General features: G+C 44.0%; 4 protein-coding genes, 1 long non-coding RNA gene and 4 other non-coding genes across 21 annotated transcripts in view; 3 read left to right on the plus strand and 6 right to left on the minus strand.

Moving 5' to 3' along the window:
- RCC1 (regulator of chromosome condensation 1) overlaps nucleotides 1-4,744 on the plus strand; it is an 18,022-nt gene extending 13,278 nt beyond the window's left edge. For all 5 annotated transcript variants that reach the window (XM_040229809.1, XM_040229806.1, XM_040229808.1 and 2 more), the window contains 4 exons: nucleotides 939-1,094; nucleotides 1,385-1,504; nucleotides 1,827-1,979; nucleotides 3,170-4,744. In XM_040229809.1, coding sequence (XP_040085743.1) covers nucleotides 939-1,094; nucleotides 1,385-1,504; nucleotides 1,827-1,979; nucleotides 3,170-3,348 — 608 coding nt within the window. In that variant the 3' untranslated portion in view covers nucleotides 3,349-4,744. The remainder of the gene's footprint in view (nucleotides 1-938; nucleotides 1,095-1,384; nucleotides 1,505-1,826; nucleotides 1,980-3,169) is intronic.
- A 4,202-nt stretch (nucleotides 4,745-8,946) lies between these two features.
- LOC120855148 (tRNA selenocysteine 1 associated protein 1) lies at nucleotides 8,947-31,697 on the plus strand. 3 transcript variants are annotated; one of them, XM_040229827.1, is made up of 9 exons: nucleotides 8,947-9,127; nucleotides 9,763-9,860; nucleotides 15,775-15,874; nucleotides 16,486-16,538; nucleotides 18,799-18,930; nucleotides 20,444-20,563; nucleotides 23,445-23,607; nucleotides 23,803-23,836; nucleotides 29,969-31,697. In XM_040229827.1, the coding sequence occupies exons 1-9, from the start codon at nucleotides 9,101-9,103 to the stop codon at nucleotides 30,103-30,105; spliced, it is 864 nt and encodes a 287-aa protein (XP_040085761.1). In that variant the 5' UTR covers nucleotides 8,947-9,100; the 3' UTR covers nucleotides 30,106-31,697. The 3 variants fall into 3 exon arrangements, with proteins under 3 accessions (XP_040085761.1, XP_040085762.1, XP_040085763.1); XM_040229828.1 differs by lacking the exon at nucleotides 20,444-20,563 and having other exon boundaries at nucleotides 8,987-9,127; XM_040229829.1 differs by lacking the exon at nucleotides 18,799-18,930 and having other exon boundaries at nucleotides 8,987-9,127.
- A 2-nt stretch (nucleotides 31,698-31,699) lies between these two features.
- On the minus strand, nucleotides 31,700-34,566 carry LOC120855163. The gene is made up of 6 exons (XR_005719150.1): nucleotides 34,237-34,566; nucleotides 33,746-33,790; nucleotides 33,115-33,190; nucleotides 32,747-32,831; nucleotides 32,369-32,417; nucleotides 31,700-31,810 (listed from the first exon to the last, which is right to left on the minus strand). It is a non-coding gene; the product is annotated as an uncharacterized LOC120855163 (long non-coding RNA).
- LOC120855230 lies at nucleotides 31,882-31,955 on the minus strand. Its single transcript, XR_005719197.1, has one exon. It is a non-coding gene; the product is annotated as a small nucleolar RNA SNORD99 (small nucleolar RNA).
- On the minus strand, nucleotides 32,594-32,719 carry LOC120855220. The gene has a single exon (XR_005719189.1). It is a non-coding gene; the product is annotated as a small nucleolar RNA SNORA61 (small nucleolar RNA).
- Nucleotides 32,937-33,067, minus strand: LOC120855211. Its single transcript, XR_005719180.1, has one exon. It is a non-coding gene; the product is annotated as a small nucleolar RNA SNORA44 (small nucleolar RNA).
- LOC120855206 lies at nucleotides 33,540-33,674 on the minus strand. Its single transcript, XR_005719175.1, has one exon. It is a non-coding gene; the product is annotated as a small nucleolar RNA SNORA16B/SNORA16A family (small nucleolar RNA).
- Nucleotides 34,567-39,906: 5,340 nt separating the features above from the next.
- Nucleotides 39,907-41,718, plus strand: RAB42 (RAB42, member RAS oncogene family). Its single transcript, XM_040229854.1, has 2 exons — nucleotides 39,907-40,149; nucleotides 40,793-41,718. Exons 1-2 carry the CDS (start codon nucleotides 39,911-39,913, stop codon nucleotides 41,214-41,216), a joined length of 663 nt encoding a protein of 220 aa, XP_040085788.1. The 5' UTR covers nucleotides 39,907-39,910; the 3' UTR covers nucleotides 41,217-41,718.
- A 6,071-nt stretch (nucleotides 41,719-47,789) lies between these two features.
- The window catches only part of TAF12 (TATA-box binding protein associated factor 12), a 24,050-nt gene continuing 2,238 nt past the window's right edge, over nucleotides 47,790-69,601 (minus strand). For 2 of the 7 annotated variants that reach the window (XM_040229837.1, XM_040229840.1), the window contains exons 2-6: nucleotides 59,256-59,507; nucleotides 57,513-57,590; nucleotides 53,530-53,644; nucleotides 50,043-50,131; nucleotides 47,790-48,280 (exon numbers count right to left, since the gene is read on the minus strand). In XM_040229837.1, the coding sequence (XP_040085771.1) occupies nucleotides 48,245-48,280; nucleotides 50,043-50,131; nucleotides 53,530-53,644; nucleotides 57,513-57,590; nucleotides 59,256-59,423 (486 nt within the window). In that variant the 5' untranslated portion in view covers nucleotides 59,424-59,507 and the 3' untranslated portion in view covers nucleotides 47,790-48,244. Of the gene's footprint in view, nucleotides 48,281-50,042; nucleotides 50,132-53,529; nucleotides 53,645-57,512; nucleotides 57,591-59,255; nucleotides 59,508-60,195; nucleotides 60,281-67,142; nucleotides 67,289-69,601 lie in introns of all 7 variants that reach the window. The other 5 variants (XM_040229834.1, XM_040229838.1, XM_040229833.1 and 2 more) reach the window with 5 other exon arrangements.

Raw genomic sequence — 69,601 nt, forward strand, 5'->3', positions numbered from 1 at the left:
CCAGGCTCTAGACCACAGGCTCAATAGTTGTGGCTCATGAGCTTACGGCATGTGGGATCTTTTGAATCCAAGCTTCCTGTACTGGCAGGCAGATTCTTTACCACTGAGCCACCAGGGAAGCCCCTTGGTAGGTGTTTTGATGATTTAGTTTCAGCCGAGGTTCAAAGGATTCGTTAACAAAAGAAACCACTCACCACACACAAACAAAATGCTGTTGGTTTCACCTGTTCGTCATAAGATTTTGTCTGACCTCAGGGCGTTGGCCAGACCTCCAGGGGCTTAAGAAATTCCAAGACCCACTCCCTTTCTTAAGTGCCACTTGACTTACTGGTAACAATTGGTGTTCACAAGTAGGCATGTAGTCTAAGCAGGGTCCAGGCAAGGTCAGATGTCGGTCAGAGGCCTGCTCTCCTGCTTCTGAAGCCTGAACAAGACTACCTCCATTTTAATTTCCCTGACAGTAGGTAGCTTAGGTTCCTGTGATGGGACAAGTTGGCAAGCCAACCCCTGCTGAAGGTCAAAGGCAGAAGGGATCCTCTTGTGTTCAGGCTTGCATCGGGTGGACCTGCAGTGATAGTTAAGGAATCCCCAGACTGCCTCAGAGTTGAATCTTGGCTCTACCCCTTCCTGGCCGTGGGCCCCCAGACAGTTTCCTCATCTCTAAACTACCTGCCTCACTGGGTTGTTGTGAAGTGAACCGAGTTCATATAGAAGGCTGTCTGACACACAGCAAGTTCCATATAAATGTTACCTCTGTGGCTTGGGGGTCTGAGTGAGGCACCTGGCCTCTGTTCGCCTCAGTCTCCTCTTCTGTATTCTACGGAGAAGAGTCCCTGCTTGGGCTCCCTGTGCGGGCTTCAGCAGTAAAGGAGACACAGTGGGGCAGAGAGGAGAGGCCATGCGTGTGCCGCTGACCCTGACCTTCTCTCTGCCTGCAGAACGACTCCTGGTCCCCAAGTGTGTGATGCTGAAATCCAGGGGAAGCCGGGGCCATGTCAGATTCCAGGATGCCTTCTGCGGTGCCTACTTCACCTTTGCCATCTCCTCTGAGGGCCACGTGTATGGCTTTGGCCTCTCCAACTACCATCAACTTGGTGAGTCCCAAGCCCATCATCCAGCGTAGCCCAGAGTGACTTGCGTTGCAGTCCTGCCTCCACCACTCATTCATTGTGCCCCCTCCGTGTGGGGCTCGCCTAACCTCTCAGAGCCTCAGTTGTTGTTTTGAGTATTTATTTATTTATTTTTGGTTGTGTCGGGTCTTCATTGCTGCACTGCGGCTCTCTGTAGTTGTGATGAGCAGATGTGATGAGGGAAGGGGTGAAGAAGGCAGTTCCTTGGACGGTGTCACCCCTGACAGCCCCATCCCGACCTTCCCCTGCCCCAGGAACCCAAGGCACAGAATCCTGTTTTATACCTCAGAACCTAACATCCTTCAAGAACTCCACCAAGACCTGGGTGGGCTTCTCCGGGGGCCAGCACCACACAGTCTGCATGGATTCAGAAGGTAGGGGGTCTAGACCTATCTCTGGGGTGGGGGTGGAGTGTTCCCTGGGTACAGGCCTGGCCCCACTCCGTAAACAACAGTGCTTGGAACCTGGGCCTGCTCCATGGATTGGGCTAACTGTGGGTCCATGAGGGTCACCCCACCTGCCAGCACCTGGGAGTCCAGTGGGGGCCTGTGGAGGTTCTTCCAGGCTTCCCTCCACACTGAAAGAGATGCTTCAGATCTCACCACCACCTTGGGATTGGGGGACCCGCTCGCATGGATATCGGTGCTCACCCGACCTACCTGGAGCATGCTGTCTGCTATTCTTCGTCTCCCACAGGAAAAGCATACAGCCTGGGCCGGGCTGAGTATGGGCGGCTGGGCCTTGGGGAAGGTGCTGAGGAGAAGAGCGTACCCACCCTGATCTCCAGGCTGCCCACGGTCTCCTCAGTGGCTTGTGGAGCCTCTGTGGGGTATGCTGTGACCAAGGATGGTGAGTGGGACCGCCCACAGTCGGTCCGGTTGGGATCTGGGGGGTCATGATTCTTACCAGAGTGCCTAGCAGGTTCCGTTGCCCACCACTCTGTGGAACTGAGATGTGGAGAGCAGTATTTGTGATGACGTTATTTTTGTCCTGATTGTTAGAAGTTCTGGCTTCGATGACATAAAGTGGGTAAACACATTATTAAAATTATTTAAATGTGTTTGAGCCAAGGGGATATATTAATTACTGAGGCCCAGATAGGCAAGGCTTCCCGGGGGGCTCAGTGGTAAAGAATCTGCCTGCCAGTGCAGGAGATCCAGGAGTCGTGAGTTCGATCCCTGGGTTGGGAGGATCCCCTGGAGGAGGACATGGCAATGCATTCCAGTATTCTTGCCTGGAAAATCCCATGGACAGAGGAGCCTGGCAGTCACAGTCCATGGGGTCACGAAGAGTCAGATACAACTGAACACACAGGCAAGGACAGGCAGAAGGACTGGAACCCAGGTCTCCAGACTCCTAACACAGGCACGCCTTCTTTACATTTATACCTTGGTGACCCTTTTTTTATACAAACTAGTAACTGCCAGCTTTCCAGGGAGTTGTACTTAAAATATCATTAGGAGAAAGAAAGCTCAGTAGTTGGGGTCCTGGCAAGCACAGCAAAGGAGGGTTTGGACAAGTGGTCGCCAAAGCCTGAGGGAGCAGACTTGGAGGCCTTGAGAAAGCGGGCTGGCAGAGGTGCTTGATCCAGGACTGTCTGGAAAGAGTTCCTGAGGAAGTGGGGCTTACTGCACCTTGAAGGTTTAGTCCTTAATGGTAAGAAAAGGAGAACATCCAGAATAGTCTCAAAGGCAGGTGGTAATAGTCTCAAAGGCAGGTGGTTCAGGGAATGGAGGTGATGTAGGGGTTTAGGGAATGACCAGTCATTGTCAGGCCTTGAAAGCTCTGCCTGGGAGCAGGGAGAAGTCTTTGTCAATGCATAAGGGCTGTGGTTGACAAAGCTCTGGTTGACAAAGCTCTTTTTTGTCCATCATCTCCTTGCCTCCTCCCAGCTTCTCTGAACTCCCCGGAGGCTGGGACATTGCCAGGCTGCCTCAGGCCAACCCCAGAAGGCACCCCCATGCGCCAGGCTTCTCACCCTGCAGAAAGCTGGGGCTGGGAATCCTCGAAACAGCTGCCCTTGTTTCTCTCCCCTGTAGGTCGTGTTTTTGCCTGGGGCATGGGCACCAACTACCAGCTGGGCACAGGACAGGATGAAGATGCCTGGAGCCCTGTGGAGATGACAGGCAAACAGCTGGAGAACCGTGTGGTCTTAACTGTGTCCAGCGGGGGCCAGCACACAGTCTTACTAGTCAAGGACAAGGAACAGAGCTGGTGAAGCCTCTGAGGGCCTGGTTCCTGGCCCCCACAACCTCCCTCTTGGAACAGGGAAGCCGTGACGACTGCGTGTTCCAGCAGGCCTCTCCCAGCCCCGAGTACTCTGTCACCTTCTGCCTTTTCCTCATCAGCAGAACAGAACCCTTCTCCCATTTGTGCCCTCTTCTTTTCTGGAATCATCCTGAGACCTACAAGATGAGGGTGGGATAGATGGAAGAGAGGGGAGGGGTTTTTATCAGAAGGAACATTGCTCACCCCACAGCCATATGGTCAGACCTTCCCCCTCATCCCTACTTCCCATGGTACTGGCTGACCCTGGTTCTGCCTCTCCAAAACCAAAACTTCCTCCCCTGCGTGTTTGGTGCCCATATACGCTGAGAAGTCGGGCTCCATCAAGCCCCGCTCTAGTCCTGTGCCACTCTTCCCGTCCTTCACAACCCACAGGCGGACACATGGTACAGTCATCAAACCCAGCTGTCATGGACTTATGCCTGGGGGAAACTGGAGAAGGGGCAGGGCTACCAGCCCTGAACAGGTGCCCATGGGGCAAAAAGAAAAACAGGGCTCCTCCGCTTGATCAAGAAAAAAGCCAATCCGCCTTTCTCTCAGAAGCACAAAGCTTTCTGTCCTTCAGGCCTTGTCTGCAGTCTCCCCCATCCATCCTGCCTCACCTGCAGCCAAGGGCCTGAAATCTGGAAAGGCAGCTGTGCCTGCAGGGCAGGACTTGCGAGGAGAGGGAAAGGAGGGCTTTATAAACAAACTTACAGCAATATTGAGAGTGAAGGGAGGGAGGGGAAGAGGGTTGGAGGGGTAGAGTCTGGTCCCTAGAAAGGGAAACAGCAGCTTGTACAGTGGCTGAAAAAACAGGAAAGGGTTTTGATTTACTTTTTTTTAAATGTAAAGTATTTTGGAGGGGAGAGTGAAGTCTTTTAACACTTTGAATAAATTTAGAGTTTTATAAAACAGGCCACTTATTTTCTACACACTCCCTGCTTTTTTAAGGGAGCACCTGCTGTGTTGGGAAGGGCAGAATGACCCCATGCCTGTAGACCTGGGGAAGACTAGGACTTCAGTGATGTCAAGAAGTCCTGGTATGTGCCAGCTGTTCATTTTTTGTTATTTGTTGTTTTGTTTTTGTTTTTTGTATGGAACAATGTCTGTTCTAGACAAATCAAAATGAGTCGATTGGTTTTTGTTAGGTATTTATGTTTCAAGAATCACTGGATTTTTACAAAATTATATTGTACAGTACGTGAGACATGGAATGGATCTTTTTAATATCCTAATTTGAAACCAAGATTTTTGAGTACAATACATCTCTAGAAATACTTACACTAAGTTTAATGATGTATCATTTCAAAAGCTAGTATAACTGATTAAACATGATTAATTGCACAATAACAACTTACACATAATGATGTAGATTTTCACAGGCATTTGAGCAACCAAATCACATAGAGCTGACCTGTCCAGTATGGTGGTCAGTAGCTACTTGTGGCTATTTAGATTTAATTTAAATTTGTAAAAGTGTAAAATGAACTTCCTCAATTTTACTAGCCACATTGCAAGTCCTCAGTGGTCAAAAGCAGCTAGTGCCTATGGTTTGGGGGCTATGCAAATACAGAAATTTATAGAACATTTCTATAATTGCAGAAAGTCACAGTGGATAGTGCTAATATAGGAGATCTATATATGTACAGCAGGGAAGTTTTATTAGTATAACAGGAGGATTCTTGATGTCAGCTACTCTTGGAAAAATGAATATGATGTAAAATAACTTAAAATGTTTTCTGTGATTGTTTTTTCCTCGAACTTTTAGTTTCAATGCAGGTCCTATCCTGATTAGAAATTGACTTCTTAGAAGGGAAAAAATCACAACTTTCGACTTCAATATTTTCATTGTAAAGAGGCAGAGTGTGTCTGCTCTTCCCTCCCCTGCCCCCCAAAAAAGTCCATTAGATTTATTGAAGCTTTCCCTTTTGACATACAGCAGATTGAAAGTACTCTCTCCTTAAAAACAACTCTTGTGGATTGAGATTTAAATGGGCCAGGCACTGTACTAAGCACTTTGCATACAATAAGAGCTCATTTCATCCTCACATCAGCCTTGTGAAGTTGAAATTGCTGTCCCTCAGGAAAATGTCCCTGGGAGTTCAAGTGACTAATTGGAGATCTAGCTGCCTTTCTTTTCCTTGTATTGTAGTGAAAGTCACTCAGTCTCCGACTCTTTGCAACCCCATAGGCAATACAGTCTATGGGATTCTCCAGGCCAGAATACTGGAGTGGGTAGCCTTTCCCTTCTCCAGGGGATCTTCCCAACCCAGAGGTCAAACACAGTTTTCCCACATTGCAGGCGGATTCTTTATCAGCTGAGCCACAAGGGAAGCCCAAGAATACTGGAGTGGGTAGCCTATCCCTTCTCCATCAGATCTTCCCAACCCAGGAATTGAGCTGGGGTATCCTGCATTGCGGGCGGATTCTTTATCAACTGAGCTATCAGGGAAGCCCTGATATGCATTATATGTAACAGTTATAAAGCTCTCTGTAGGTGCTTTATGCATATTAGAAATGTATCAGGCACAAAGTAAAGGCTCCACAAGCCTTTGGTATTACAACCGTTGCACATTTCAAAATTCCCCCGTGGTTCATAATTGCCTTGTTTTTCACATGCTTACTTTTTTGGTTTAAGTATTGTTCAATAATTCAATGTCATAGTCTATCAGAAGTGTGAATCTCCTTTTTTTACGTTCAAACATATCAAGTACTCTTAAGTTTTACCTTTTCCTCTATCCTCCTCCGACCTGGATTGGTTACCCCAAAACAAATATAATCACCACATATGGCTCAGCTGTAAATACTATTTACAGTCATAAATAAAGCTGTTCAACGGTTTAACAAATTGTAATCAGAAGATGGAAAAGTGTATGTCTGAGGGGACGTCCCTGAAATATCTGAAACTACAAATGAATAGAAATTATATTATTGAGAGCTTCCCTGGTGGCTCAGTGGTAAAGAACCTGCCTGCCAATGCAGGAGACACCGGTTTGATCCCTGATGCTAGAAGATCCCTCATATTGCAGAGCAACTAAGCCCCCGCCACAACTATCAAGCCTGTGCTCTAGAGTCTTGTGGCCCCAACTACTGAAGCCCTCGGGCCCTAGGTAGGGCCTGTGCTCCACAACAAGAGAAGCTACCACAGTGAGAAGCCTGTGTGCTACCACTAGAGCGTAGCCTCCACTCTCCACAACTAGAGAAAAGCCGGCACAGCAATGAAGACCCAGGACAGTCAAAAATTAAATTATCTTTAAAAATATATTATTTAGAAATACACATATTTTAGGGAAAAGGTTGGGATAAGGGATAGGTAGGGTAAGGGACAGCTGCTTATTGTTTGACATAAAATTAATTTTTTTTCCGTTGTCTCAGTTCAGTCGCTCAGTTGTATCTGACTCTGCAACCGCATGGACTGCAGCACACCAGGCTTCCCTGGAGCTTGCTCAAATTCATGTCCATCAAGTCCGTGATGCCATCCAACCATCTCATCCTCTGTCCCCTTCTGCCTTCAAGCTTTCCTAGCATCAGGGTCTTTTCCAATGAGTCAGTTCTTTGCATCAGGTGCATCAGTCCTTGCAATGAATATTCAGGACTGATTTCCTTTAGGACTGACTGGTTTGATCTTGCAGTCCAAGGGACTCTTGACAGTCTTCTCCAACACCACAGTTCAAAAGCATTGATTCTTTGGCACTTAGCCTTATGGTCCAACTCACATCCATACATGACTACTAGAAAAACCAGAGTTTTGACTATATGGACCTTTGTTGGTGAAATTAAAAGACACTTGCTCCTTGGAAGAAAAGCTATGACCACCTAGACAGCATATTAAAAAGCAGAGACATTACTTTGCCAACAAAGATGTCTAACATATCCCTGACATTCTTGTGGAAATTTGATTAGAAACAGCAAAGAAGGAATCCTGTCTGATAAAACTTACATTCTAAGTTAAAAATAAATATGTAAAAATTTTCCACATGTAAAATGAAATTTAAAAATAGTAAGCAAAAAGCACAGGGTTTCACAGATAGTACTATTTATCAGTTATAATTCAAAGGCCTGCAACTGCCATGTTGGAGGACTTATTAGAAGCCAGGCGTTAGGCCAAATGTTTTTCCAACTTGTCATTTTCTCCTCACAACAAACACAGTTTGGGACTTCGCGGGTGGGCCAGTGGTGGAGACGATTCCAGTGCGGGGGCATGGGTCTGATCCCTGGTCTGGGAATTGAGATCCCACAGGCCACACTGCTTGGCCAAGCAAAACATGGCACAAGGTGAAGTAAAGTGAAGTCTCTCAGTCGTGTCCAACTCTGCGACCCCATAGACTGTAGCCTACCAGGCTCCTCAGTCCATGGGATTTTCCAGGCAAAAGTACTGGAATGGGCTGCCACAAGGTAAGCACTGCTATTTGTTGGTTAGTTGCTAACTCGAGTTCGACTCTTTGACCCTTTGGACTATAGCCCGCCAGGTTCCTCCTTCCGTGGTATTTCCCAGGCAAGAACACTGGAGAGGGTTGCCATTTCCTTCTCCAGAGAATCTTCCCCATATACAGATGGAACCTGTGTCTCCTGCATTGGCCAGTGGATTCTTTACCACTGAGCCAGCAGGGGAACCAAGTGCTACTGTTACCCAAAATAGGGAGGAGGGCTGGGATTTGGGCTCTATTTGTTCAAATCTATAGTCAAAGCACCTAAACACTACACTACTGTGAAAGTGAAGAGAATAAAACTGGAAATTTGGCAACTTGTGATTGGATCCACCAGTGCTTGTCTTTGGGTCCAAACACCCCAAGTTTGGGATTTGTATACTGTCAAGGAAGGGCTGAAGTGGCCCATCAACCCAGAAGGAGCCTCAGAAATGGATCCTCAAGCACTTGGAGTGACTTTCACACCTGGAGATGACAATTCTCATAGAAGTTTCACATTCTAGGAAATGGGTATTAAACTGAGGTGAAGGCCTGGGACACTCTCAGATTAGAAGTCAGATTGTCAGGATTATCTAGAAATGGTGTTTACTGAGAGCCTTCTGTGGCAGGTCACTGTTTGGGGACAGGTCAGAACTGGCGGTTTGGATTAAGTAGAAGTGAGATGCCAGAAAGTGACAAGACTTGGAGACTGATGATTGGTTTGAGATGACACAGTTGCCCCAATTTACACTCGCTGTAATTCTGCCCTCCCTGCTCCCCAGGGAATGATGGAAGAATCCCAGCGCAGCAGTCAACAGAAATCTCTTGCAAACTGGGAAATGCAGTGTGAAGGGGTGGCTGGAGCGGACCAGTCAGTAATTTGCCTGAGTGAGTGGAACTGAATCGTCCAGACTTCCAAAGATCTTTTACTTGAGGGGAAAAAAAAAAGTTTTTATATTTGCTTTTTTTTTTTTTTTTACAAGGAGCGTAAAATTCTGTAATTTTATCTGTACGTGTGTGTTTAAATAGAAACCCGAGAAAGCTAGTCACCAGCTCCACCCACAGCCCAGCGCAGGGCAAGGTCTGCCCCGCCCCCTCCCGCGGGCTCCAGTCTTGGGACCTGCCCGCCGGGAGCCGGAAAGACCCGGAGCGGCACGCGGGCGCGGTCCGGTGCGCCGGGCTGCGGAGCATGCGCAGAAGGCGGTCGAGGCGCATGCTCCGTGGAGGTCCCGGTTCCGCGGCTCCCGCGTCCGCGCCAGCTCCGGGGGCCCACAGAGTTCCGGCGGGGCCGCGGGCATGGCGGCCAGCCTGTGGATGGGCGACGTGAGTGAGGGCGGCTTCCCGGGTCTGTGGCGCAGGAATGTTAGCGTCGCGAGGAAGAAAGGGGCCGAGTGGGGAGGGCCCTCGAATCTCCAAAAGGGTGGACGTGAATGGGAGGGGAGTTCTTTTAGGCGACGCCGGCGAGAGTCCCAGTTATTTAGGTGCCGGGGGGCCGAGACTGAGGGGAAGGGTCCTCAGAGTGCTTGGAGAGGGGCAGTTCTCTTAGGTGACGCCCAAGTGAGTCCCGGCGTGTAGGTGAAGGGGGCTGACTCGGAGGGGGAGGGGTCTTGGGGGCCCCGCCTGGGTTCGCGGAGGGGAAAAGGAGGGTTTGGGGGCGGATAGAATGGGAGGAATCCTAAGGGTTGAAGAGCGCCCTTAGTTCTGGGACTGCAGGGATGGATTCCTCCATCCCAGGGGGGCGGCTTCTACAAAGGAGCACATTTAAAGAAGGCGAGGGACCGGGAACGCGGGGGTTCAGATAATTCTGCGCATGGAAACCTCTTCCCCCGCACCCCCAACCCCACTCCCGCCCGCCAGCAGCGTGCAGCCCACCCCGGGCTGAGGGCGGAGGGGCTCCGGATCCGGAAAACGAGGAGTCTGGATGTGGCCCGACCCGCTCTGCTCTTGTGTTTACGCAGCTGGAGCCCTACATGGATGAGAACTTCATCTCCAGAGCCTTTGCTACCATGGGGGAGACAGTGATGAGCGTCAAAATTATCCGAAACCGCCTCACTGGGTTTGTCCTCTTACTTCAGTCCTCGTTCTACTTGATAGACCGCGCTGCGTGTGTCATTCAAGAGAAGGTTAACATCGCGGAGGGTCAGGGCTTTGACCCCCAGTAATAGTTGTCATAATGATGTTAACATTTGGTGGTGTACAGATGACTTGAGCCAGTCTGGGTTTGAAAGCTCTTGTCTGCTGTGTGTGACTTTGAGCAAGTGACTTAATCTCTCCCTCTTGTCTGTAAAAATAGACATAATGAAAGCACCTACCTCATAGAGCCCTGGTGAGGATTAAGTGCCATTAATTCATGGTCAAGGTTTACCACAATGTCTGGCATATGGTATATGCTTGGTAAATATAAATAGATTATGATCTGCTAGGTAATAAGCACTTTAAAATCACAAAACCTCTGAGCTAAGTACTGTTATTAGAGAAGCTTAATAGCTGTCTTAAATTTACACAGCTTTTAAATGAGAAGCCAGGACTCTAATTCAGCCGTGTTCTCCAAGTTTATGAGTACCCTTAACTCTAATGTGAAACACTACCTATGTGCTACTGTTTTAGATTTTGTGGACACATGGCTGAAATAACCCAGAAATAGTCCCTCTTCTCATGGATTTTACTACATTCTAATAGGGGAATGAGACAGTAAATACCTACACAAAACAAAACGTGAAGAATACTTTCACATAGAGAAAAAAAAAAAAGACAGTGTTTAGTGAGTATCTACTTTGTGCCGAGTACTAAAGCAGCTTGCTAAAGCATCAGTCAGTTGAAAAATGATGGGAGATACGAAGCGCGGCCTAGTCTTTGGCTGTTTGGTGAACAGGTACTTTCTTATTCTTATAGACAGAAAACCCTGATAAATCAGCTAATGGCATGAAAATACATTCTGTAATATTTTCCAAAACACTGACATAGGTTCTCACATTTTAATCTTTATTAAGAATTGGAATCATCCTTTCCTGCCATTGGGCTTCCCTGGTGACTGGGTGGTAAAGAATCTCCCTGCCAATGCAGGAGACTCGGGTTCAATCCCTGGGTCAGGAATATCCCCTGGAATAGGAAATGGCAACCAACTCCCATATGCCTGGGAAATCCCATGAGCAGAGGAGCCTGGTGGGCTATAATCCATGGGGTCCCAAAAGAGGACATGACTTAGCGACTAAACAAGAAATAGCCACCATTGATTGCTAAATCCTAGCTGTTTTTTATGGTGGCACCGACATACATATTACATGTGCACTCTGCCTCATGTAACAAAGACTTTGAAGTGCCTTGTGAAAATACTGTAAGATAAATAAATGTGAATTTAAAACAAGGAACAAAATACGGGGAAAAAATAAGACCCAAGAAAAATTAAATGCACGATAATGCTTAAGAATGTAGTGATTGGTTGCAAAATACTTAATACCACAGAACTGTACAGTTAAAAAATGATTAAAATGATGACATTTTATGTAACTGTGTGTGCTCAGTCATGCCTGCCTCTGCAACCCCATGGACTGGCCCACGAGTCTCCTCTGTGTGTGGGATTCTCCAGGGAAGAATACTAGAATGAGTCGCCATAACCTTTTCCAATGTCATGTAATCCTTAACAACAATTTCTTTAATTCAGCAAAGAAAAAAAAAAGAATACAGTTGCGTGTGGAGTAACCACATCTCTTCTATCACTGGTGGGACTAGAAAATGTTACAACCACTGGGGACAAGTATCTGGCAGTATCTTTTTTATTTTTTTCCTTTCAAAAAAAAACACCTTGATTTTTGGCTGCACTGGGTCTTTGTTGCTGAGCACGGGCTTTCTCTGGTTGCTGTGGGTGGGGGCTGCTCTCTAGCGCGTAGGCTTCTCATTACAGTGGCTTCTCGTTGCAGAGCAGGGGCTCTGCTCAAGTGGGCTTCAGTAGTTGTGGCACATGGGCTTAATTGCTCTGCGGCATGTGGGATCTTCCCTGAGCAGGGATGGAACCCGTGTCCCCTGCATCAGTAGGTGGATTCTTAACCACTGGAAAGTCCATACCTCTTCAATACATCTGCCTTAGCAAGTCTGCTGCTGCTGCTAAGTCACTTCAGTCGTGTCCGACTCTGTGCGACCCCATAGACTACAGCCCACCAGGCTCCCCCATCCCTGGGATTCTCCAGGCAAGAACACTGGAGTGGGTTGCCATTTCCTTCTCCAGTGCATGAAAATGAAAAGTGAAAGTGAAGTCGCTCAGTCGTTTCCGACTCTTAGCAACCCCACGGACTGCAACCCACCAGGCTCCTCCATCCCATGGGATTTTCCAGGCAAGAGTACTGGAGTGGGGTGCCATTGCCTTCTCCTTAGCAAGTCTGATCCTGGGTATTTACTCAAGTCTGATCCTAGGTAACTACCACGAAAAGGACTTGAATATGTATAGCACATTTTGTGTGGGTGTGTGCGTGTGCGTGCATGCATACGAGCTCAGTGCCTCAGTTGTGTCTGACTCTTGGTGGCTCCTCTGCCTACGGTATTTTCCTGACAAGAATACAGGAGTGGGTTGCCATTTCCTACTTGAGGGGATCTTCCAGGCCCAGGATTGAACCACATCTCTGTATCTCCTGCATTGGCAGGTGGATTCTTTACCACTGTGCCACCTGGGAAGCCCCATAGCATGTTGGACAGTGGCCCCAAACTGCAGTCCAGGTATCTGAATAGGTAAATATATAAATACTTGTATAGTCATATAGTATATGACTGGTATACATACACATATAGTTTATGTATATGTATGGTATACGTATACAGTATATGACATACAATTTCCGGAGTTTGCTTGAGTTCATGTCGTTTGAGTTGGTGATGCTATCTAGCCATCTTATCCTCTGCCACCCTCTTTTCCTTTTGCCTTCATTCTTTGCCAGCATCAGAATCTTTCCACTGAGTCAGTTCTAAAATACACAAAATTAATCTGTGGTGGAAATAACTCAGCATGTAGAAGAATTTGTGCATTTCATTGCATGTAACTTAAAAGGAAAAAACTCTATGCAGTAATTGAACTCTAGTTAATAATAAGCATGTTAAAATAATTGAGAAAAATGTACCAATATCTGCAACTTACTTTGAAATGTATCAGAAAATAAGGATGATACTTGTATTTTCCATCTCCTGTAAATGTTATCATACTTTCATTATTTAAAAAAAATATATCAACAAAAACAAAAAAGGATGATAAATGGGTAAGGATGTGGATGGATGGATTGTCACTTGGTAAAGTAAATAAAAAAAAGTGGTAGGTGGGTGTGTGTGTGTGTGTATATATATATATATATATAAGGGTGTTTGCTATAGCAGCTCTTTTAATTTTTATGTTTGGAATTTTTCATAATAAACTGCTGGGGAGAGAATATAGTCAGATTATCCTGAACTCAAGTCCAGCCTTTGGCAAATACCAGCTGTGTAGTTTAAGGTATCTTGTATAATCCTGAGTCTCAGTCTCCACATCTAAATGGGAGCAGTAGTTTGCTTCCCTCATGGAGTTTTTCTGTGAGAATTAGATGAGGTGGTGCATGTGAATTGGCGAGCACAGTGCTTGGCCTGTAGTGACTGCTCAGTAACAGTCAGCTCTTACTGGTGGTGGTCTTTACATCGGCTTAAATTCTAGCACACACAAGACAGAAAACACAGATTTGCCCCACCGTTCTTTTAAGCATTAACATTTATGGAGCTCATAGACTGTGTTCTTAGATCCCGGGGCTCTGGCACTTCCCTTGCCCATACCTTTTGGCTTGGTGTCCATAAGGTTATTTAAACTGAGTATCATAGTTTCAGAAAAGTCTGATTTATTTCACTGGTGATAGATTTAAGAATGCTGTTAAGGAAAACTGTTTTCAGTATAAATCTCTTACGAGGAAGGAATATCAAAGGATCTAGCCACATCTGCCTACTTACGCCCCTTCATTTCAGTTCAGTCGCTCAGTCATGTCCAACTCTTTGCCACCCCATGAATCGCAGCACGCCAGGCCTCCCTTTCCATCACCAACTCTTGGAGTCGACCCAAACCCATGTCCATTGAGTCGGTGATGCCATCCAGCCATCTCATCCTCTGTCATCCCCTTCTCCTCCTGCCCTCAATCTTTCCCAGCATCAGAATCTTTTCAAATGTGTCAGCTCTCCGCGTCAGGTGGCCAGAGTATTGGAGTTTCAGCTTCAACATCAGTCCTTCCAGCGAACACCCAGGACTGATGTCCTTTAGGATGGACTGGTTGCATCTCCTTGAAGTCCAAGGGACTCTCCAGAGTCTTCTCCAACACCACAGTTCAAAAGCATCAATTTTTCGGCACTCAGCTTTCCTTATAGTCCAACTTTCACATCCATACATGACTACTGGAAAAACCATAGCCTTGACTAGATGGACCTTTGTTGACAAAGTAATGTCTGTGCTTTTTAATATTGCTGCCTAGGTTGGCCATAACTTTCCTTCCAAGGAGTAAGCGTCTTTTAATTTCATGGCTACAATCACCATTTGCAGTGATTTTTGGAGCCCAGAAAAATAAAGTCCCTTCTGTCCCTTAGTAATGCTTTAAAAATAGACCACCAGGAAACTCACACATATCCCCCCAATTAGGTCTGGTCCGTGGATTTACTTTGTCCAACTAGATTTTAAGTTTCTTAAGGTCAGGTGCCATGTTCTTCAACTCTGTATCTGCCTGGCTGGTGGTAGGTTTTCTTACAAAGAGTACAATGTACATTCTTGTAACCACCACCTAATTTCAAAAATTGTTAATATGTTGCTATATTCTCCTTATGTAAGTGTCTATAGAGATTTAAGTAGATCGATGTTTTCTTTTTGGTAAACCACATGAAAGTAAATTATAGGCATTATGACATTCTAAATATTTGAGTATTGTTTTTTAATGAATTAGGATCCAGTCAGAGATCAGATCCTGTATTGCATTTGTCTCTTTTTAATGTAGAAATGCCCACTTCTTTCTTTTCTCAGAATAATGACTTTTTGAAGAGGTAAGATTGTCTTACATTAGGTTCTACATTCTGGATTCTGGTCCTACATTCTCGATTTGTTTCCTTGTCATAGTGTTTTATTTGTTCTGTTCCTAATATTTCCTGTAAGCTGGACATTAGATCTGAAAGTTTGCTTGGGTTGCTAGGAATATTTTTTTTCGGCTGTGCCAGGTCTTAGTTAGGGTGCATGAGATCTTCAGTCTTCAGTTGTGCAGGATCTTTAGTTGTGGCATTCGAACTCTTAGTTGCGGCAGGTGGGATCTAGTTCCCTGACTAGGGATGGAACCCAGGCCCCCTGCTTGGGAGCTTGGAGTCTTAGCCACTGGACCACCAGGGAAGTCCCAGGAAACCTTTTTGGCAAGAGTTCTTCATAGGCAATTCAGTACATGAATAAATGATTTACTAAATGAGTCTGGTACTGGCCTGGATTGGCAATACTTATACTCAGGCCTATAAATTCTGAACTGGAGTACAGCATGGAACAAAAATAATATGAGCTGTCATGAGAAAAACATTTTTTCCTGCCCTCCAGCCCAGACTCAGTCTCTCATCTAGGTATCACATCTTGTGTGTGCGTGTCTGTCTGTCTGTCTGTGAAAGCTTGAATTATTATTTTTTTTTAATAGGAGGAAAATTGCTTTACAGTGTTGTGTTGGTTTCTGCCGTACAACAATTCAAATCAACCATAATTAAACATATATCCTGTTTCCCCTCCCTCTTGAACCTTCCCTCACCCCTCCTTTTTAAAAAATATTTATTTATTTGGCTGTACCTGGTTTTAGTTGCTGCATGCAAATACTTAGTTGCGGCATATAGGATCTAGTTCTCTGACCAGGGATGGAACCCAAGCCCCCTGCATTGGGAGCTCAGAGTCTTAGCCACACAATCACTGTCAAAGTCCTGGGTATCAGATCTTTAACCATTCCCTTTTTCTGTTTTCTCTCCAGGATCCCGGCTGGCTACTGCTTTGTAGAATTCGCAGATTTGGCCACAGCTGAGAAGTGTTTGCATAAAATCAACGGGAAGCCTCTTCCAGGAGCCACACCTGTAAGGACATTTAGATAATGATAATGTTGCCATTTTTGTTACCATGGATAACTGTCATTTGTTGAATCCCTACCATATATTTTATTTAATCCTATAACAACCCTAAACAGTAGACATTGTTATCTTTGACAGACCAGGAAACTGAAGCTCAGGGAGATGGACTAACTTGCCCAAGGCAACACAGGTAGTAAGTGGCAGAGCCAGGATGCAGACCGAAGATTGGTTGCCTCTAAAACCCGTGCCCTTTCCACTCTGCACCTCTGCCTCCCTTCACAGAAGACTTGAACCTCTAGACCTCTTGCTTGATTGACAAAGTAGAACAGGCTGGCAGCTGTGAGGACACATTTCAAGAGAGTTGCATTCTGCTCTTCCCACAGTTACTTAGCTTACAGCTGCACCACGCTGGCACACCTGGGCTCATAGAACCATGGAGCTGGCAGTGCCCTTAGCGGTCATCCGTGCATCCCCCTCCTTTTAAACAGGAGAAAAGGCTGAGGCTTAGAGAGGGGGAGATGTTTTGGCCAAGGTAATTTATTTCAGTTTTTTTCCAAAAATTGTTGATTCTTGAAACACCTTTCTCTGTTTTAGTTTGTTTGTTTTTAAATTTTCAGGCAAAGCGTTTTAAACTGAATTACGCCACTTATGGGAAACAGCCAGATAACAGGTAAGTAGAGAGTAGCCACAAGGTAGCTTCAAGTCCTGAGAAATGTCTAAATAGAGACAAGATGTGTTCACTGCGCTGGTCACTTCCAGAGGAGGATGGGGAGCTGAGTTTGGCCCCAGTTTGCTTCCCTCCTGAAGGCCAAGCCCTCCCATCCCTGTTGGGGGATGCTTCCAGTTTGCTCATGTCAAGGCCCTTGTCTTCTCTGTATTTGCTCCCTCTCCTAGTCCTGTGACTGCCCATGGTAATGACATTTTATACAGTAAGAATTGCTGTAGCAACATAAATGTATCGAGCATTTCAGATTGCTTTGAAAGCTGGAGAACAATGTATCAAAAGCTTTAGATAGAGATATACCCTTTGAACCCATAATTCTGCTTTTCAGAATTTATTCATGGATATGTGTAAAGATTATTCCTAAATGGCACTAGTGGTAAGGAACCCGCCTGCCAATGCAGGAGATATAAGAGATGTAGGTTTTATCCCTGGGATGGGAAGATCTGGAGGAGGGCATGGCAACCCACTCCAATATTCTTGCCTGGAGAATCCCACGGACAGAGAAGCCTGGTGGGCTACACAGTCGATAGAATCACACAGAGTCGGACACGACTGAAGTGACTTAGCACGCATGTGTAAAGATTAGCCTTGAAAATGTTTGTTGATATTGTGTAACATCACTTATATGTGGAATCGTAAAAAAGAACTTACTTATAAAACAGAAATAGATCCACAGATGTAGAAAACAAACTTATGGTTACCAGGGGATAAGGGGACGCAGTGAATAAATTGGGAAGTTGGGAGTGACTTGTATGCACTAGTATATATAAAATAGATAACTAATTAGGACCTGCTCTATAGCATAGGGAGCTCTACTTGATACCCTGTAATAGCTTATATGGGAAAAGAATATGTGTACATGTATAAACTGATTCACTTTGCTGTACACCTAAAGTTAGCACAACATTGTATATCAACTACAGTAAAAGTTTTTTTTAAAAAGAGAGAAAATGTTCATTGAGATACTACATATAATGGGCAAAATTGGGGGGACATCCAAGTAATCTAATAATAGGAAAGTGGGTTAAGTTACAACATGTTCATTTTTTGGAATATTGTGAATCCATTAAGGTGTCATGTTGTAGCAGAATACTCACATGTCAAGATGTTGGTGAGATGCTGTAAGTGAAGAAAATGTTAGAAACAAAATAAATGAGTTGTATCCAGTTTTTGTAAATTCAAAGGAAGAAGCTAAAGCAAAACGACAAAAATGCATATCAAGGTGTTCATGGTGATTCCCTTTGAGAGTTGGGTTATTGGTATTTTATTTTTCTTTGTCCTTTTATATATGATCTTATACAAGGAATATGTATCATACCTGAAATAACAATGAGTTTATTGTTCTATTACAGGGGTTGGCAAACTGACCTAATTTTGTCATTACCTGAAAGCTAAAAATGGTTTTTTACTTTTTTTTTTTGGCGGTGCCTCACGGTTTGAAGGATCCTAGTTACCCAACCAGGATTAAACCCAGGCCGTTGGCAGTGAGAGCACAGAGTCATAACCACTGGACCACCAGGAAATTCGCTCTGTATTTTAAACTATTTATTTGTTTATTTGGCCATGCTGCTCTGCTTGTGGGGTCTTAGCTTCCTGACCAGGAATCGATTCTATGCCCCCTGCATTGAAAGTGGACCACCTTAACTACTTAAGTGACTTAACTACTAGGCCACCAGGGAAGGCCCCCTGGCCCCGCTTGCATTTTTTAAGGATTGTGGAAACAGACAAAAGACAACAGAAATCAGAGGTGCCCCAGAGCCTCCAATAGTTACTGTGCAGCCTCACAGAAGATTTTGCGGGCCCTGTCCTGAAAGCTGAGGGATTTCATGTTAGCCCATCTCCAGGGGAGAAGGTTCAGTTCTCATGCTCCCTGTTCTTTTCACCATTTGGATTACAAGTATGCAGTGAATGCAGAATCTCTGGCTTTATCTTTTGAGCATCTCTGACTTGTCCCCTGGTCTGCACTCATGTAAAGCTTGAAGCCAGATAGGCTTTATTCAGTGGGTGAGGGGCTTGGGGCAGGAGACTCCTTCCAAAACTCTTCTACCAGGACTGCCAAATGAAACAAATTAGGACTAGGTTAAGGACCCATCAGATGTGGTGTTCTCTGACGCGGTACAGAAGAGGTTTATCTAGAATGGGCCAAGAGAGCTCACAAGAACAGAAGTTTTCTCCTTTGTGTCTGAATCTCGTTCTCTCTTCTCAGCCCTGAATACTCCCTCTTTGTGGGGGATCTGACCCCAGATGTGGATGATGGCATGCTGTATGAGTTCTTCGTCAAAGTCTACCCCTCCTGCCGGGGAGGCAAGGTGGTTTTGGACCAGACAGGCGTGTCTAAGTAAGGCCTTACTCTTATTGATGCCTAACCTGTTGGCTGCAGCATGTATCTCATAGCTGAGGGTGTGATAACGAGGCCATGTTCCATGGTGATGAAGAGCTCAGGCTCTGGAGCCAAACCGCCTGGTGCAAATCCCAGCCTCAGTACTGCCCAGGGATTATGCAGCAGACAAGTTACTTGAACCTCTGCCCCTGTTTCCTCATCTGTGAAATGGTGTCTGCATCTTATGGGAGTTGGTGTGAGGATGAAATGATGTAATGTAAATAAATCAATAGAGAATGCTTTATAGGTATTTCCTTTTTTATTTATTATTTTTACTTTAAAACTGGAAAGACCTTAAGAAGGGTTTGTATATTTTTTTTCCTCCGTTATTGTTTATTACAGGATATTGAATATATATGGTTCCTTATGCAGCCCACTCCAGTACTCTTGCCTGGAAAATCCCATGGATGGAGGAGCCTGGTAGGCTACAGTCCATGGGGTCGCTAAGAGTCGGGCACAACTGAGCGACTTCACTTTCATGCATTGGAGAAGGAAATGGCAACCCACTCCATTATTCTTGCCTGGAGAATCCCAGGGACAGGAGCCTAGTGGGCTGCCGTCTATGGGATCACACACAATAGGACACAACTGAAGCGACTTAGCAGCAGCATGCTATACAGTAGGACCTCGTTTATCTATAGTAGTTTATATCTGCTAATCTCAGACTCCTCCTAATTTATCCCTTTTCTACCCTCTTGCACCTTTGATAACCATGTTTGTTTTCTGTGTCTGTGAGTCTCTCTGTTTTGTAAGTAAGTTCATTTATATCATACTTTAGATTCCACGCATAAGTGAGATCATACCATATATGTCGGGAAAGATTCCTTTTTGATCTGAGTAGTAGTTATGAGCTTGGACTTTGAATTCTGCTTCTGGTATGACTTTGGGCAAGTCATTAAATGTCTTTGAAGTTTGGTTTTGCTTTCAATAAGATGTGGATACTCCCTTCATCAAGTTGTTGGACAGTTTATTGAGATAACTGGGAAAATACTCAGCATAGTGCCTGGGAAATAATAAATGGTCATTAAATGTTAACTGTCATTCATTTATCCCCAAGTGGGATATGAGTTCAGGAAAGCAGGAACCTTGTCTGCTTGTGACTGCTGAGTCCCAGTGCCTTGGGTAGCACCTGGCATGCAGGGCAGGCTCCAAAAATATTTGGCCTTCTGTGACTGTTAGCACTACTGCTTCTACTATAATAATAATATTTTCCAGTAGATTGGGAAGGAAGCTCCTGTTTGGGGAGAAGCCACATCAGGATGGCATGGAGGAGGCTGGTGAACTGAAGGTGGGGTCCTCCAGTGCTGGGGTCTCAGATTGCTCTGTGACACCCCTCTGTTTCATGGGGCGCTCAGGCCTGCCCATGTGGTTTGATGGGTGCTCTCTCCCTTCTCAGCTTCTTTTCCGTTCTTTGGTTTTACCTGCATCACATTTGTGATCTAAATAGTGCGTGTGTGTCTTTTTCCTGCAGGGGTTATGGTTTTGTGAAATTCACAGATGAGCTGGAACAGAAGCGAGCCCTGACAGAGTGCCAGGGAGCCGTAGGACTGGGGTCTAAACCAGTGCGGCTGAGCGTGGCCATCCCCAAAGCGTGAGTCCTGCGCTGGCGTGGGAACCGAGACATGCCTTGTCGGTTGCTGATAATCAGGGCATCCGCTTGCTGAATGGGAGGCTGCCAGGAGACTCAGTGCAGGCCACAAGTAATGAGTGCCCAGTATTTGCCAGGCTGGGTGCTGGAGATGAGCCAGCATCACTGTTGCCCTGCACAAGCTTACAGCTGAGGAGAGAGCTATGACTGGGGGAGGCAGGCACGTTCAGAATCGCCATAGCGATGCTGGAAAAGCAGTTGGGCTCTGCAAACTTAGTTTGTGTGCTCTTTGCCCAGTAGAGCTGCTGTTGAAACATACAGACCTCTTATGAGTGCCCCTTGCTATGGGAATGGCTAAGAATTAATGATGTAGGGAATATGATATAGGAAATTGCCACGAGCCACGCCTTGTGGCCAAAAGAAAAATAATGATATAAGCAGGATAGAATATTATATACATCACTATTGTACCTGTCACTCTGGGGAGAAAACCCTTCTTCCCGTGCATATCCAAGCATGTTTTATACTCAGATATAAGACAGTTTTTCTCTGCATAGAATCTTCCATCCTTTGGCCCAAGCAGTGGTTCTCAACTTGAGGACATTGGCAACACCTGAAGATAAATTTGATTGTCACATCCCAAACTGGGAGAGGGGAGCCTCTGGAATCTAATGAGTACAGGCCAGGTATGCTACTAAACATCCTACAGTGCACAGGACAGCTCCCGGAACAAAGAACGCTCTCCTGCCACCCAAAAGTCAATTTTACAAAGGCTGAGAAACTTCGTGTTAAAGTATATAAGTGGTTACACTCTTTGGGCAGAACTCCCAGATGGCTGTGTTTTTTAAGACAGCAAAAAATTTGGAGGCTCTTTGCAGTTTAGCCTCAGCGATTCTCCCCTCCAAATGCTATTTGTTCTAAACTCTACCGTATATGTAAAAACATTAAAGAAAACATTGAAAAGAAAGAAGTTCCTTGTTACTCTAAATGACTGCTTATAATTTCTGGGTTCCTTTTCACGCTTTTCCATAGGCTTCTGTTCTGTATGAATGTAGATACTGATGTAGACACACACACACTGCATGCGTGCGGGTCAGTTTACATGTAGTAGGTTCATTGCTTCTTCATTTTTAATTACAATAACAGTGTTCACTCCTGTTCTTCGCCAGTTTACTTAGTATACACACTCACTTTGCCATAGAGTTGCATAGTTGTCATCATTACAACATTTTTAATAGCTGCGGAATATTCTTTTGATTGCATATTCTGTCTGGCAGTTCTGGTGTTTGCTATTTTGGTGGTTTCTGCTGTGTCATCATTTATTCAGTCAGTGATAACTGAGTCCCTGCAACCACAGCCCCGCCCTAGACTTTGAAGTTGTAGCTATAAACAAGAAAAACAAAGTCCCTTCTGCAGAGCCGTTACATTGTTACATCTGTTTCTTCATCCAGCCTTGTTGTCAGCATTGATGCCTGCCTCTGGGGAGGTGCCCTCATGCACTAAGAATTGAGTGATCCAAGTTTCCTTGGAGAGTCAGACTTGCAAGCCAAGTGTGGATAAAAAGAAATGTGTAGACACAGGCCCTGTGCCTTCAGTGACCTGAGCATGTTGTGAGGGTGGTAGACTCCTTGGACGCATGGGTCAGGGAGATAGGGTCACCGGAGGCAAACATGAGCAGTTTTCAGCCTGGCAGTGGGCAGGGAGAGGAAATCTCTGCCATCAGACTTCATCGAGCTGCCCCATCGGGACGTGATGGTAAGGCAGTCAGATGTGGTCTAACTGCTCAGGCTGAGTCCTCACCAAGCCGACATTGAGCACATGAGGAACCTGGGAAGAGCTCATCACCTGTGGTTTTTTAAGGTTTTGAAAGCAGTGGATCTTTTGCAGGCTTGACATTCTGTCTTTGGTTAGCAGTGACTGGGGTAGCTGTGGAATCAGAGAAGAAAGCTTTCTGTTGACCTTGGGCCTCAGCCCTGGTTGGTGAATGCAGGAAGGGGGAGACAGATAGGAGACTTGAGTCTGCAGGGCAGGTGCCTAATGAACCGTGTTGTGGTTGAGGTGCAAGCCTTGGAGTTAAAATTTGGCTCCAGTCCTCTGTGTAGTCTTGGGTAAATCATTTAACCGTTCAGAGGCTGTGTTCTCATATTTACAGAGGGAATAATAAATAATAGCTCTGTTGTAGAACTGTGCAGGACTTAGAGAAGGAGACCGTGTATAAAAAAGAATGGGCACAAATCCCAAGGACCTACTCCACAAATGGTGTCTCTGACTACAGTTCCAGGCTCCTGAAACACTTGCCTTATGTTTTTGCAGGGAAAAGGTGATAAGATAATTTGTAATTTGCAAATGCTCCTTGGATCATTCTAAATCCAGATTATCCAGGCCATGTGTATCTGAGCCTTTGTGGCTGGCAGAAAAACAGCCCCCCAAGATCTTGAGAAGGGGAAAAGTCAATACTAACAAAGTTTGTAAGGGAGACAAACCTAACCATTGGAAGTGCCTTTTTTTTAAAATTTGGCCATGCTGTGTGGCCCACAGGATCCCAGTACCCCGATCAGGGATTGAACCTGGGCCCGTGGAACTTAAAGTACAGAGTCCCAACCATTGGACCACCAGGGAATTCCCAAAAGCTCCTATCTTTAAAGCTGGGTTCTGGGATCAGACTGCCTGGGTTTGAATCTCTTACTATGTGACTTCGGACAAACAATGTAATCACTCTCTACCTCAGTTTTCTCATCTGTGAAATAGGATTAATTATATATTTACTGTATAGCACCATTGTGGGGATTAAATGAGTTAGTCTGTAAAGCACTTAGAACAGTCCCGGTCATATAGTATTATGGAAATGTCTGCTCATTTGTTTATTTTTCCTTCTTCCTTTAAGGAGCCGTGTGAAGCCAGTGGAATATAGTCAAATGTACAGTTACAGCTACAACCAGTATTACCAGCAGTACCAGAACTACTACGCCCAGTGGGGCTATGACCAGAACACAGGCAGCTACAGCTACAGTTATCCCCAGTACGGCTACACCCAGAGCACCATGCAGGTAACCACGACTTGGCCAGTCTGGCCCCGCATCCTCTAGAGACCTCCAGGATGGGGTGGTTAAGGACAGGAGTTTGTGCTTCAGAAAGACAGGGGAAGATGAAGCAGCTTAATTCCTCTAGTTAAAAAGAAGCCATCCTAGTCATGGGCCAGGCTTTCACCATGCTTCTCACCCACCTCTCTGGTCTCTTGGCAGACGTATGAAGAAGTCGGAGATGATGCATTGGAAGGTAAGAAAGGACTCCCTTCACTCAGTGTAAGATGTGAATGTCACCTGAGTGGGGAGTGCGGATCCTGAATCACGCCAGGGAGCAACAGACGGAGGAGGGCGCCTGAGGTCCCCTGGACTCGTGGTGGTCTACCCCAAGATGTAGGTCTGAACCAGAGACTCCATTGCCTTATATTTGTTGCACAGGTTGTCAGATTCCTGTAAAATATAATTTCACGTTTTAATTTTTTTCCATGCTGTTTTTTTGGCTACGCCAAGTCTTTGTTGCCGAGCCCACCAGTCTTTCTCCAGTTGCAGAGCACAGGCTCTAGAGCGTACAGGCTCTAGAGCGTGCAGGCTCTTTATTTGTCGCCTGTGGGCTTAGTAGCCCTGCAGCATACGGAATCTTAGTTCCCTGACCAGGGATTGAACCAGAGACCCCTACATTAGAAGGCAGATTCTTAACCACTGGACCACCAAGGAGCTCCCCCCATGTATCTTAAATTACCTATTTTCCTCATTTTCAAGTAATAGTTATGATTGAAAGTTTGGCAAATACAGTAAAGTATAAAGAAGAAACTAAAATCACCTCCCAGTTTTGCTACATGGTAATAGCCATTATTGCTTATTTAAAATTAAAAATGTTTGTTGTGATTTTTTATTGAATTTAACAGAGAAAAAGTAAAACCAAAGTAATTGCTGACCTTCAGACAAATATTTTTTCAAATGAGATATTCATACTTTTAAAGGAGTCTAAGGTTTGAAAAAATTAGTAAAAAAAAAATTTTTTTAATTTTTTTCAACATATTTCTGAACAGAATGTTAGGTTTAAGGTTTAAAGAAGTAAAATCAAACACCGATTTCTAAGTAAATAAAGCTTTATTTTAAGGTACAAAAAGACTCCAAGTTTAAAATCTTAAGTCTGTTTTAAGAATTATTCTTCAAGAGAAGGTCATAGGGAAAATGTCATCTGTAAGCAAAATATCCTTTAAAGGAAACATCATCTGTAGCCATGGAACAAACTTCATAGCGTTTTAAAGCACTACACTGACCGTGCTGTCATCTGATTCTGGCAGCAGCGACTGTAGGGCTGGGCTGGGCAGACACAGCTCCAGTAGAGGGATGGTGAGCTGGAGGTCCATGTGGTCTTCTCATCACACAGTGAGTTAGGAGCAAGGCTCAACCTGGAGTCCCTGTCTTTCTAGCCTTAGTCTCTTGCCTTTTCTTGCCTCCGTTTTAGAGAAATTATCCTGATTATAACCATATTTGTGTGTAACTCCTTAGAGTTTTTCTATTTCTTCATCATCCGTTATTACAGCCAACACTGCTATAATAGTTTTGCAGGCACTGCTGCCTATCAACACTTCGATGAATAGGTATTTTTATAAATCCCATTCTACAGAAAAGAAAACTGAAGCTTAAATAGTTAACAGCCAACAAGTTGCACTATGTGCAGGGCACTGTTCTAAGCATGTATACAGGTATTAACTCACTTGGTGTTCACAGTGGTTTTGAGGTAAGTACCATAATTATCTTGATTTTACAGGAGAGGAAACAAATTTCGTGTTCAAGGTCAACTTAGTTGCAACATCATAGCAAGAGGTAGACTGTCTTGGTACCCTGCAGTCTTGCCCCAGACTTCAGGCTCTTTACCACAGTTATAATGCCTCCCTTTTTTTTTTTTTTGGTGGTCAGATCTTAGTTCCCCAATTGGGGATTGAGCCCACACCTTTGGCAGTGAAAGCATGGAGTCCTAACCACTGGATCACCAGGGAAGTCCCTAATGCCTCCCATTTAACCTAGTAGCCACACAGAGACAGGGCCCAGGAGGGATTGTCATTCTTCATCTGTACCTTGGGTTCAGCAGGCCATCTTCCAGGCCCTGTCATCCAAGTGAGGAAGGGTGCTATACAGTCTGTGCGTCCATACACTTCTACACACCCAAATACCTGTCCTTGGGAATCCCCTGGCGGTCCAGTGCCGGGTGCTTCACCACCATGGCCCGGGTTCAGTCCCTGGTCAACTGAGATCCCTAGAGCTGCGTGGCTCAGCCAGAAACACCCAAAACAAAACACAGCAGCAGCAAAAATGCATGCCCTTGCTGGAGCCTTTTGCTAATCGGTTCCCATAGGCCATTACCAACACTGAATGGAGTGGCCAGACTGGTCATGCTGTGCTTTCCTAGAGTTCCCATATGGAACCGCTGTACATGCTCAAAACTTCAACTCATAATTTAGATTAGAATTGCAAGAGAGATTCCTCTGGTTGCAGGAATGGGCACAGTACTTATGTGAAAAGATTCACCACTGATTGGTTGATTCAGCACTAACTGGCTGATTCTAACGAGTACCTGAGAAAGTTGGAAACAGTTTACAAAAGAAGCTCAAATGGCCTATAAACCACAAGAGAAGATAATATAAGCATATACAATTTGTGTTAGTCAAGATTCTCCAGAGCAATAGAGCCGAAAGGATATATTTATTTATAATCTGTGATGCACTTCAGCAAGCTGGAGGCTCAGGCAGGATTTCTATATTAGCACCTAGAGGTAGAATTCCTACTTTGAGAATCCTCAGTTTAAGGCCTTTAATTGATTGGCTAAGGCCCACCCACATTATTGAGAATAATCACCTTTACTTAAAGTCAACTGATCTGTAGATGTGAATCACATCTACAGAATGTCTAGACTAGTGTTTCCCCAAACAACTGGTCACCACTACCCTGACCACGTTGACACAAAATGTAACCGTCATACTGCTAATACTAGTACTTAAATTAAAATATACTCTTTCTACAAAGAATTCTTAAAATGCTCATATGCATGAAATCAATTTTACCTGAAAGATTCTATACCACAATGATATCAGTATAGATAAAAATCTAATGATAGATTTATTAAATATTGGTAAGATTTTAATTAGTTTTTTTGTTTTATTAAATCATGTCTTTTTCTAAGAATATTGATGTAGAAAAATTTCTCAATGAAAAAATTCCTGAAATACAATAGGATATACAGTAAGAACTCGGTTAGGTTTTTTGGTTTTTATTTTGGAGGGTGTAACTCACATAACATAAAATTCACCCTTTTAAAGTGTACAGTAGTTTTAAAAAATAGCCACAAAGTTGTGCAGCCATTACCCCTGTTTAATTCCAGTGAAGAATACTGTGAAACCACTAGCGTCACTCCAATATCCTGTCCCTGGCAACCACTCACCTCCTTTGGATTTACATATCCTGAACATTCTGAATAAATGGAGTCATGTATGATATGTGGTCCTTTGTGAATGGCCTCTCTGACTTGACTTCTGATTCCTCTGTGTTATAGTATGTGTCATTCCTTTCTTTTTATGGTTGAATAATATTCCATTCTGTGGATATCCATTTAGTTGATGGACATTTGGATTGTGACCATTTTCATTGTTATAAATAATGTTATGAACGTACGTGTGTAAGTTTTTGTGTGGACATAGAAAAGTTTTCAGGGACAAGTTTTCAGCACTCTTCAGTATATACCTGGGAGTGTATTGCTGGATCATATGGTAAACTCTGTTTAACCATTTGAGAAAACTGTGATGCTGGATAAGACTATTGAGTCCCTTAAACAGCCAGGAAATCAAACCAGTCAGTGCTAAAGGAAATCAGCCCTGAATACTCATTGGAAAGACTGATGTTGAAGCGCCAGTTCTTTAGGCACCTGGTAAGAGCCAACACATTGAAAAAGACCCTGATGCTGGGAAATATTGAGAGCAGAAGTGGGCAGCAGAGGATGAGATGGTTGGCTGGTATCACCGACTCAGTGGACATGAGCTTGAGCAATCTCAGGGAAATGGTGAAGGACAGGGAAGCCTGGGGTGCTGCAGTTCATGGGGTCTTATTTATTTGGCTGCACCAGGTTTTAGTGGTGGCAGTTGCAGCATGCACAATCTTTAGTTGTGGCACGTGGAATCTAGTTTCCCTGACCAGGGATCGAACCACGGCCCCCTGCATTGGGAGTTCAGTTCAGTCGTTCAGTCGTGTCCAGCTGTTTGTGACCCCATAGACTGCAGCATGCCAGGCTTCCCTGTCCTTCACCAACTCCCAGAGCTTGCTCAAACTTGTGTCCATTGAGTTGGTGATGCCATCCAACCATCTCATCCTCTGTTGTCCTCTTCTGCCTTCAATCTTTCCTAGCATCAGGGTCTTTTCCAATGAGGCAGTTCTTCGCATCAGATGGCTGAAGTATCGGAGCTTCAGCATCAGTCCTTCCAATGAATGTTCAGGACTGATTTCCTTTAGGACTGACTGGTTTGATCTCCTTGCAGTCCAAAGGAGTCTCAAGAGTCTTCTCCAGCACCACAGTTTAAAAGCATCAATTCTTCGGTGCTCAGCTTTCTTTATAGTCCAACTTTCACATCCATAATAGCTACTGGAAAAACCGTAACTTTGACTAGACAGGCCTTTGTCAGCAAAGTAATGTCTCTGCTTTTTAATAGGTTGTGTAGGTTGGTCATAGCTTTTCTTCCAAGGGGGAAGCATCTTTTGATTTCATGGCTGCAGTCACCATCTGTGGTGATTTTGGAGCCAAGAAAAGAAAGTCTGTCACTGCTTCCATTGTTTCCCCATCTATTTGCCATGAATTAATGGGACCGGATGCCATGCTCTTAGTTTCTTGAATGTTATGTTTTAAGCCAACTTTTTTACCCTCCTCTTTCACTTTCATCAAGAGGCTTTTTAGTTCCTCTTCACTTTCTGCCATAAGGGTGGTGTCATCTGCATATCTGAGGTTATTGATATTTGTCCCGGCAATCTTGATTCCAGCTTGTGCTTCTTTAGAAGTTAAATAAGCAGGGTGACAATATACAGCCTTGACGTACTTCTTTCCCAATTTGGAACCAGTCTGTTCCATGTCCGGTTCTAACTGTTGCTTCCTGAACCTGCATACAGATTTCCCAGGAGGCAGGTCAGGTGGTCTGGCATTCCCATCTCTTGAAGAATTTTCCTGTTTGTTGTAATCTACACAATCAAAGACTTGGGAGTGCAGAGTCTTACCCACTGGACCACCAGGGAAGTCCCTACTGTTCTGAGTTTTGTAGTGACAAAACTTCCTTCTCTTTAGGGTTTATTACATAGCTATACACGCCTAAATGGCCGGGTTTAGTTTTGCCTGTTTTTGAATTTTAATGCTGTGCTGTGTATACTGTCTTGCTTCTTTCATTCAGTATTTTATTTGTGAGATTCATCCAAGTTGGATGCAACCGAGGTTCATTTTCAGTACTTAGAAGAGTAAGAATAGTTTACTCGTTAGGGGTTTAAAAGGAAACTGTTAGGTATTTTGTCATGATTTCTGGTGAACAAATAGCACTGTTGCAATCAAGAAAAAAATTTTTTTAATACAGAACTTTGTGTTTCAGCTGGTGTATTTGACTCTAGCTCTTTCATTAGACATTCATTGTTCTTGATTTAGTAATCTTGATCAGGTTTCCCAAACCCAAATTTCAAAAAAGGACCACACCAGAAAATCTGAGACGTGACAGCTACAGGTATGTGTAGTGTTTAATAAGCATGGAATGACAGCCAAAACTACTTGAGTACTAATTACATGTTACATTCTATAAAGTTAGACCCTTGATTAACTTTACCATTGGAGCCACCAAGTAAGCCCATAGGAGTCTCCCTGCAATGCGGGAGACCCTGGTTCGATCCCTGGGTCAGGAAGATCCCGTGGAGAAGGAAATGGCAACCCACTCCAGTGTTCTTGCCTGGGAAATCCCATGGAGGAGCATGGCAGGCTACAGTCCATGGGGTCACAAAGAGTGGGACACAACTTGCACTTTCTTTTCTTGATTAACTAGGGCTTAGGGCCTCCTGCCAACCTCAGTCATAAATCCACATGTAACCTGTAGTCAGCCTTCTCTACCTTCCATTCCTTCACCTCCTCGGATTCAGCGAGCCATGGATGAATTGTGGGGTGCTGTAGCATTTACTCCTGAAAGCCTCCACAAGCAAATGGACCCTGTGCTCTTTGAGGGTGGACTGTCCCCTGCCCTGCTCTCATCCTCACGAACCCTGCAGAGGCAGCAGGGCCGGCAGCCCGGCGAGGAAGAAGGGAGCAGGGCACCGAGTCCCGTGGCTGCTGAGTGCTGCGCTCCTGAAGCCACCCTTGCTTCTCTTCCAGACCCCATGCCGCAGCTGGATGTGACCGAGGCCAACAAGGAGTTCATGGAGCAGAGCGAGGAGCTGTACGATGCGCTGATGGACTGTCACTGGCAGCCTCTGGACACAGTGTCTTCAGAGATCCCTGCCATGATATAGCCAGGACAAGGGACAAGCCAGAATGGACTTTGGAGGAGAGAAGAGACTCCTTTTTTAAAGTTGCTGCAAGACTTTTTTTGAAATGTTTCATAAAGATTTTAGTAATCAACCGTTCCTGCAATTATATTTTTCCTCTAACACTGCTGCCTTCATTTGAGTTTGAAAACCCAGAGACCAGTTGGAAGAGGGTTGATGAGGTTCATCTTTGAACAGTAATCTCATTTATCCAGATAATGTCACCTACACTCCTGGACATAATGATTAAGAACCAAGGTGGGTCCTAAGTTACTAAGCCACCTTCTTAGGAAATTTCACATTTAAGGTTGTGGTTACCTGCTGGGATAGTGTCACATGGTGGGCGGTTACTTTTCAAGTTTCCTTTCCTCCTACAAATTTGCTTCAAACCTGGTGGCTAGGAATTCATTATTTGAATTGGGGGGTTAAATTTCAGGGCCCATTGTATGGTTGAATGGTGGCTTAGACAGTAAAGCGACTGCCTGCAATGCGGGAGACCCGGGTTCGATCCCTGGGTTGCAAAGATCCTCTAGAGAACGAAATGGCAACCCACTCCAGTACTCTTGCCTGGGAATCCCATAGACAGTGGGGCCTGGCAGGCCAGTCCACGAGCAACTTCAATTTCAGTTTTCAATTTGAATGGTCAAAGTGTTCAGGGTTCTCTGTCCATGAAAATTCAGGCAATACAGGAACAGATTGCCATTTCCTCTTTCAGGGGATTTGCCCCACCCAGACATCAAAGCACCTCTGCTATTAGCAGGCAGATTCTCTTATCACTGTGCCACCTGGGAAGGTAGAAGTGTTGGAGCCAGTTTGAAAGTGAAGTCACTCAGTCCTGTCCAACTCTTAGTGACCCCATGGACTGAGACTGAGGAGCCTGATAGGCTAGTGCATGGGATTCTCCAGGTTAAGAATACTGGAGTGGGTTGCCATGTCCTTCTCCAGGGGATCTTCCTGACTCAGGGATCAAACCCAGGTCTCTGGCACTGTAGGCAGATGCCTCGCCGTCTGAGCAAACCAGTTCCCAGCCAGCTTATTCTAGACTAAAAAGGCCTAGACTGTTTTAGGTACAAGATGGTGCCATGTATGTGCCAATCCCACCTCTTAAGAAAACGTTAAAACTAAAGTGCATAAACTATATTAAACTAAATGCATGAGTCTTATTTACATATAGGAAATGGTAATTCAGAAAGCTAGCCAGTGAGATTATCAGCCATCACCAAACCAGATCTTGATGACTGTCATATCTCTGCTGTATTTTCCAAATAGGAAATCCCATTTACCAGGGCCCTCCTGAAATGCCTGGAATTATGCCAAGGATCACTTCCCTAGTTTTGTGTAGACCTGAGGGGTGGCAGAGTATGTACCCTTCAAAGATCATTAAGCAGCAGTCTTGGGCTCAGCCTGAATTCTCACTCAGCAAGAGTAATATAACTGAAGTTATAAACTGATCCATTTTATCACTTTCTGAGAGATCAATCTTCAGAGATTGAGACTCTTAGTTCATCCTGGGTCTTATGCAATATTTAAATGAGAATAAGCAATAAATTGAAAACATCAAGAGACTGACACAAACATACATCTGTGAGTCTTTTATTGGTCATTTATATGCCAGGTAGCAGCATCACCAAAAATAAAACCACTGTTTCCACCTGAAAGCGCCCCGTCTCTCCATTTGCCTTTTTCTCTCCTGAAAAGGAAGTGCAAGCCAGTGTGTTAGTCACGCCCCAATGACTCAGTGCCCCTCCAGGTTTTCCTAAGAGCTGGTCTCAGTCCCATATCCGCATTTATCATCCACAGATGTCCACTCAGATTAGGTTTCATCCTAGACCAGTCACAGCGTGAAAAAATACCAAGCTAGACACAACTGCCTGTTTCTTCCCAGTCCCCCCCTCTCAAAGCAGGGGTGGGTGACTCCATGGTTACCCAAAACCACTGAGCACAAGCAGCAGTCAGCCCTCAAGTCTCAACGTGAAGACTTCGAGCTGCTACACTGTACTTCTGGATGTGCTCTTGGCCTTCGTGCAGGCAAAGTCTAGCAGACCCGAGTCACAAAGTAAACATTTTTTGTCACCTGGTTATGAATAGCCAATAAATACAGCTTCCAAGGAAAGCCAGACATAAATGATACATTATAAATACAGGACTTTTACACACTGAGTAGCTATTGGCCACACTGCTTAGAGTCTCAACAAGCTAAGTACAAATGGGAAGTTGTGATAAAGCTTCAGCTAGCCATTCAACTCACCCAACTCTGTAGATCCACACAGATGAAGATAGCTTTACTGGCAACAGGTCTTAGGGGGAGAAAAATATCAATCAGGAGGCAAGAAAGCTATTGGTATATCCCTCCCAAATACAAAAATATTAGCCAGCAATTACTATACCAACTGCCAGTTTCACACAGTCTCCCCTTAAGCCTAAGATTATCCCATTTTAAGGGGTGGAGAAAACAAGTTCCAAGAGAATTCAACCTTGTCTGAAACTAGCCCACGTGCTATACAGCACACACTACGAGCCCAGTTTCAGTACTACTATTCCTCCTCTTACGACCACCAAGACCAGGGTTTAGATCCGATGGGAAAGGGAACTGGAGGGTCAGGCTGTCTCCAATACCCAACTTTACCTTATTCTAAAGCACGGCTCCAGCAACAAGCTGGTATTTTCAGTTACTTCAGTATCAGGCACTGCCAGTTAAGAAATGGGGCAACCTGCAAAAGAGTGTGGAAGCTCTAACCAAAATCCTCTACACAGAATGTGATTTTTGATGGAAACACACGGATTCAAGTGGAAGACTTCCAGCCGAAATTCTGAGAGATTATAGGAAAGGCGAGTGGCAGCTGCAGGTATTATGCTGACCTGTGCTGTCAAAGTCTCTCCACGTTGCTCTCGCATGCAGTTGGAGATCCCATGGCCACGACAAGCCACAGCCCTTGGAAACATGCTGTACTGACCCACCAGGTGGCTCCCAAGTTACATCTTTAGAGAACCTACCAGGTCCTGAGGCTTGTGTTCCATCACTGTCCTCTTCACTCACCAGAAAGTTCAATCCTAGAATCTTCTGGCACAACTAAAATGAGAACGGCATTGTCCTGAATGACCTACTCGTTCCATTCATCTGGTTTTCAGAACCAAGGTTTTTGACTCGCCTTTGGACTGATGCCTTAAGCTTTTCAGGGTAAAGACCCAAAGCATGGCCACAATCTGTACCACTTGCCCCCGGATTTCCCCAGCATAGGTATCTAACCCACTCATATCTGCATCTCCATACTGGTTCTTGGCCTCTGCAAGCCACTTCTCAAAAGCCTTATTCTTGCATGTTAGACCGCATCAATGGAACATTTCTGGTGGCCTCTGAAAACGCTGTCAGTTCCAATAAAGGTCTCTGGTTGTACCTGAGAAATGGCAAGTACAATGGGAACTGTCTTTTCCTGAAATGTTGCAGATCAGTTACAGCAAACAGAACGGCGACCGTCAAGGAAAACTGTCACTTTGGGCTCCTTTTTGACCACAGCAGCTATATGGAAGCAGCTGCAGCTTCGATAAGGGCCATGGTGGGGGGGGGGGGGGCCCCGCGGGGATCTAGGTCACAGGGCAGACCCAACACTGCAGCCCTCAGACTCACCTAAATCCTGTGCGTCAGGACTCATCTACTGGAACATTCTGGAAACTAAAAGAGAACAGACATCCTATAGGCTGTGATCACCACCTTCTTTTACTATGTGCCAGTGGTCTCATTTTATCTTCACAGGATCGTTTTATCAACCCCGTCTTACATCAGATTTAGACTTGTTACTTGCCAAAGTCCTCTATCAATGGAGAAAGTGACAACCTTGGGGTTCAAAATAGGATCTGAATGACTATGGCCCGTCCTCCAGAAGACCTTGTCCTTATACCCACCAGGGTGACTTCCTTATCGTGTGTTGCCAGATAATTTAGGAGAAGGTAGGCAAGTTAACATGCCCAAGGTCACGGAGCAACTGTCACAGGCCTATTCAAGGTCTGGCTGACCCCAGCACGTGGTCTCCCCTAACTTAAGCCACTTCAGTCCCAGAAACGCCGTACACCCGACTGCCCATGAGTGACTGCCCATGAGTAACTGCCCGAATTACTCACCCGTCACACCGGAGCACACGGCCGCGAGGGCCGCGGCGGGAGCAGGGCGTGGCCCACACAGGGTCCGGCTTCTTCCACTGCGCCTGAGAACCACGTGGCCTTCCGGATCTCGGCCCGACTAGGCCAGTAGGCCTGGATCCTCCATGCCGTGCTCAACATCCCGCCGCCTCTAGAGGCAACCCCGGCAGGTGCGGCGCCCGTGGCAGCCAGGCTAAGGCCGGGTATGGCGGGGGATGGGCGTGGACCACTGCAGACAGAGAACCCAAGACACACAACAAGACCGACGCGCGGCTGCCGGGTAAAAGGACGCTTCTGAGCCGGGACGGGGTTTATATAGGCCCCGCCCCTCGCAGCTGTGCCTGACGATGGGAGCAGCGCGCCGCGCGGAATGATGGGAGTTGTAGTTCGTTCGCCTCTGGCGAGCGGCGGAATGTCTGCCTCGCAGTCCCAATCGTGTGCTGTGTGGACCGTTTTCACTTGGTTGGAGGAAACTTGTGTAAGTGATTTCTTCAGGATCCGAAGAGATTCCTCCGCCATCATTCAGCACTCAGTGAACATCCAGTAACCCAGGACGGAGCTCATAAATATCACCAGCCAGGGCTTTTGGTTCAAACCCCACGTCCAGGAGGAAAGACAGCAGGATTTCGGCGGAGGGATCTGGGGGCGGGCTTCCTTTCCAAAAGGTGACTGATTACAGAACTCATTAGAAGAATGCATTCTTTGTTTGGGCTTATCTCTTTGGCTAATAGATTAAAAAAAAAAAAAAAAACTACTGAGTGCTTACTAAGTACGTTATGCTCGATTATCTCAGCTAGTTTTCAAAATAACCCTGTGTATGGGAATTACAATTATGCCTCTTTCACAGATAAGGAAACAAATGGCTTACGCAGATAGAAAGCGAGTTAAGACCTGAAATGTGGAAGTTCACCTTGTACGCCACACTCATATAATCACTGTACCATGTACAAGTTTTATCCATAGAATGAATAAGCATCAACATATTAAAAAAAAAAAAACTAGTGGGACTCTGAGGTCTCAATGCAGGGCCCCCAGTTTCCATCCCTGCTCAAGGAACTAGATCCCACATGCTACAACTAAAGATTCCACCTGTGGCAGCTAATACCCAGGCGTCCACGCTCAGCCAGCTCTGACCCAGGCTCCTCTGTCCATGGGGTTTTCCAGGCAAGAATACTAGAGTGGGTTGCTATTTACTCCTCCAGGGTTGAACCCCTGTCTCCTGCATCTCCATTATATATTTTAATTCCCTGGTGGCTCAGACGATAAAGCGTCTGTCTACAATGTGGGAGACCTGGGTTTGAGCCCTGGGTTGGGAAGGTCCCCTGGAGAAGGAAATGGCAATCCAGTCCAGTACTATTGCCTGGAAAATCCCATGGACAGAGGAGCCTGGTAGGCTACAGTCTATGGGGTCGCAAAGAGTCGGATACGACTGAGCAACTTCACATATATTTTAATAAGAGATAAATTGGGAGAGAAGAGTTGCAAAACATGCACCGAATAGGGGCCTTGCATCTAGAACATAAAGAACTCTTAAGGAACTACCCTGGTGGTCCAGTGGTTAGGAATCTGCCTGCCAGTGCAGGGAACACGGATTCCGTCCCTGGTCCAGGAGGATCCCCCATGACGCTGAAAAGCTAGGCCTGTGGGCCACAACTACTGAGCCTGTGCTCTGAAACCTGTGTGAGCCACACCTATGGAACCCATGTGCTGCAGCTACTGAAGCCTGAGCTAGAACCTGTGCTGCGCAACAAGAGAAGTCACCGCAATGAGAAACCTGTAAGTAAACAAATGGCTCTTAAAACTCAACAGTAAAAAGTAAAATCACTCCATTTTTTAAAAGGGGGAAAAGAAGGGCGGGGCACAAAATCTGAAAGACACCTCACCAGAGAAGATAAACAGATGGCAAATAAACACGTGAATGACACTCAATATCATAACACTACAAACACAGTGGAAGGGCTAAAAGTTAAAAAGATTGACAATATCAAACAATGACGGAAAAGTAGAGCACGTGGAAATTTCATACAATATTCAGGACTGTAAAATGGTGCAACCACTTTGGAAAACGATTTTGCAGTTTTTAAATAAGTAAAAATGCACCTACTATCTGACCCAACGGTTGCAGTACGAGGTATTTCCCAAGAGAAATGAAAAGCATACATCCACACAAAGACTTGAATATGAATGTTCATAGCAGTTGTATTTCTAATAGCCAAAGACTGAACATGACACAGATGTCCTTCAACAGGGATTGGATAAACAAATTGTGGTATATTAATCCAGTGAAATATATCACGTTGCGTGAAAGAAGCCAGACTATATACTGTATGATAAAAATTCTAGAAAATACAAATGAATCTTTAGTGGCAGAAAGCAGATTGGTGGTTGTCTGGGAGAGGAGGTCAGGAGAGCAGAATTAAAGAAGGACATGGAGAAACTTTTGAGAATAATAGATATTCATTATCTCAATTGTGGCTTTGAGGATGTACACTTATGTCAAAATGCATAGTGTACATTTTTAATATGTGCAGTTTACTCTGTATCAATTACATTTTAATAAAGATGCTAAAAACAAAAACGTAAGCAAGAGAAAGTTCAGATCATGTAATTCACCTGCCTCACAATCACTGACTTCTCAACACATTTGGAATAAAGCTCAGCCCCCACAGTGGCCTCTGAAGCCACAGGTGATTTGGCTCCTCCTCCTCTTTGCTTTCATTACCTGATCCCTGGTCTAGGAAGATCCCATAAGCGGCAGAGCAGCTAGTGGCAGCCAGATGCTAGTGGCATCCCCCGTGGCACAACCGCTGAAGTCCACACGTCCTAGAACCCATGGTGTACAAGAGAGGCCACTCCAATGAGAAGCCCGCACACAGCAATGAAGAGTAGCCCCCGCTCACAGAAACTAGAGAAAGCCCAAGCAGCAACAAAGACCCAGGGCAGCCACTAAATAAATACATTGTAAAAATTAATAAAATAAAACTAAGATCTGATAGCCAATGGGAACCTGCTGTGTAGCACAGGGAGCTCGGATGGTTGCTCTGTGATGACCTAGAGGGGTGAGATGCGGAGGGGAGGGGATAGATGTATGCATAGAGCTGATACGCTTTGCTGTACAGCAGAAACACAACATTGTCAAGCAATTATATTCCAATAATAAGATTCATTAATTACAAAATAAAGCAAAGGAAAAAGAAAACACTAAGATCTGTCTAATGCAAATATGCACCTGCTGTGACACACAGTTAGCCCAGAGCTGCCCTGTGAGGTGGATGCCATGATTTGTCTCACTCTGCAGCAGGGAAGCAGGGCTGGGGAGGAGAAACGACTCGCCCCTTGGGGAGTCACACAGGCAGTCTGTGACAAAGTCAGCTGACAGCTGGATTCCAGTGCCAGGTGCAGCCAGGGGCAGACATGTGACCCCGGCCCACAGCAGGCACTTCTAGGAGAGGAAGGTCAGGAGTCTGATGCTGACAGTGCACTCTGCCCACATGCTGACGACAGAGGCTTCTGGGATGTCTGGTTTCAAACTCCCTTTCAAGCTGTTCCATGCCTCTCTGCCTTCACCCACTGCCCCTGCCTGAGTACCCTTCCTCGCTTACCTCCCCAGCTCCCACTATCCTTGGAGACCCAGCTTCAGCTTCAGCTTTTCCAAGAGGTCTTTTCTGACCCCATGGCTCCCTGAGTCCAACTCTGTTGTGGTATTTGAGTGAATAATGAGTGAATGAATAAATGAATAGCACATCTACTTTTATTCATTCATACAACCATAAATATTTACTAGCCAAGCACTGAGGATACAGCCACTGGTCCTTCTCAAGGGGCCTGAGCCTAGAAGGGAGACAGACATCACAAAGGACAAAAGGGCCTGTGACCTCACTACCCAGTCAATGAGGGGCTTCTTGAAGACATAGATCTAACCTGAGGCCTAAAATTGGGGTTAGTTACCCTTTGAAGAGCAGAAGGGGAGTGTTCTTGGCATTGGGCTGATAAGAGGAAAGATGTTCCGTGTGGCTGGAGCAACAGTGATGGGTAAAGAAGGGAGAGGGTGGAATAGGGGGAGACGGTTCTGCACAGGCCTGATACAGAAACTGTTTTTCCAGTTGAACAGGGCAAGGTGATGAGAACATCCTGATGGGAACCTCAGAGGGGCAGGTGGCACTGGGGCAGACTCTCCTGGTTTGGACAGAACTGGCAGGGAGGATTCCTCCCCCAACACTCCCACCCTACCTGATTTTCCTTTCTCTCCTGGAGTGGGGGTGAGCAGAGACTTGGGCCCCTTCAGGCTAGTGCAGTGACTGAAGGGCAGAATTACTAGGAGGCTTAACAAAATGGCTTCTCACTGATTTATTTAGGAAACCTGGGCCTTCCCAGGTCCCCAGATTGTCCAGCCAGAAACAAATTCGGCCGCTACCCTGTCTTCTGTGCTGAGTGATCTTGGGCTGCTTACTTAACTGGGTTACTCATTTGTAAAAAGCCGGGCAGACTAACATCCCCTCACAGGTAGTGTAAGGAGGAAACGTGATGATACGATGGTTTGCCTTAGTGAGAACTGCTTCCCACTGCCAACCTGTTAAACTGCAACATCCGCCCACTGTGGGTTAGTGGGATTAAACCAGCAGACAAGCTGTTTGGGACCAACCTTGAGTCTTGATGTCCTGGGTGTTCACAAGACCAGACTGGAAAGAGTGGAGGAGATCTTGAATGCCGGAGCATCTGCCTTACCCTTGCCCCTAACCCACTTTGTCCTGGTCCTTTGGGAACTTGCTTTCCAGTCCCCTTCTCTGGTATCAAGGGTAAGCCACACATGTCAGTTGTGTGACAAGCCACACATCTGAGCCTCGGTCTCCTGAGCTCTAAAATGGGCACACTATAGTCTTCTCAGGGGGTCGCTGTCCCAAAGCATAAGAAACTGACCATCTCACCTCATAAACTTTAGCTGTCCAGTCCACAAGCCAACTGTACTCTCTCTGGAATTGCAGTTATCTGTCTACCCTGCCCCCTCTACCTGACTATGTCCAAGTCTCTCTCTGGACCCTGGGGCCCAGCACAGGCAGGCAGCGGGGAAGCAGTGGGGCCTGCTGAACCGTTGAACCTGAACACTGAGCCGGAAGCTCTCGGCCAGGGCCAGCAGGGCTCCAGGAAAGGGGCATCTGGGTGAGAAAGGTGCATCTATAAAACCATCAACTTCCTCCAGGTCCAGCAGCACGGGAGCAACAGGGGGGCTAACAGAGAGCTGGGGCTGCAGAGGGAAACACCCCAAAGAGTGAACGAAGTGGTTGCTCTGGCGCTGTTAGCCTCAGGCCAGTGCACGTTGGGTGTGGTGATGGGTCCTCTGTAGCCCTCCTCCCCACATTATCTAGTTTAATCTCTTTGTCCTTGAAGTAGATTACTATCTCCATTTTACAGAGGAGAAAACTGAGGCTCGGAGCGAGTAAGTGACCTGTCCGGATGTGTCCACCGGGCCGGGTGGCTTCCTCGGCGTCCGGTTCGGCGTTGCTGTAGACGCCCCAGGTTCTCCAGGCCCAGGCCTGGGTGTCTCTGGGGCGGCCTGGAGGCGGGGGGCGGGGCCCAGAGACGGGGCGGGGGCGTGGCTGCGGGGCGGGGGCGGGGTCGCACAGTTGGCCGCCCGGCCTCGGGAGGCTAGACGCTGGCCATGGAGGCGGGGGGCTGCCGCTACCAGTTTCGGATCGCGCTGCTGGGGGACGCGGCCGTGGGCAAGACGTCGCTGCTGCGGTGCTACATGAGGGGCGCGCCCGGGATCCCCGAGCCCGAGCTGGAGCTCGAGTCGGCGCCCACGGTGGGCGTCGAGTTCTACACCCGCACTGTGCAGCTTCAGGCTGGGCCGCGCGTCAAGCTGCAGCTCTGGGACACGGCGGGCCAGGAGCGCTTCAGGTGCGCGGTGGGTGGAAGGTGGGCCGGGGGAGGGACGAGAAGGGTTTGGGGTGAGGGGTTTCTGGTTGGGGCGGGGTGACCATGGGGATCCTTCAGAGTCGCCGCCCTCAGTGGCCCAAGTAGAGATCTGGGGGTCCCTGCCCTGGGCCCGGGTCCTTCACGCTTGAGTCATTCATCCTACAAATAACAGCTGGGGGGCTGAGCCCCTGAGCTGGATGCCTGAGACCTGGCCCGGCCGGTGGAATATTCGACATTGAAACCTAGAGGGATGAATGACCTGGGTGCTGAGAGGGCCCAGAGAAGCACAGAGAGGGAGGTGTCAGGGAGAGGTGGAAAGAAGAGAAATTTGTGTTGGCTTTGACGGATGCGTAGGAGTTTGCCAGGGAGAGAAATGGGGAAACCTGCGATCAGGAAAACATCAGGTTTTCTCCGGGAATGGTCAGGAGAGTATGGGAATCAACCTGCTCCCTGACTGAGGAACACACAGTAACTTGGGAGAGACACGGACCAGGGCAAAGGGAAGCAGAGAGTGGTGTGAAATGAGCTGAAGTGGGGGTGTGAGGCAGTCCCTGGATGGAGGAGGACGCAGGACCGGGTGTGTGGAAGGCATAACCCTCTCCCACCTTACTCCCTCCACCACTAGGTGCATCACCAGGTCCTTTTACCGGAATGTGGTGGGTGTCCTGCTGGTCTTTGATGTGACAAACAGGAAGTCCTTTGAACACATTCGAGACTGGCATCAGGAGGTCATAGCCACTCAGGGCCTGGACAAGGCGATCTTCCTGCTGGTTGGCCACAAGAGTGACCTGCAGAGTGCCCGTTGTGTCTCAACCCAGGAGGCGGAGGAGCTGGCTGCCTCCCTGGGCATGGGCTTTATGGAGACCTCCACCAAAAGTAACTGCAATGTGGACCTGGCCTTCGACACCCTTGCCAACACCATCCAGCAGGCCTTGTGGCAGGGGGCCATCAAGCTGGAAGAGGACTGGGGGGGTGTGCGGCTCATCCAGAACACCCAGGTCTCCAGGCTGCCCAGCAGAATGCAGCACCCGGGCCCATGCAGGTGCTGACTCTAGGAGGGAAAGGGTTAAAACAGTGCTGGTGGGATGGGGAGTGTTAGTATCTCTCTGGAGGCCAAATGGCAGAATCTATTCAGACAGTTATTACAAACCATATCCTGGCACAGTCATGCCTCCTGGATTTTGGGGTCTCAGAGCTCAGCCCCTTTTCCACCAGAAAGGTCTAAGAGGCCAGGTGTGCAGCTTCCTGTCCTGGAGCCTGTTTGCTCTGGGGGCAGAGGAGCTCATAACAGACCCCACTCACGGGGGGTTGTGGGCATGACTGAGATCATGGATGCGCTGTGCTCAGCCAGAGCCAGAGCCTCCCACACGGTGAGAATCGGATAGCAAGAACTGTCATCGCTGCTGCTCTTTCCTCTCTTGGCTAGGATGTGGCCATTTCAGGTAGTGTCCCTGGGCTCAGACGCCGAGCTGCTCAGCGTGTGGACGCTGCTACATAGGCGAGGAGGGGGGCAGGGGCTTTCAGGCTGAGCCAGGTCTTCAGGCTTGGATGAGAAAGTGTGTCCTAAGACCCGGATTGCTGCCTCGTGCTCCGACTCCAAGGCCACGGATCAGAGAGGCGGGGATGAATATGAACAGCTCTCGGGCTGGGCGCATGGTGGACACTGTTGGTCAGCCACCAAAATCTCCCCTCAGGGCTGAAGAACCCATGGCCTCCTCCCCACCAAAGCTCCTAGCTGCTGGGAGTGCTATGTGGTGGCGGAGCCCAGGCTGCTCTCCCTGGGAACTGCCTGCTCATCTGGGGCAGCCCACAGTCCAGCATCAATGTATCAGCTCTGTTGGGGGCGGGGGGAGTGTTCAAAGGCCTGGCCTTCTTGCCTCAACTCTGAAGGAAACACCCATCTTCATCATTCTCCGTGGGGTCGAGGCCACTGTTAGGACAGCATCACAGCTAAATTCTCTTGCTCAATCCTGCTTTCTTCCCTTCCTCCCCCCCAAGCAGGTATTGATCTCAAGAATCTCCTAATAGGGACTTCCCTGGTGGTTCAGTGGCTAAGACGCTGAGCTTCTGAGCTTCTGGTTTCCATCCCTGCTCAGGGAACTAGATCCCACATGCTGCAATAAAGATCGAAGATTCTGAGTGCCACAATTAAGACTCGGTGCAGCCAAGTAAATTTTTTTTTAAAGAAAGAATTTCCTAATAAAAGTCTGCACAAAAATACAAAGGGGAAAAAAAAGTCTGCACCCTTGGAATTCCCTGGCGGTCCAGTGGTTAATATTCTGTGATCTCAAAGCCAAGAGCCCAGGTTCAATCCCTGGTTGGGGAACTGAGATCCCACAGTCTGCATGGTGTGGAAAAAGAATTTATATATAAAAGTCTAGGGGACTTCTTTCATGGTCCAGGGGCTAACACTCTGAGTGCCCAGTGCAGGGGGCCCAGGTTCAATCCCTGCTCAGGGAACAATTACCCTCATGCTGGAACTAAAGATCTCACATGCTGCAATGAAGACTGAAGATCCTGCCTGCTGCAACTAAGACCCGGTGCAGCCAAACAAATACTAAAAAAAATAAAAGTCTGCACACTGATTTTTTTCTCAGAATCTGGCTGCTGGGGAACTTAACCTGCCACAGAAGCTGCTAGGCACAAAATATCCAGTGGCAATGAAGGAAGGCTTTATGGAGAGAGGAATCTTTAGACGTCACTGAAGGCAGGAGAAGAGGGTGACAGAGGGTGAGATGGCTGGATGGTATCACTGACTCAATGGACACGAACTTGGGCAAGCTCCGGGAGACAGTGACGGACAGGGAAGCCTGACGTGCTGCAGTCCATGGGGTCACAATGAGTTGGACATGGCAACTGAACAGGCAACACAGCAGGTGTAAAGGGGATATCTGGGCAGTCTCATTGTGCCAGCGGGCATGGGCAGGGCAGTTGCCATAGCAAAAATAGCCCAGCCACCTTACTCACTCTGTGACCTCGGGCCAGTTACTCTACCTCACTGAGTCTCAGATTCCTCCTCAGTAACCTGTCACTGAAAACCCCTCTTTCCTAGGGGTCTTGGGAAGTTTTTACTTGGGGTGATTTTTAGCTTCCTCGCCATGGCACCTGGGCCAGGAGGGACCTCTCTGCGCTCTACTTCCTCCCTGCCTTCTCTTTTTAAAACATCACTCATTCTTCTGAACATCTTGCAAGGTTGGCATGACTATCCTCATTTTGCAGATAAGAAAGGGTAGGCAGGAGAGGGAAATTATTTGCTTTAGAGTTATCATCATTCCTTCATCAAAAATGTCTTAAAATGAGCATCTACTCTGATCTGGGCTCCAGGGATACAGCAGTGAACAGGACAGAAAAGCAGTCCTAGGGCTGACACTCTAGTGGAAGAGAAAAAACTAGTACGTGGGACTAAATGAGTCCTAGCTGTAAGTGCTGTAAAGACCACAGATCCGGGAGATGGGCCTGAGGGTGATGGGGCTCCTTTAGAGCACATGGTCAAGGAAGGCCTCTCTCAGGAGATGGCCTTTGATTTGAGAACCTAGATGAGGAGGAAGAACCAAGCTAAAAGCAGAGATCTAGGCAGAACGAACAGTGTCCAGCTCTGATTGGGCACTTCTTATGTACCATTTGCCAAGCAGTTTGCCATTGCTATCTCAGTGCAGCAACCCCAGCCCCAATCTTTAGTGCAGATTGTATCACCCATCTTGAGGGTCTCAGGCCTGTTGGGTGTGATTTAGCATCCACATTGCCCCAGGGGATCTTTTTAAAATACAGATTTGACCTGGCTGCTTCTCTCCTAGAATCCTTCCCTGGCTCCCCATTGCCTGCAGGGTAAAATCCAAACCCTTTCCTCCAAGTCCAATCTAATCTGGTCCTACAGCATCTCCACCTGCTTTGCCTGCTTTGCCCAGCTTCCCAACCACCTACAACCCTGGGGTTTGCACATGCTGTTCCCTTTGCTTGGAAGACTCTAGCACTTTCCTCCCTCGTGTTATCTGATCAGCCTGCAACACTCAGAATAATATGGCCTCCTCTTAACCATTGCATTATCCCAGCTGCCAAAAATAGGGCAGGCTTTTGGTCAAACCTGGGTTTGAATCTCAGCTCTGCTATATACAATTGTGGGACCCTGGGGAACTCATTTCATCTAAGCCTCAGTGGACTCATCTGTAAGATGGGGATAATACTAACAAGTTTTAGAAAGGATCAAATGACAAATCAAAGGCAGTACTCCTGACTAGGCACTAGTTCAGAAGGTGGAAGTCCACTTCTTCCCCTGAAGGTTTTGCTCTTATGACTATTAGGGAACAGAGACTGCCAAAGTACATACTTTAGGGAAATAAGAATTCCAGATGCTAACAAAGTTCTTAAAGGTCCTGACCCCTTGCAGAGATATGGGTTGGGCTCCCCACAGGCTACTTGGCCTCCAAGCCTTTCCATGAGTTGCTTCCTCATCTGAAAACCTTGCAACCCAGGCCTGAATCCCCTGTGCCCTTCAGAAGGAACAGAACCGAAGGTCTGCCACGCAGGAGACCCTTTCTGAAGACCCTGCCTATTCTGGGAGCCACTGAAACCTGGCAGATGAAGAGGGAAGGTTTGTCCAACCCACTCTGCACAGGCTGGAACCAGAGCCTTCTGGGGAGATCTTTCCTCTACCTCTGAGCCTCAGTTTCTTCATGGTAAAATGAGAATGATTCTTACCTCACAGTTTTGTTAGAGGATTAATTATGACATGGATTAAGTGTTAGGTTACTTAACACTTAATAAATGTTAGGTTACTTTGGCCAACAAGCCCCCTCTGGGTCTTTCGTGTGTGATTCCCTTGCTTGGAATGTCCCTCCTCCATCTCTGACAAAACTCTTGTTAACCCATCAAAGCTTAGTCCAACCTAACCTATTTCTTTCCCTGAGCCTTCAGGGCACTTATTGGAACGGCTCTCCTCTTTGCAGATTTCAGGCTCTGCTGTACCTTTTTGGCCCACTAGAGGGCAGCTCTTCAAGACCGGGCTGATTCCCTTGAGGAAGCTCTCGGGCAGGGGAACACTGGGCTTTCTAAGACCATTTGGGAAAATCTGAAACATAACCAAGAATAAAGAAACTAGTATAAAGTAGTGTGAAGAACTTCTTGTACTCATAACTCAGCTTCAACAAATAGCACCAAGCCCATCCTGTTTTCCTCTTTTCTTTATGAAAGTTATTCTTAGATCCTGGCCCTGGTGGGTGACAGATATGGGAGGATCTCTCTAGGACCCCTGGCTGGGACATGTCTCGCAGGGCTGTCCGCCCCCAGGCTTATTCTGCTCACCTCTGACCATTCTCTCCTGACATAGCACCTTATGCTTCAGCCACGTTGATGAGGTGACTTCTTCACACCTCCAGGCCTTTGCATGCACTGTCGCTCCCCTCTGTCCCCCGCTAGGACTTAGGGAGAGAGTTTAGGGCACAGTCAGGGGAGCAGGTTCTGGAGTCAGAGGAACCTGGTTGAAACCTTAGCACCATCACCACTACCTGTGTGATCTTGAGCAGATTACTTAAACTCTCTAAAGTTCAGTTGCCTCATTGAACAATGGGGTTAAATGAGATTACTGCAAAGTGCTTAACACTTTTTCTTCATGCTTGTCGGGGAAACAAGCCTATTCACAGAAGGTGCCCGGCACAGCACATGGCACCTAAGTTCTCTCCGGAGCTCTCGAATTCGTCAGCCCTGCTCCCCACTCCCTGGGCTGCTCAGTGTGTGTGAACTTGTCTGTGTGCGCAGTGTGCAGGGCTCTGGGAATCAGACGGGCCTGGTTATTTAGCTAGTGCGGTAGAAGGCCTTGCACCCAGGCTAAGCTGCCCCAGACACCGAGTTAGGAGATCCCTTATAGATACCTGGTGACACCTCTCTCCCCACATCCAGTCACCAAGGCCCACCACGCGTGCACCACTTAAACAGCTGTCAAATCTCCCTTCTCTCCACTTTGTATCAGCCACCTCAGTCCAGGCAACAACGTTCTTATGAACCTCTGCTTCTACAAATGTTTTCTTATCCCCGCCACTGTCTGGCCAGAGTGATCTTTTCAAAACACCAATCTGACCACATCACATTTCTGCCTAAAATCCTTCAATGGTTCCTGCTTTCTGGGTAAAGCCTACTTTTCTAAGGCCTACAAGACACCGCATGATCTGGCCCATCTCACTTCACACTGCACTGTGGTTGGCAAATGTGCAGTGCTCTCTCCTTTAAAGTGGCCCTGCCTTCTCATGGATCCCTTAGATTACAGCTCAGCTGCTCAGACGCTCTCCCTTGACCCTGGGAGCCTCTGCTTTGTAGTTCTCGTCACAGAGGCAGGTTCCCTTTCCCTCGGTGGAAGGAACGCTCCCTGTGTTCATTCATCATCGTTGGCCATGCCTGGCATGGGCAGGGGCACAGCTTATAAACACTCGCTAGATGAACAAGCCTCTCAGGAAGCACACAGGACAAGATGTCTCAGCTGGAGGAATGCACTCACCTGTCACGCAGCTGATCAAGAACTGAGGTCTTTTGACTCAACCCAGCTCTTGCCATTAAACTGCCTGGATTCCCTACCCTCTTCTGTCCTCAGTGGAAGATTCAAAACTAATTCTGGATTCCTTCTTGGCTGCCGAGGCCAGTGACTTGCTCCTACTGCAGGAACTCGGTGGAAGGCTTTTTGCAGCTTGGTAATCACCAACAGAACATCCTTTGAGTGTTCCCCAGCAGCATCAGGAGATTCTGGAGAAAGCACAACCCTTCAACATCCTCTGCCTGGTGGGAGGCCACAAGAGTGATGACTGAGTGACAGGTGATGCCAGAGGAAGGCGAGAAGCTGGCTGCCTCTTTGGGTGTTTATTATGTTGAGACCTCAGCCAAAAGCAACGGTGACATCCAGCACAGACTTTAAGCTGCTCACTCAGGAGATCTATAAGCTGTAAAGAGAGGGGTTATGGGGCCAAAATCAAGGTGGGAGGGAGTGAAAAGCAGGGTCCCACCACAGACCAAGTCTCAGGAGGCAGAGACCCAAAGCAGGGCAAGGGGGATGTGTCCATGCTGGTGGCCCCTGGGTGGGCAGCCACGCTCCCTGAAGCTCCTGGAAACTTCATGATCCACAAAGGTCTCTGCCAGGCACAGAACAGGATGATGCTAGTTGCCACTGAAGGTCAGGACCCTGAGGTCTCAAAGCACCTGGTTCCCTCTGTATGATGGTAAAAATACTAGGATCTCCACAACTACAAACAGACAGAAACCTGCACGGAAAGGCCTTCCCCCAAGTTTATTCCTATCTTTTCTCAGCAGGGCCTTCCCCCAAGTCTATTGCTATCTTTTCTCAGCATTAAGGATGAACTCCAGAAGTTCCAGAAAAGCAGATCAAGAACAATTTCCCCAAATCAGGATGCCTCTTCAGTTTAGGGCTGATAAGAAAAGGTCATCCTGCTTGATTGTTATGGCAGAGACTAGACTGAAAGTCCTGCTGATGGTAAGGTCTTCCTTGGAGTAAAATAATGGAAAAATCCCTGGGTTTTTTCCTCCATCATAGAAATGAATAGTGCTGCCATCTGCTGACTAGAGGCCTACATTTAGCCTTGCTCATCCTTCTCTGGCATTTCAAAGGCTGTAAGCCATGTACCCTGTTTCTTTCGATTAATAACTTCTTTATTCTGGAAAAGCAAATGAAAGTCATATTCATATAAACACTGACATTACAAAGTACAGGGAGAAGGGAGAGGGATAAGGGAACAGAAACCTCTACAAATCCTGCTAATATTAATACTCTCTCACCAAACAAGACCATAATGCTTTGTCCCCTATTCAATCACTTACATAATAAACCACAAATAAAATCTTCTCTGGAAGATACACTGCTCTTCTTTGAGACGGCAGGGAACAAGGACTGGAAGTTGGGGTAGGAGGCTTTATTCTTTTGGCAGATCCTCTCAGTCATTATAGATATTGCTGCACTGTTAATAAAAAATATATGCTTCTCTGTAAAGCATTAAAAAAAAAAAAATCCAAGGATGAGATGGCTGAGGTCTCAGCTCAAGTATCTCTGAATACATTGCTGTCCATCCCCTGAGCTTTCCGTGCGTTATTTCTTGGTTGTTTTCCGGATCAATGCCATTCTCTGAAAAGAGAGAGAAATAAGCAATGACACAGGTTAGAGTGAGGAACTTTCCAGGAAATCCATGTGTGGTTACCAGGCAGCATGGTCTATGCCACTCCTGAGGCTGGAGTCCTCAGGAACTTACAGGCACAGGGCAGCTCAGCAGACTCCTTCTAATTAAAGTGCAGTCTGAGGGGCCCTAAGAGATGTTTATATTGGCGAGTAGACCCATTTCATTGACCAAAAGACTCAAGGAGCCCTACGCTAGCGGGATGGCAAAAAAAAAAAAAGTTAAAAGCAGAAGCTGACATTTCTTGCCTTTGGGGATTTAAAGGGACAGGCTGTCAAAATATGTGTTTTCTACGCTTACTCTCCCTCACCAATCTCTTTTCCTGATGATGGAGAAAATAGGGAAGAGGCCTCTGTTTTGAGCCTGTTGCCAACACACAAAGGGAGCTGATATTTCACACTTGATGACCTGCAATGGAGGAAACTGACTCTAATAATTTCCACCATAACCCATCTGGCAACATTCAGATCATGGGTTTCAAATCTTCCTATTACCAGCCACTGGCCAAATTAACGACTTGCTTTGCTCACTCTTTTTGACTAAGAGATCGTTTTAACATTATATTTGCTGCTGCTGCTGCTAAGTTGCTTCAGTCGTGTCTGACTCTGTGTGACCCCATAGACGGCAGCCCACCAGGCTCCCCCGTCCCTGGGATTCTCCAGGCAAGAACACTGGAGTGGGTTGCCATTTCCTTCTCCAATGCATGAAAGTGAAGAGTCAAAGTGAAGTCGCTCAGTTGTGTCTGACTCTTAGTTGTGTCCGACCCCATGGACTGCAGCCCACCAGGCTCCTCCATCAATGGGATTTTCCAGGGAAGAATACTGGAGCGGGGTACTGATATTTGCTGACTGATAAATAAATAGGGCTAAAAGCGGACAATTTGATAGCAGAACCAAATTGACTGTCCACTGCCTTGAGGGACTCCCTTCTGAACAATATTGCACTTAGGCTATTAGCAGTCTTCTTATAGAGCTTCCTTTGTGAACTTTGTAAACATACCCATCCAGAGATCCTAAGCTATGGAAAAGCAAGGTATACTCAGTCAGAACTGCCCAACTGTGGCCATCTAAAGCTTGCAAAGAGCCCACTTTCAAATCAGAGTAGCCAGTTAAATTAAGACTTGTCAAATGGAGGCCAATATTGCTATGAGACTGACTAGTGACTGGGACAGCTTGTTCTCCAGCAAAAGTGGAGACATTCTCTTACTGACCCCTCAGTTCTGCAGTAAGAGGGACAGAGAACAAAGGTTAAGCTGGGGCAGAGGCCAGAATGCCTGGCAGAGCAGCCTGGGTGCTACCTCCTGGCGTAAGTATAGCATACTTCTTTCCTTAAACTGCCCTTTAGTCAGGGGGTCCTGGATGATGTTCACATCAGCAACAATGAAAAATTTCATTAACGAGATGTGGTGGGGGCAAGTTCCATCCCTGTTAGAAGAACCTAGAATCAACAACTTTAAGCAACACCCACAGACACTCAGTTTTTCCTCCCATCAAAGTTGAGGGAAACAACAGACCCCACGTGAGAACAGCAAAGTACCAAGGAAAAACATGTCTGATGCACCATGGAGCCTTGCTGCCTCCTGCCCTCTCTGACATTTGGGGGAAATGGCACTGCAGTCATTTCCCAGCTGCAGACGGTAGCTGTGTGCCTTCTCTCTGAGACACAACTCAAGGAATCAGCTGTGGCAGCCCTGGGACTCTGAAGGCTTCTCACCTGTTTGTGAGCTTCTGTGGTGCAAGCTTTTTTGTAGGGTCGGATTTCTTCCGAGCCAAACCCTGGGATCCACATGTTCCACTGGCGTTCTGTAAGGAAGAAGCCCACACAGAGATAAGGGGACCAGGAAGAGAGTGTCTGGGCGCAGTGTGACTCTCAGACAAGGGTCAGGGAGGACTAACCTGGGCAATCCACTCTACTAATAAGCAGTAACTCTGAAGAGCAGCTCTATGGGACCCAAATAGGTAACTGCATATGGTGCCTTAAAGGTTTTAGAGGACACTGTTTGACCTTCTTGCAAGGAAAAAGGAGGTGAATGAGTCAAATTTTTGAGTGTGAAGCCCTAAGGTTTTCTATGTAGCTTTTCAGGAAAGTTACTTGTTTCTTCAATCATCTTACTCTTATGCTCAAGGCAACTCCTCTCAAACCTAAAGGAGGAGTAGGAACGGAAAGGCACTCTTAGCAATCTGGAGTGAAGAGCCAGGTCCTAGCTCTGCTGCTTCACTGTGGAGCACTATAATGTTGGGTCTTGGTTTCTTGACCTTTTATATGGTAGTAACAACAGAAATACTCATTGGAAAGACTGATGCTGAAGCTGAAGCTTCAATACTTTGGCCACCTGAGGCGAAGAGCCTACTCATCGGAAAAGACCCTGATGCTGGGAAAGATTGAAGACAGAAAGAGAAGAGGGCGACAGAAGATGAGATGGTTGGTTGACATCATTGATTCAATGGACATGAAATTAGGCAGACTCCAGGAGATGGTGGAAGACAGGGAGGCCTGGTGTGCTGCAATCCAGAGGGAAGTAAAGAGTTGAACACGATTTGGTGACTGAATAATAACAACAGAAATAACCACCTGATAGGGTGGTTGAGAGCCCTCAGTGGCATACTGCAATCCCAGAGCCTGAGATAAACACACAGAAATACAGATGCTGATACAGGTATGTCCACGCCACAGCTCCATGACCTTTTGCCACTGGATGACCATGCCAGTAGGACTGCTACTCCAAGTTACCAGAGGGCAGACATTTGGTTATTCTCTCTTGTCAGAAACTGGCATAACTACATGGACCCCTCAATCTACAAATAAAAGTGTACTGCACTTTAAGTACATCAAATGTAAAAAAAACACACATATAAGATTATTTAGGGAATAAATCTCTACTCAAAGGAGTAAATATTTAATATATATTCAAGTACAACTAGTTAGAAGATACCTAAATTACTCAGTTTAGTAACCCTGAATATTTACATTCATTTAAACCTAAAGATAATGAATTAGTATGAATGTATACTCTACAAATAAATATATTTAATGGAAAAAAAAATAAAGAAATGAAGACCATGTCAATCAGAAGGTGAGGTTATCTAACCATTCAAGTATAGGAAATGGCTGGGTGAGAAGCAAACACTGGCAGTATCCATCCCAGCCTGTCCAAAAGAAAGCCATCAAGGTTTACAGCCCCACTGGCAAACTTATCCTTGCTAGGGCTAGGAGGAGGGGAGGTGTGCGCAGCTGACCCAGACGGTTAACACCAGGTGCCCTAACTTCCCATGCTCTGATCCCATGCCTCCCAGCAATCTTCCTTATGATTCAGGTTCCATTAGGCCCCTTGACAAGAAGCTATTCTGGTCATATAGAATTTCAAGTATTCATGTCTGTGATAATTATTTCTTACCCTTAATGAAGAAACTGACATTCCAATTTTATTTTCAACAATCAAAATACAAAATACTTTTACCAACAGGAATGTTAAACTCTGAAAGTAATAGAAACTGTGTGGGATTTTTGGGGGGAGGGTATGATAAAACACACATAAACTTAACCATTTTTAAGTGTACAGCTCAGTGACAGTAAGCACATTCACACAACCATTACCATTATCCACCGCTAAAACTTCTTCACCCATCCATCCAAACCTAAACTCTGTACACATTAAACAACAACTTCCATTGCTCCATCCTCCTAGCCTCTGGTAACCACCATTGTACTTTTGGTCTCTATGTGTTTGTGTTGTGGTGGTTTTAAAGTAGGTCTTCTATCAAGAAGTGGAGTCTGTGATCCCTTCCCTTGAACCCGGACAGGTCTTTGTGATTGCCTCATAGAACAGAATTCAGCTTCCCAGGTGGCACTAGTGGTAAAGCACCTGCCTGCTAATGCAGGAGATGTAAGAGATGCTGGTTCGATCCCTGGGTCAGGAAGATCTGGAGAAGGGAATGGCAACCCACTCCAGTATTCATGCCTGGAGGATCCCATGGACAGAGGAGCCTGGCAGGCTATAGTCCATGGGGTCACAAAGAGTTGGACACGACTGAAGTGACTCAGCACGTGCACATGCAATGCAGTGTGTCTTCAGAGGCTAGCTAACAAAAGCCATGCTGTTTCTGCCATGTTCGTTATACAATAACAGGTAACCGAAATATCTGTCTTCTGCTATTCCGTTCAGTTCAGTCACTCAGTCATGTCCGACTCTTTTCGACCCCAGGGACTGCAGCATGCCAGGCTTCCCTGTCCATCATCAACTCCTGGAGCTTGCTCAAACTCATGTCCATTGAGTCGGTGATGTCATCTAACCACCTCATCCTCTGTCGTCCCCTTCTCCTCCTGCCTTCAATCTTTCCCAGCATCAGGGTCTTTTCCAATGAGTCAATTCTTTGCATCAGGTGGCCAAAGTATGATGCGAAAGTATGATGCAAAGTCTTCTGCTAATAATACCAGCAATGTTAACCAGAAGTGTGTCATTTATTCCACCCCCAGTACCAGCACCTTCTGAGCAGTAGCTCCCTAATACCGAGAAGGAAGCCTTTCAGTCATGGGCTGATCTGCACTGAATCCCTTAATAACTGTGCCTCATTCTTTTGGCCTGACTTTGTAGTCACAGATTGTTCCCTTTCTTTTGATCATACTGCAACCAATGCAGCAGGGGATAGGGATGGGGGTGGCTTATTCATTTCCTAGTGATTGTGTTTATCAATGTTAGATTAGTGTCTCCCAGAAAAATCGAAGCTCAAATTTAGTGTCTATTAAGTAGAAAAGCACAATACAAAATTATATGTGCATTAGGGATAAAATGTTCTTGGCAAAAATACTTCAATAAACTAAAAACTGGAAGGAAAATACCATTATATGAATGGTGAACATAGAATAGCTACATTTACTGAGCTCATTATTTTGTGCCAGTCACTTTACAAACAATATCTATAATCCTCACAATGACCCTGTAAGGAGGATATTATGATCCCTATTTCACAAATGAGGAAATCGACTTTAAGAGAAATTAAGTGGAAAGGATAAGGTGGTACAGTTAGAAAGTGGCAAACCCAATGCAGGGCTCATTCCCCTACCATGGATGGATTTCTCTTTCCTGTTTCATGTTACTATTGAATGAATATATAAATCTCAGAGCCCTAAAGTCTGATCCTGGCAGGAAGGTTCCTGAAGGAGCAACAGTGTGGATACCTCAGGGAGAAACAAGACTGCATACCTAGATGCAACTGGACATCTTTCACCTCCAGGGTGCTGGACTTGCGATGCCGAGCAAGCTGGCAGGCAGCTGTCACCACACTCTCAATAAAATCATCAGCAATCTGCAGCAGCATCTGGGGGGAAAACGATGGAGGAGAGTAACCATGGCATGGCAGGGTAGGCTCCTGTTGCTGTATTTGCTTGAATCACATATCTAGTCAGACTTTCTATTACAAGGCCTGGAATCAGCATTTGAGTGAAGGTAAGGAGGAGTGAGGACAAGAGAAACATACCCACTCGTTAACCAGGTTGAGAGAAATTCACACCTTTCTGAGGATGCATTTTATGTACTTTCTACCTAGCAGCAGTCTACCAGCCCAAGCCCTACCCCCTCTATATCTTCTTCTGAATTAGCGAGGAACATAAAAGTGAATCATTAAATCCTCATTTTCTCATTAAATCCTTCATATTCTCTTAAGCATTTTTATTTCCATTATCTCACCGAGTCCTTATAATAATCCCATGGGGGAAAAAATGGGGCATAGATTTTATCCTAATTCTGTAGAGGAGGATGCTAAGATTCATGGAGACTAACTTATTTATAGCCACTTAACTACTAAGCAGCGGAAGCCGGATTCGAGCTCAAGGTTCTAAGTCCAAATCCTGGATTCTTTCCACTTCATTATCCATTATTCGTAGACTATGTAAAGAGCAAAATCAGAATTCTGAAGTTAAAAATCTACAATTAAAAAAAACTGAAATTTTGATTAGTGAATCCCTTCCTCATGTCTTCCTCTGGAAAAAAAAATAAAATTACAACCGTAGTTATAAACATTACTTTTTCTGCTAGACCATTAATATATTGCTATATTTCCTATGGAACCAAACTATCTAAAAGAAAGATTTTGAATGATTAAACATGGTAAGTCAACTCCAAAAATGACCTCTCCTTCCCTAACCCAATAAAACAAGAAAACGGTGGGGGTGGGGAAACATATAAATCCACAAAGACAAAAAGAAAAAGAGAGAAAACCTTCATGGGCAAGAGATTCCAATAAACTTTTACAGCAAATTTTTGGAAAAGAGGTAACAAAGAAAGAGTGGGAACTGACCTAGCAGACAGAAGGTATAACACAAATGCCTGTAGAGGGGACACCAATGAGAACTGAACTGATTTGGCAGATCCAGGATTTGGAGCTATCATTAACCAGAGAAGACTTGACTGAGATATGGAACTAAAAACTGAAGAATTGTTAGATGTCTATTAACAGAACAGACTTCTAATCCTCATCTTCAAAAGCAGCCAAGCGACTTTTCCCAACACATACCAGGATTACTAGACATCTGAAGAAAATCTCCAACACTAAAAAGAAAATAAACAAACAAAAGGGGGATTAGGGGATCCAGAAGAAACAGACAATACAGGGAAAAGAAGAAAATGTCAAACAACATAATTAATATCTTCAGAAAGAAAAATAGAAGATGACCCTAACAATCATAAAATAAGAACAGAATGGCTTACGGGAAAAAAAAACAGTCAACAAGAAAAAGTTCATGGAAATTAAATTTTTTATTAAAAAAAAAAAAATTTAAAATTTGATGATAAATTGAGGAAAATCTCTCCAGCAAGAAAAACTTAGAATTGTAAAGAAATGAACAATAGAAAAGATTTTTTTAAAACCCCCAAAACTAAGGATCAATGCAGAAGATCCAACATCCAACTATTACTATTATAATAATCCTGTGGAAAAAAAATGGGGCATGGATTTTACCCTAAGTTTATAGAGGAAGATGCTAAGATTCGTGGAGACTAACTTGTTCACAGCCATGGAACTACTAAGTTACACGGACAACTGTCATTCCAGAAAGAAAGAATAATAGAGAAGAAATTATCAAAAAACTAAGATTAAAAAAATGGAACCCTCATAACAGCTGGTGGAAATGTCAAAGGATGGAACACTTTATAAAAACAGGAAATTCCTCAAAGGAAAAACACAGTTACCATATGACTCATCAATTTCAGTCTTAGGTATATATCCAAAAGAAATGAAAACGTATGCCCACAGAAAAAATTGTACATGATTTCAAAAAAAGAAAGGAAAGAAAAAACAAAAAACCTGTACATGAATGTTCATGGCAATATTAGTGATAATAGTCATAAAGTGGAAATAATCCAAATGTCCATCAACTGATAAATGGAAAAACAAAACGTGGCATACCCATACAATGGACTATCATTATTATTCAGTCAAAAAAAAAATGAAGTATTGATACTTGTTACAACAGGATGAATTTAAAAAACATTATGTTAAGTGAAAGATACTAGTCATATAAGACCAATTATTATATGATTCCAATTATTTGAAATGTCCAAAATAAACAAATCTACAGAGACAGAAAGTAGTTTAGTGGTTGCCAAGGATTGTGGGGGTTGGGGGAAAATGAAGTGACTGCTCCTTTTAGGGGTGATGACAATGTTCTAAGATTATGTTGATAACTGTACAATTCTGTGAATATACTAAAAACCAATGAACTGTGTACATTTAAAATGCGTGAACTGTGTGTCACATGAATTTTATTTCAATAAAGCTGCTATCTAAAAAACCAAACTCACATAGTGAGGACAAATATATTCCCTCCAGATAAAAAAAAAACATAAAAGTAACAGTGGAATTATACTGTTTTTGCATTTCCTTTCTCTATCATTACATATTCCTCAGAAAAGGAAAAAAAAAAACACAAAACAATATCATCTTTGAATTGAGGCATGCAAGTGTCTAAGAAGACAATGGAGCAATGCCTTCATCACTAACAGGAAAAAAATAATTTCCAAATGGAATTCTAAATTCAGCCAAACTAAAAATTAAGTGAGAGGTTAGACTGCAGATATTTTCAAACATTTTACCTATCATCTAGCCTTTCGTAGGAAGTAACAAAAAAAAAATCTAGTCTGACAAAATGAGGGAGTAAAGAGGATGTGGGATTTAGGAGACAAGACATCCAACAGAAAAAGAGCAAAAGGAAGGGGAGGGGTTTGTATAAGTGGATTAAAATAAATCAAACTAGAAGAGGATGGAGGTTTCTCCCAGAGGGAGAAAACCCAAATCAAGTATTTTTCCATCCGAAAATAATGTTGATGGGGTATAAGATGGCTAATAGTGGAAGCTGAATAAAAAAGGCACAAAGAAAAGTAAGTAACTAAAAAGGGTCAATTATCTACTTCAAGAAGATAAGTTATACCAAAAAAGAAAGGTAGTCATAGGCATGACTTGGCTCACTGGTGACGAGTAAACAAATAGCCAGAATAATGTAAACACTGATTTCTGGGCTATGCAAAAATTGTGACAAAACGATACTGGAAAAATGAGAGAAAGGAAAGCATGTATGGCACGTATGTGAGTGGTTTAACAAATTCTCATCTACCATAACAGTAAGTTTACAACTATTAGAAAATTAATGAATCAGAGAATATCTGTTTAAGTATATTACTCAGAAATTCAGTGGAATGGGGACTTCCCTGATGGTCCAGTGGTTAAGGCTCAGCACTTCCAATGGGTTCCAATGGGCATGGGTTCAATTCCTGGTCAGGGAACTAAAATCCCACGGGCCCCAACAGTGTGGGCAAAAAAAAAAATTAATTAAAAAAGAAAAGAAATAGAAGAAACAACTTAAACTGTTGAAGTAACTGCCTATGGCAGCAGACTACACCCTTTCTGATAGGCAAAAATAGCAGTGTTTTTAGGTATAAGTGCTAAACCTTCTCTAAGGTGATTTGTGTAAGTTATTCTACCGGACCCTCACAAAAACCCTGAATAACCCTGTAGATAAATAATGTCATACCTTACCAACACAGGAGGAAGCTGAGTTTCAGAAAGCTTCACTAACACACCCACAGAGCTGTCTCAAATTCAGATATGTCTGCCTCTAGAGTCTGTGCTGTTAACGGCTATTCTGTACGACTTCTCAGGGACACAGTCTCTGGAGTACCCAGTCCCACCTTACCTCCTCCACATCTTCATCCAATTGCTCATTAGGATCCACTTCTCTTACTAAGTCCTGTAACTTCTTCTTGGTCAATACCTAAAGTTAATTGGGAGAATAGTTTTCAGCCAATTTACCGGGTTTGATTTCTACTTTCCAAAGAATTCTCAGTCTGGCCTACCTGGAGCTACTACTGGAAGACTATTTTCTAGAGACAAGAACAGTCTAGGGAAAGGCATAAAGAGCAGCATGGAGGAGAGGCCAACATCTGTCAAACAGTTTTAGGAAACTCTGTATTAATTACCAATTTTCTGACCACCACAAGTTGTATAGCTCCTCTGCTGCCTTTGGACAAGCTCGTCTACCCTTCTTCCCACCTGCCCAGCTCACAGAGCCTTCTTTCTGTGCTTTCCTAGGCTACCCAGATAAAAGCAACCACCTCCTCCTTCGGCCTCTGTCGTACCCTGTGTACCCTTCCATCATTGGGTTTCTTTCCTTGTTTTCTGATTTAATAGCTAAAAGCTCCTCGACGGTTAGGAACATGTGTTCCTGTCTGTTTAACTGAATATTTGTATAAGTATGTACAACTATGATCCCCTCTTTCATAAAGGAAAAATTATATCACATGTATACGCCACTAAAGAAGAATCAATACACTAAAATGTTTACCACAGTTACTTTGGGGTAGTAGTAGAATTACGGACTATTTACTCTCTCTTTTTCTAAAATTTCACGAAAAGCCTGTATAACATTGAAATAGGAAAAAAGAATACAATTTTAAAAATAAATATTTGTTAATAATGTCTCAGATCTATCCATTCTACCATTATTTTTAATTCTTTACCACATATCGTGACTTACTGTAAGAGTCTCAGACTTCCTCTCAGTCTGCCCCCTTTCTTACCTTTCTTGTCCCCTTACTGTCAAGTTAATCCCCCTAAGATACTTGATGTTATTTTAATGCCTCATTGAATATTTGCAAAGATTGTTTATTGACTAAAAGTTCCAATGGAAACTAACATAGGCTCAGTACGTTCTGCTGTAATCCCACCTATACAATTTTAATTTCTGCTCTTCTCCAACTCCACACTCAGTATGATCATCAGTCTCCTATCTGCCTAACCCTTCCCATTCACCGTTGCTAGTCCCTCCCTCATTCTCTTGAACTACTGTCTCCTCATCCTGTTCTACTCAGCCTACAAGGCCCAAGTCAGAGATTATACTTATTTTTTATGGCTCTGATGAACAGAATCAGGATCATGGGTAAAAGAGGGGGTCAGATTATAGAATCATTGCAGAAAATGAATAATGGTAGCAGCTAGATGAACTAGAAGGAGAAAAGACTGGAAGCAAGGGTACTTTTATTACAGGAATAATGAATAACGAAGCCATTAATTATTTACCTATTTTATTTTGCTTAACAATTATATAGCATATATTTATATATATTAAAACCTGTCAGGGTCAGTGGGTGCCCAACACGCTACTGGAGATGAAAAAGAAAAAAAAAAAAATGAAAAAAAAAAAGTCAAACAAGATATTGTATTAATGCATGCATGTATATATATATACATATATACACATATATATGTATACACACATATATTCTACAAAGTAAAAATTGATAAATGTACATGATACATCGATAAAGAACTTAAGAAGTCTGAGAGGAAGAGGCAACATCTGAGATGGACATCTCTCAAAGTATCACTGCTTTAAAGAACAGATAAGAAGTGCCAGCAGAGAACAAAAAGAGGATGATACCTGATTGTTTTCAGGGCTGAGACGCCCTCCTGTCCCAGGAGTGCCTGGGATCTTTACCACTGCAGTGCTATTGGCCATGGAGCCTTGTGGAGGGGTGCTAGCTGGTTCCGGTTTTATTGATGAGAAATTGGACAGGTTGATTAGGGCTGAGGGACCAAACTGGTTCATAATCTGTCTTGCTTTGGACTTCAGCTCATAGAGCTTATCGAGATCTTGTTTCTTTTTGGAGCTATGAGGACCAAGGCCAATCAACTGTAGAAGAAAAACAAAAGAATTAATTCAGGAAAGGCATGTAATAAAGGATGAGTTTTAAAAGTAAAATTCTATGAGGTCTGTTGGACTTTGAAGGGTCTTCATTTGACACCTGCACATTCAAAATGGAATGAAGAATGTTCACTGCTCTCACCTGATATTTAGAAACCATCTCTTTTGGAAAAGCTAAATAGTCCACACAAGTGAAATAAGAAATTAAATGAGAAATCTTATGTACATAAATAAACTAGAATGAGTAAGACATTTTTGAAGACTTTGTAAAAACAGAATACTTGGTTAAGTAGTACATGCATTATTTTTGAACATCAAATAAGGCTAAATTCAAATAAACCATGGCACAATCACATACTTGAAACTTAGTCACAAAACTTCAAAAAACAGATTAGTTCATTTCAGTATTTCAAACATGCTTAAATCTATGCCAGGGCCTGATAAACACGATAAATTTAGCAACTGTTAAAAGTAAGCTCTTCTCTGTCATCAAGGGCAAATTTTCTCTGAGTGTTAGCAATCTTTAAATACATGCAGAGTCCCTAGCCTGGAATAGCCAAGACTTCTAAATTTTAGAGCCATGAAGTTGACTCGGTGGACCTCAGCTTTGGTGTCATCAAGATCAGAAGCACATTCAAGAATTTCTGCCCACGGTGACCTCAAGGAGCTTACTTACAGCTATCTGAGTGTCTAGATCTTTAATTACATCAGCAACGGCTGTGAGCCCGGAGAAATGAGAGGCAGCCATTTTCAAAAGCTACCTGTAAATGAATAACTGGCGTCAAGCACCACCCTTGTCACAGAATCATTTCAGTTGCATGGCCTGCATGTCTTCAAAGACCAGGATGCAGGCAAACTGGATGCAGAGAAACATTTCCTTATTCCTACTGTGCACCAAGAAAAACATCTCCAACTTTTTCATATACAACTTTTAAAATTAATTAATGATAACAATAGTAACATTAAGACTCTCTTCCAAAAAAATGAATGCTCTACTGTTAGGGATAAACTAGCAGCATCTGAAACACTTTATTGGCCAAAATTACAGAATTTGAACCTGCAAGAATCATGGCAAAGTTTTCAGAACTTGATAAAGCTTAGCAACCTAAATGGAGAAGGCAATGGCACCCCACTCCAGTACTCTTGCCTGGAAAATCCCATGGATGGAGAAGCCTGGTAGGTTGCAGTCCATGGGGTCGCTATGAGTCAGACACAACTGAGTGACTTCACTTTCACTTTTCACTTTCATGCACTGGAGAAGGAAATGGCAACCCACTCCAGTGTTCTTGCCTGGAGAATCCCAGGGACAGGGGAGCCTGGTGGGCTTCCATTTATGGGGTCGCACAGAGTCGGACACGACTGAAGTGACTTAGCAGTAGCAGCAGCAACCTAAAGGAATATCTTCATCTATTCTATTCTTGCTCCTATTGCTAAGCTCCTCTCCAACAAATTGTTTAACTCTCTAATGGCAGAAATCATCTTCTGCTGGTTTACTCTTAATAAAAGCAACTAGTTAAATGATCAAGAGAAACTTTGTTGGCCAAGAGTTGGCTGAGATGGGTAGCATAACATAAAGATTACTTTTTTTAAAAAAAACACATGGTCCATGCTTCCTTCTCCCTTACTCACAAATGTTACCAAAGAAAGAATCAGGAAAAGAAAAGGTTGTTAAATGGTAATAACTCCTAATGTTATAAAAAACAAATTATTTTCCCAGAGCAAGTTCTATGATAAAGCTTTATTGAAGATTATCAGTATGAACATACTCTGTCCTCAAATAACATTCCCACAACATTCAACAGATTTACTTCCCAAATAGCACTGAGTATTGCTCAAAGTAAGTGGAAGAACTTTTTTGTATTTCTGAATAATGGAAATTCCCATATTAAGAACTTGGAGATAGGGACTTCCCTGGTGGTCCAGTGGCTAAGATTCCATGCTCCAATGCAAGGGGCATGGGTTTGAACCCTGGTTGGGGAATGAGACTGTACATGCCACAACTAAGAACTGGTGCAGCCAAATAAATAAATATTAAAAAAAAAAGAAGCTGGAGATTAAAAAAAAAAGCTATCTACACAGTACCAAATATGAATAATCATATAGAAATTAATCTTAAGGAATAGCTCTGATGGCTACTAATAAAATAAACTGCCTTAATGAAATAAGTGGAATCTGTGTAACGTAAGAAAAATCAAAGTTTCTTAGAGAAGACTGAAATTTACCATTCCCACTGATTCTGCTGAGAAACAAACGATACTTCTAACTTTAAAAAATTCTGGGTCAGTGAGCTACTTCTTCCATTAAAACGAAACAAACAAAGCAGATGATAACCAGACACCCATTTCCAGACTGGCACTGCTCTGAGTCTCCTAGACCGTTCCTTTATTTGGTTGAATTTAAAGCACCAGAACATACCTGGGTGGGTGATGATTTCAAGGGCTTATACCCCTGTCAAGCTCATCACACTGAATATTTAAGACCTGTGCATTTTAAATTATGCCACAATTAGGGACAATAAACTAACCCCTCCCGCAAATAGGTAAAAGATTACACTCCTAGGCATTTATCTCAGAAAACAGAAAACTTATGTTCTCACACAAAGCTATATACTCATGTTCATAGCATGTATCAATAGAGAAAAGACATATTATTGAATAAATGCTGGTGTATGACTGAGTATATCTGGAAAACATCTAGTTTCATATTTAAAATTTAAATAGTTGACCAATTTGCACTGGGGGGTGTTATACATTTTCCCTTTCATATGCTCCTCCATTCCAGATGGATCAGATATTTAAATTTTAAATATCAAATCACAGATAAAATATAGAATATCTTTTGGGGGGGGGCTTTTATTTATTTATTTTTAAAAATTTATTTATTTTTTATTTTACTTTACAATCAGAATATCTTTAAAGAATATTCTGAAACCTAAACTTTACATTTTATACAAAAATTAACTCAAAGTGGATCAAATATATGTAAAATGTATAACTACAAAATTAAAAAAAAAAAAAGAACATTTTTGGGCTCTAGCTAGGCAAAGCATTCTCAGACATGACACCAAAGGCATGATCAATAAAAGGGAAAACTGATAAATTAGCCCTCATCAAATATTAAAAGTTTCCTCAGTGAAAGCCTATCTAGAAAAGATGGAAAGACAAGCTACAGACTAGGAGAAAATATTTAAAAACTATAGATCCAACAAAAGACTAGTATCTAGAATGCATTAAATAAACTCTCAAAACTCAATAGTTTAAAGAAAAAGTAATTCAACTGGAAAATGGACAAAAGTCACACCAGACATTACACCAAGGAGGATAAGCAGAGAGCAAGTAAGCAAATTGAAAGTCATTCAATCAACAACATTAGTCATTAAAGAAAGGCAAATTAAAACTATAATGAGATATAACTACATAATTATCAAAATAACTAAAATAAAAAATAGTGACACCAAGTGCTAATGAGGATGCAGAGAAACTGGATCACTCACATATTGCTAGTGGGAATATAAATGGTATAGCCATTCTGTAAAACAATTTCTTAAAAATCTAAATATATACTGTCACAGAGGAGCCTAAAAAGACAGTAAGTGGAAAAACTAAGAACTGAATAAACCATGGACTTCAGCTAATAATGACATATCAAAATTGGTGATTAGTTGTAACGAATATACTATACTAATGTAAGATATTAATAATGAAGTGCATTATTATAGTAACTGGGTGCAGGGTATATGGGAGTTCTGTACTATTTTCTCAATTTTTCTATAAATCTAAAATTGCTATCCCGGTAGGACCTCCTGCTGCTGCTAAGTCGCTTCAGTCGTGTCCGACTCTGTGCAACCCCATAGATGGCAGCCCACCAGGTTCCCCCGTCCCTGGGATTTCTCCAGGCAAGAACACTGGAGTGGGTTGCCATTTCCTTCTCCAATGCATGAAAGTGAAAAGTGAAAATGAAGTCGCTCAGTCGTGTCCGACTCTTAGCGACCCCATGGACTGCAGCCTACCAGGCTCCTCTGTCCATGGGATTTTCCAGGTAAGAGTACTGGAGTGGCGTGCCATTGCTGCCTTCTCTGGGTAGGACTTCCTAAATAAATAAATGAAACTGCTCTAAGAGTTTATTTAAAAATGGAAAAAGAAAAAAATCACTAATACAGAAAACAGGAATGAATCAAAATATTTTGGTGGGAAAAAAAGCCAGTCTCAAAATAATGCATACTATGATCCCATTTATGTGAAATTTTAATATCTAATGATCTAAACACAAGTCTTTAATGACAGATGAGGCAGAGACTGACTGCAGCAGGGCAGGGTGGAAGTTTTCAAGGTGATGTAAACCTTCTATATGTGAAATGGGGGTAATGCTTACACAGCTACTACATTTATCAAAACTCACAGAACTATATGCTTACAAGGTATACATTTTATTGAATGAAAATTATACCTCAACAAAGTGAATACGGAAAAACAAAAACAAAAAACCATGCAACTACTACATGACCCAGCAACTGCAATCCTAGGCATTTATCGTAGAAAAATGAAAACTTATGTTTACACCAAAACCTGTACATGAATGCTCATAGGAGACGTACATGCAATAATCAAAAACTGCAGTCAATTCAGATGTCCTTTAATAGGGGAATCATTAAACGAACTGTGGTATATCCACACCATGGAATACTACTCAGCAAGAAAAAGGAATGAATTGCTGATATGCACAAGTTGGATGAACTTCCAGAGAATTATGCTGAGCAAAAGCCAATTCAAAGAGTACACACTGTATAGTTCCATTTATATAACATCTTTGAAATAACAAAATTTTACCAACAGAGGACATTTTTGTGAGGTTGTCAGGGAGGGGGGGGGTGGTTGGTAGATGTGGCTATAAAGGGGCAACGAAGAGCCCTTGTGATGGAACTGTTCAATATCTTGATAGTGATGATGGGTAAATTAACCTATAAAAAGTGATGAAATTGTGTAGCACTTAGTACATATATACATATAAGCAAACAAGTACAGGTAAAACTGGGCAAATCTGAATAAGATTGTTTGGTTGTATCAATGTTGATATCCTGATTGTCATATTACTCAAGGTTTGCAAAATGTTATCAGTAGAGAAAACTGGTGGTGCAAAGGGTGCTCTGTATTATCTTTTACAATGTTATACAAATCTAAGTTATCTCAATTTTTAAAAATTGGAAAAACAGTATTTTCAAGAGTAAATAATATCCTTTTAAAGAAATGAAAGCTCAGGAGCTATAGCTCAGGAACCATAAGAGAGACTAATATGTTCAATTACACAAAAATAAAAATGTCTGCATGGCAACAAATGTAACAAATGAAGTTAAAGGACAAAAGACAAACTAGCAAAAATATATGCAAGATGCATCAAAGGACTAATTTCTTTTATATATAAAAAATAACTGCAAACCAGTAAGAACTAACTATTCAAAATAAATACCATGGAGAAACATGACAGTGCAAGAGAAATTCAAATGGTTCTTAAAACAATGAAATGATCCTTATTCTCATTTATAATAAAAATACAAATTAAAACTACAAGGTACTATTTATTTGCCATTTGGCAATGATGATAAAGTTTTAGTATACATACTGTGTTTGAAAATTTTACGGAGAAATAATCATTTTATAAGTTGCTGGAGCAGGGGGAATGAAAATTAGTTAGAGGTCTCTATAAAGAGCTACTTGGACATATCTATCAAAATAAGAAAAGTATATATTGTTTTGATCCCATGGTTCTATTTTTAGCAATTTATATTACAGATGAACTTGTATGTGAATAGAATACTATACATACATGTAATTTCAACCTAAATGTCCATCAAAGTGATAGTTAAATTCACTAGAATATAACTATATAATGGAATACACTGAAAAAAAATGAGACATGAAAATATTATCTAAGTGAAAGAAACCAGTCACAAAAGATTATATATTGTATGATTCCATTTATATGAAATGTCCAGAATAGACCAATCTATACTGTAGTGGTTGCTAGAGCTGAGGAGTGGGGAGACAGACAGGGACTGACTTCTAATGTTTATGCAGTTTCTTTTAGAAGTGACAAAAATAATCTAGAGTACATTGTGGTAATGGTTGCACAACCCTCTATGTACCATAAAACACTGGACTAGGGACTTCCCTGGTGCTCCAGTAGCTAAGACGCCAGGGCTCAGGTTCAATCCCTGCTCAGGGAACTAGATTCCACATGTCACAACTTAAAAAAAATACCCACCCTGCCTCAACTAAAGATCTTGAATGCCACAGTGAAGATCAAAGATCCCCGGTACAACCAAATAAACAAAGAAACCAAAACACTGAAGTGTATACTTTTTCTTTTTTTGGCTGTGCTCCATGGCATGTGGAATCTTAGTTTCCCAACCAGGTGATGAACTCCCGCTCCCTGCATTGGGAACATGGAATCTTAGCCACTGGACCACCAGGGAAGTCCCTGAATTGGATACTTTAAATTGGTGAATTGTATAATATGTGACTGTCTCAATAAACTGGTTTCTAAAAAGCAAGGAAGTTCATGAACTGACCTGCAAGATACACTGTACATTGAAAATGCAAGGTACAGAACAGTGAGGATAATTTGTTATCACTTGTTTTAAAAGACACATAATTATAAATGTATAAATTATTCCTGGAAAGATACATAAGAAACTGATAGCGATGGTTGTCTTGAGGGGGATAGGGGAATGGTAGTAACTGGGTGGCCATGAACCAAGATGTGAGACTGATCTTTCATTATATACCCTAAATTCTGTAATATGTGCATACGTAACCTATAAAAAATTAAAATAAACTACCGTTTGGTTTGTTTCCTCTGAAGAAATAGGTAATATTGACCCCTGTTTTTAAAACCTAACAAAAAATATAGCAGTAGCAACAAAAATTAATCTTGACCTTTATCTCATACCTTATACAAAATATATTCAAAACTGATCATAGACTTAAAAATAAAAATGTAAAACTATAAAACTTCTAGAAAACATAGAAGAAAATCTCCCTAACTTTGGGTCAAGCAGAGTTCTTAGACACAACACCAAAAGCACAATCCACAAAAGAAAAAATTGATAAATGGGCTTAATCAAAATGTAAAACTTCTGCTCTGCAAATGAAAATAAAGACAAGTTTCAGACTAAGAAAAAATATTTACAAATCATGTATCTGCAAACAATTTGTATCCAGGATATACAAAGGACTCTCCAGATTCAATAAGAAAACAACTCAATTAAAAAATGGGCAAAAGATCTGAGCAGATCCTTCACCAAAGACAAACAGATGGCAAATAAACACATGAAAAAACACTCAGTATCATTACTCATTACGGAAATGCAAAATAAAGCTGCTATGTGCTCAGTCATGTTCAACTCGTTGCGACCCCACAGACTATACAGGCCACCAGGTTCCTCCATCCATGCAATTTTCCAGGCAAGAATACTGGAGTGGGTGGCCATTTCCTACTCTAGGGGACCTTCCCAACCCAGGGATCGAACCTGGGTTTCTTGTGTCTCCTGTATTGGCAGGTGGATTCTTTACCACTGCGCCACCTGGGAAGCTCCAAAGCCACTACGAGATAACAGAAAGCACCTACTTGGAGAAGGAAATGGCAACCCACTCCAGTATTCTTGCCTGGAGAATCCCGGGGACAGAGGAGCCTGGTGGGCTGCCATCTATGGGGTTGCACAGAGTCGGACACAACTGAAGTGGCTTAGCAGCAGCAGGAGCAGTAGCAAGCGCCTATTAAAATAATTAAAATTAAAAACAGACAAGTGCTAGAGAGGATTTGGAGCAACTGGAACCCTCATACATCTATGGCGTGACTGTAAAAATCATACAGTCTCTTTGATAAATGGTTTGGCAGTTTATTATAAAATTGGATACTTACTATATAACCCAGCAATCCACTGCTAACTTTTTACCGGAGACAAATGAAAACTTTTAGTTACACAAAACTCAGTATGTGAATGTTTATAGCAACATTATCCATAACTGCCAAAAACTGAAAACAATCTTTCACCTGGAGAATGGATAAATGAACTATGTATATCCATACAATGGAATACAATTTAGCAACAGAAAGGAAGAACTACTAATACAAGGAACATGGACAATCTCCAGTGCATTAAGCTAAATGAAAGAAGCAACATTCCAAAGGCTACTTCCTGTAAGGGTCCGGAAAAGGCAAAGCTATACATGGATGGAGAACAGATCAGTGATTGCCAGGGGTTTGACACTGGGGAAAGTCTGACTACAAAAGAGCAGCATGAAGGAAATCTGGAGGGTGCTGGACCTGTTATGTAACTTGAGTGTTATGGTGCTTACATGACAGTACACACTTGTTTCAACTCACAGAACTGTAACCTGAAAAGTGAATTTTACTGTGCGTAAATTTTAAAATAAAATTTCAAAAAATCACGACGTGATCAAAATGGTCCAAATTATCTGTTTACTGACAACTTTCATTAGCTCAACTGTAGATGACGCTGGTCAAGCACAATGGAATGAAGTGACCGTAAATAACCTGAATTCCATTATGTAATGTACTATGGTTGCTTTTGGGCTACTCAAATCTCAAACTCATTTTCTTAGCATGCCAAGAGGTAGGAATGTACTATGGATTAAAAACAGAGGTATTCACTGTAGGACAGTTTGAGAGGAGAACAATTATAATAGCAAACTGTTTACTAGCCCCTACTATGTGGAAATCATGTGCCTGGATTGGCTTTAAAATCCTTTTACCTCTGAAATATTTAGGAATTTATTATTTAAACAAATACTAAGTAGGGAATTCCTTGCCAGTCCAGTGATTAGAACTCCACGCTTCCACTGCAGGGAACACAAGTTTAACCCCTGGTCAGAGAACTAAGATCCAAACAAACAAGAAACCCCAAACTGAAAGGGGCTACCAGCCTGATGGCATAAAAGCCTTATCACTGTGGTACATGACTTAATGATTTGAGTTTTCTACCTGACTGTTTCTCTTCTCACTGGTTTCTAGATGCATCTAAACAAGCTCATGGTTTCCAACCTAAATAAACCACAAAGAATCCATTTTACTGCAGTCTGTAAGATCTGAGAGCAACAGAAATGTGGGATTTTTTTCTACTCGTTTTTTGACTAGTTTGATCCTGTTCAGGCTTTTTTTTTTTAAGGCAATTTTGAATTAGCAGGAAAGCAGTACAGTACAGCAGTCAAGGGATGGACTCTGGTGGCAGTTTCTGGGTTCAATCACCTACTCTGCCACTTATTAGCTTTATGTCCTTGAGCAAGTTACCTAATTTCTTTATGTCTCAATTTCCTCATCTAGAAAATGGAGTTAATCATAAGGTATACCCCATGGGATTGCTGCGACCATTCACTGAGTTTATGTACTCTAAAGCACTTAGAAGAATGTGTGGCACTGGTAAGTACAATTTAAAATGTTTGCTAGTGTATTATATATGCTCTCCTCTTTTACATTTTAATTATAAAAGTCAGGATATTAAGCCTAAAATGTTTCACCCATCCTGCTATGTATTAGTGGCATCCTATAATTACTCTTATTACTACATTTAAAAAAGAAAAGTGGATTAAAAAAAAAGTTGTGGCAAATGGTCAGCAGGAGGCTGATGAAAGGTACTCTGACACAGGGAAGATGCAAGTCAGTTGGGCTAGGTGCCACCATAGTTATGGCACCGAGTTATATGAGCTGCCTTTACCCAGAGTTTCTACTCCTATAATTAGAAAAGGACCAGGCAAAATCTAAAGTCTCCTCCAGCTCTAACAAGTAGTATAAGATTTAAAATTAAGTCCATGTGTATAGATTTAAAAGTTGGTCTTCAACACACTTGTTTCACAGAGCAGGTTATCAACACTACCGATGTGTTGCCTCTCAAGTACTTTGGGTCAAAAGTAATATGTTCTATGTTCATATCTGCTCTAACACAATGGTTTTCTGATCAGATACTTACTTAGAAATCCTATTCTAATAACTCAATCAATGCTAGAGCCACAAATGAGTGAAATAAATAATACAATTTGCAAATGTAGATGAGAATGATAACTCAGGAG

The sequence above is a fragment of the Oryx dammah genome, unplaced genomic scaffold (genome assembly GCF_014754425.2).
Source record: "Oryx dammah isolate SB20612 unplaced genomic scaffold, SCBI_Odam_1.1 HiC_scaffold_27, whole genome shotgun sequence".
NCBI classification, from domain to species: domain Eukaryota; kingdom Metazoa; phylum Chordata; class Mammalia; order Artiodactyla; family Bovidae; genus Oryx; species Oryx dammah.

What these genes read in the sequence shown, in the direction of transcription:
- LOC120855148 (XM_040229827.1), top strand. Translation starts at nt 9,101, where the DNA reads ATGGCGGCCAGCCTGTGGATGGGCGAC. An exon ending in CTCTTCCAGGAGCCACACCT is followed by an intron (nt 15,875 to 16,485) that starts GTAAGGACATTT and finishes TTAAATTTTCAG; the next exon opens with GCAAAGCGTTTTAAACTGAA. An exon ending in GACCAGACAGGCGTGTCTAA is followed by an intron (nt 18,931 to 20,443) that starts GTAAGGCCTTAC and finishes TTTTTCCTGCAG; the next exon opens with GGGTTATGGTTTTGTGAAAT.
- RAB42 (XM_040229854.1), top strand. Translation starts at nt 39,911, where the DNA reads ATGGAGGCGGGGGGCTGCCGCTACCAGTTTCGGATCGCGCTGCTGGGG. An exon ending in GCGGGCCAGGAGCGCTTCAG is followed by an intron (nt 40,150 to 40,792) that starts GTGCGCGGTGGG and finishes CTCCACCACTAG; the next exon opens with GTGCATCACCAGGTCCTTTT.